The sequence below is a fragment of the Trematomus bernacchii genome, unplaced genomic scaffold (assembly GCF_902827165.1).
Source record: "Trematomus bernacchii unplaced genomic scaffold, fTreBer1.1, whole genome shotgun sequence".
Lineage (NCBI taxonomy): Eukaryota > Metazoa > Chordata > Actinopteri > Perciformes > Nototheniidae > Trematomus > Trematomus bernacchii.
In genome coordinates this window covers 1,291,883-1,363,971 of record NW_022987313.1, presented here as the reverse complement: position 1 = coordinate 1,363,971, position 72,089 = coordinate 1,291,883, and the positions used below count along the sequence as shown (strand labels likewise).

The 72,089-nt window shown below is 39.6% G+C and overlaps 4 protein-coding genes across 4 annotated transcripts in view; 3 read left to right on the top strand and 1 right to left on the bottom strand.

Moving 5' to 3' along the window:
* The window catches only part of LOC117477186 (exocyst complex component 3-like), a 5,506-nt gene extending 2,094 nt beyond the window's left edge, over window positions 1-3,412 (top strand). The window contains exons 2-7 of the mRNA XM_034123843.1: window positions 215-680; window positions 1,318-1,435; window positions 2,348-2,437; window positions 2,663-2,763; window positions 2,852-2,953; window positions 3,268-3,412. Of these exons, the coding sequence (XP_033979734.1) occupies window positions 215-680; window positions 1,318-1,435; window positions 2,348-2,437; window positions 2,663-2,763; window positions 2,852-2,953; window positions 3,268-3,412 (1,022 nt within the window). The remainder of the gene's footprint in view (window positions 1-214; window positions 681-1,317; window positions 1,436-2,347; window positions 2,438-2,662; window positions 2,764-2,851; window positions 2,954-3,267) is intronic.
* A 10,256-nt stretch (window positions 3,413-13,668) lies between these two features.
* Window positions 13,669-34,652, top strand: LOC117478193 (exocyst complex component 3-like). Its single transcript, XM_034125174.1, has 11 exons — window positions 13,669-13,829; window positions 27,844-28,309; window positions 28,887-29,004; window positions 30,293-30,382; window positions 31,404-31,504; window positions 31,593-31,694; window positions 32,723-32,843; window positions 32,951-33,058; window positions 33,460-33,615; window positions 33,717-33,838; window positions 33,986-34,652. The coding sequence occupies exons 1-11, from the start codon at window positions 13,742-13,744 to the stop codon at window positions 34,131-34,133; spliced, it is 1,620 nt and encodes a 539-aa protein (XP_033981065.1). The 5' UTR covers window positions 13,669-13,741; the 3' UTR covers window positions 34,134-34,652.
* A 7,317-nt stretch (window positions 34,653-41,969) lies between these two features.
* Window positions 41,970-49,744, bottom strand: LOC117476749 (tumor necrosis factor alpha-induced protein 2-like). The gene is made up of 11 exons (XM_034123512.1): window positions 49,409-49,744; window positions 48,219-48,858; window positions 47,271-47,382; window positions 47,038-47,160; window positions 46,160-46,257; window positions 45,949-46,041; window positions 45,731-45,857; window positions 45,262-45,381; window positions 44,679-44,834; window positions 43,873-43,994; window positions 41,970-42,725 (listed from the first exon to the last, which is right to left on the bottom strand). Exons 1-11 carry the CDS (start codon window positions 49,617-49,619, stop codon window positions 42,575-42,577), a joined length of 1,953 nt encoding a protein of 650 aa, XP_033979403.1. The 5' UTR covers window positions 49,620-49,744; the 3' UTR covers window positions 41,970-42,574.
* Window positions 49,745-60,787: 11,043 nt separating this feature from the next.
* On the top strand, window positions 60,788-71,581 carry LOC117476670 (exocyst complex component 3-like). The gene is made up of 11 exons (XM_034123393.1): window positions 60,788-60,973; window positions 65,869-66,334; window positions 66,834-66,951; window positions 68,241-68,330; window positions 68,563-68,663; window positions 68,752-68,853; window positions 69,521-69,641; window positions 69,750-69,857; window positions 70,259-70,414; window positions 70,516-70,637; window positions 70,785-71,581. Exons 1-11 carry the CDS (start codon window positions 60,838-60,840, stop codon window positions 70,957-70,959), a joined length of 1,695 nt encoding a protein of 564 aa, XP_033979284.1. The 5' UTR covers window positions 60,788-60,837; the 3' UTR covers window positions 70,960-71,581.
* The last annotated feature ends 508 nt before the right edge of the window (window positions 71,582-72,089 follow it).

Sequence of the window (72,089 nt, the reverse complement as noted above, 5' to 3'; positions counted from 1 at the left end):
GGCTAAAATCCCTGTGTTCCCTCCAGAGGGAGTTTCTCTCCCACAACTACATCACTGAACTATTTCATCAACCAAATCTCACAATAAAGCCTTTTTTGTGATATTTAAACAAATGTAATATTTCCTCACTTCTATTCACCAAGCCTCCTCTGAAACAGTTTTAAAAAACTCTCATTTACAGTGTTTTGACCTACATTTCAATCTTTTTTCACAGGATTTAAACAGGCACCATGTACCGAGTATGAAAACCATTTGGTTCAGAATACCTTGAACATCCACAAAGAACAACGCCTGCAGAGTGAGGAACAGATCACACCTGAGAAACTCGCTGGACTTCTTCAGGTGCCGCTTGAGGATGGATCTTGTTGCTCAACACACCGTCAGCTCAATGCAGAGCAGCAGCATCTCTGCCTCGTACAAAGATCTGTGGACCAACACTTCCCAAAGCTGCCTCCAGATGTGGACCAGAACCTCCATCAGTACCTGGAGAACGTGCAGAAGATGGTTATTACCGAGTTTGTGAGGCTCGGCCCCCCTTTGACACGTATGGGGCTGATGGGAAGTCTGATTGATTGCTACCATCGTGAGACATTTACTCGCCTCGATGATCTGCTGCAGAACGTCCGATCCTCCAAGAACTCCTTTGGGTTGATGAAATGGGTCCTACATACGTATCTGAGGTATCTTTCTCTACATTTTAAGCCTTTGGATATCTATTTGTTTTGTGGCAATGAGATGGACCCATCCTTGCAAATTGAAGAGACCCTTGATGAAAAAACAATCTTTCCGAAATGTTTGACTTAAATCACAGAATATTTCATCTGGTACATTTGTGATTTTTTTCTTGTTAATTACCCTTTCCAGTCTCAGAACATTTTCAGAATATAACTTCAATTCCCTGGCTCTTTTAAACCTATCCTATCAAGACCCTGAAACATTATGAATACCTCAACTTGAATGCGTACCGGGCCTTTACTTGAGGGCTTATAGAGACAAGCCTTCAATTGAACAAATATTTTTTTTAACCTAACCAAATACATTTGATGCTTAAACCCATAGACACTGATCCACGTGTTCATGACATTGACCACATGCCATGATTAATGTCTGTTTTGATCCAAATGCATCGCATAAGCAACCCTACCCTTAATGACCCTTAATGAAATGCAAGGTCAGAGACACTTTGCAGATTTTAAGAATTGTTCTCGTATTTCTTTTCTTAAGTACCCTAAAAATATTTTCTGAATCATAGATGAATTGATACTGAAATTAAATATTTGTGTGCTCAGTTCTGATGTCATTGTTTTACTTTCCCAGCCCGGAGATGCTCTGTCATCCTGAACTTCAAGAATTGGATCCCATTAAAAAGGTCGACCTCCTGCTGTTCACCGACTTGGTGGGACAAGCAAAGGACAAACTGCTTGAAAATGTGGAGGTAAGAATACTTAATGATGTAAATGTCCATGTTTGGCTATAGTTTGTTCCCAAATGCAGTTAAAAAGACTGAGGCAGGTATAAACAAAAACTGAGCTTTTAAATAAAGGAAGCTGATAACAAAAACAAACAGGGGGCCTCGGCAAGGTCAAACAAAACTATACAAAACAAAGAAAACTGAACGAGTAGATACCAGAGAGGCACGAGGAACAAGGATAACACAGGGAAATCAGGCAGGACTGAAAGAAGGAAGACGGGAACAAAGCCGCGTTCACACCGGAGTACTTTTCCCACAATAGTTCATCAGAACTACGATATATTTGCGTTCACACCAAAAAGCCCCAGGAACTAAAGTAGTTCAAATTAGTTCATCTGACCCACTTTTCAGTCCCTGCAAGAGAGCAGGGACTGTTGTGGGAGAAAATAGTTAATACGTCTGATTGGCTGTGCTGAATGCAAACAACGCCCTGTGAATCTCTAGAATCTTTTTTGAAGGCCGCCATTGTATTTGCTCGCATTAAGCTCAGCACAGCGCACCAACGAGTGGATTACTTTTGTGAAAGCAGTTATTATAGCAACACTAAATAAATCATCGGAGCGGTGGAGTGATGAGGATGTGTCGGCGCTTCTGGCGATTTACTCGGAGGATGCGACGCGCCGCACTCAGAAGCTTCTACTGAATGCAGTTTCCGTGGCTCAGCAAAGTTAGCAGACAATCTAACAATCATACATAGACAGGAAGTAAATCAAGACAAGACAGGAGAAAATACATTTCAAATTAAAACCGTAAACAAAACCAGGATCATGACAGCAAATGTATGAATTATGCATTCATTTCTCAGTTACTCAGTGTCACTACAACCACACTGCTGAACACTTCTGATGTGTATTCTGTCATCCTATTGTTGCACAGAACGAGGTCAAAGTGTTCCTGGAGAAAATCCTGCAGAATGAGAGAGACAAAGAAACGGTCAAAGATGACCTGTATGTGGACACTATCCAGGTACAAAGTCTATGGTTACTATGAGAGTTATAGAAAAGACTAGTGTGCATATATGTGTCTATTAATAAAGTATATCTTCCTATATACTCTCTTTTTCAGTACATTATTTGAAATATCTATCTAGTTGTAACTATAAAATGTGATAATTATATTGTGAATTGCATTATTTATTTTTAATTTGATTTCCAATGTATCTGTTGAAAAATATTGTTGTTTCTCTTTCAGTGCATTGATGCCATGATCGAGGCGGGGCGACAAATCAGCCAAAAACTGTCTGGCCGCGTGCAGGATGTCTGTTTCCAAGAGCTGCTGAATTTTCTGACACAGTGAGAATAATTTACTGATTTATTTACACATATTAACACCAGTACCTAAAGCATGAATAATAACAATTGCTTTTTATTTGCTTTGTAGGTACACCAATGAGCAGACTGAGATTTTTGAAAAAAAAGCAAAAGTGGACAAACCAGAAATCAAAGATGTCCTCAAGATTTTGAAGAACTGCAAAAAAATCAAGTAAGAGGGGACCTATTCTGCTCACTTTTAGGTTTCATAATTTTGTGACATGTCTCCATGCTTTAATATTCAAAAAGCTCTTTATTTCTCTCATACTGCCTGTGCTGCAGCACCTCTTTTCACCCTTTGTCTGAAACCAGAGCCCAGTCTGCTCTGATTGGTTAGCTGGTCAGCTTTTTTGTGATTGGTCAACCGCTTAGAGATGTCACGTACAATGTGTTGAAGTGCTATCCAATAGAAGCGCGAGTGTTACATAGTGATGTCACTATTTCCAGAAAGTCTATTTCCTTTTTTCCTCTGATTTTTCCTCTCAGGCAGTACATCCAGACAAAGGAGATCAAAACATCCCTTCTCAAAGAAACCCTGGCTGTACTTGACAACATGGAGACTTTTACTCTGAAAGTCCTGAAGGAAATCACAGCTGACATGACAGAGGTAGCTATTCAACTTAATCATTAATATAATGTTTTCTTACACGTTTAAAAGTGGATTATGATTTATGCATATATCGAACTAATGTTTATATTTTTCTTAAATCACAGAAGTACCTAAAGAAATACTTCAAATCGGAGAACAAGGAGTTTCTCCTCTTGATCCTGGACTTGAAGCATCTTTTCTCAGAGCTGCAGGGCTTCCAGGGCGTCCAAATGGTACGTCTTGAATCCCCCCATTCAAATATTTATTGTTGAATTTGCATTGACAATGACAAAAGCTTCCTATTTCCTCAAGAGTGTTTGTTTTTAATTAAAGAAGATGTCTTTCTTCAACAGTTATTTATCATTTCTGCCTAATTTAAAGGGGACCTATCATGCAAAATGCACTTTTGTACGTCTTTTATACATGAATATGTGTCCCCGGTGTTCCAGGGAACTAACCAAGTGTCAGAAAACACAACCCTCTATTTTCCTCCATACCCAAATCTCTAAAAACGGGGCTGCAACGGATCTGATACAGACTGATCCAGATTTGAACACTGTCCTGACGTCAGGACGGTGGCGCTATGGCTATTGGGCCAACTCTCCACCTATCAGGGGAATGTGGGGTTGGGCCACGGCCGGCCATTGCCGCTCGAAAGCGCTGGAGACGCTGTAGTACATATGCCAGGCCTGTAAGTGGCGCTGTAGTCTGCCACAAAAGCAGCGAAGAAGACTTCCCGCCCATAGTTACCATGGTTACCCTTCTGTTTATTCTCCGCTGTGGCTTTTTCTTCTCCCTCCCCGAGGCAAGCGTTTGCTCCCGCTGCTTTAATTCAATGCAACCCCTCCCCGTCGAGGCAAGCGCTGTAATTCTCTCCGGTTAGTCCACCAGCAGATGACAAACACCCACCTCTCCGCCTCTTCCAAGGAACGAGGGGACCGTGCGGCAGAGTTTTAGTTAGGTTTTTTTTCGCCGGTCAAGATGTCCGTTAAAGTTTAAATCTTCCGGACAAAATTAGAAAAGTGCCGGTCAAAGGTCTTCTTTGTTATTTATTGAGCTTTAAAACAAATGAATAACGACTCTATATAATAATATAATAAAACACGGAAGACGGAGATCTATTTTTCTCCCCCCTCTTCTGACAGCCCAGCAGCTGATCAGAGCACGCTCCCCTCTCCTGCAGGGGGGCGTGGTCAGCTGCAGCTCACAGAATCAGCCCCCTGCAAAAACAGTGCTGGAAAGAGCAAGTGGAGCGAAATGAGGCATGGCTAAAATGCAGGATCTGTTTGATATTTTGAAAAAAAAACTACATTTATATACTTTATATAGGTATGGCCCTACAATATATTGTTTAAATATAGCATGATAGGTGTCCTTTAAAGGTGCTACGTCCATTATGTGAAATATCAATATTTAGCTCATTTTTTCCCATTTCTCTTTTCTGCATTTAGTTAAAGTACTTGTGTATAATGCACAACCCTTGATATAATACCAATTAAGATTTTGGCATAAGTCTTCACTTTGGATTTAAATAGAGATATTTGCTGCTTTGAAGTTATGCAGGCTTTTGTTTCCTCATATGTGTATCTTAATGCTTTTGTTCGTCTTTGTGTTTCTCAGAGAGTGGTGCACGAGGCCTACAAGCTCGTCACCTACCTTTACCTCAAGCATTTTATCCAGAGAAGTAAGAACAAACTGTTGAGGTGCTGGAGTCCTGATGTTGGCCGAACTTTCAATCAAGATGCTGAAATGCTCCAGGAAACCTTTTCAATGATGGTAAGTGCTCTTTTCTGTCATAATGAAGTTCATTCACCAGCAGCAGGGTCACATCTGCTCTGGTTACCGCGTAGAGCCTGACCTGTGATGTTTTGTTTTAGGCTCCTGGTGTGGAACAGTGGCACCTCATGCTGCTCAGTGTCAGAGAACTGGACGAGTGTGAAAGCTTCGATGCTGTGAAGCTCACAGTGGCTTGGATGCATGACGAATATCACACGTGGAGGTAAATCTTTTAAATGTTTTTACACCTATCTTTCTTAATGCTGTCCAATAATGTGGCTTTTGAATTTGTTCTGAAATGGACCATCCATGAGTACTTTGGTATTTAAAAAATATATATTTGATGCTAAAAAAACGATTTTAATTCACAGCGAGTTCATGGAGATCCTGCCCGCCCTGCTGCGATGGAAAGGCCTTTCTAAACGGAAGATTATGGAGCTGGAGGACATCCAGAAGGATCTCCCCAACTATCAACCCAGAGCAGGATCTGTTTCCTGGTTCTTGTGTTTTAATTGGTGAAGGATGCGCTGCTCTACAAGAGGATCGACTGAAACAAGCAAAGATGACAGAGCTGAGTGTTCAAAAACGTTCCTGGACACTCCGTATAGTTGTCGCTTCTCGAAACATGTCACAGAAGGTTTTTAAAACCTAGTAGACATAAGGGGTTTACTCGGTGACCTTTCAAATTTTGCTGTAACATACAGGAAACCACGTTTTTAAAAATCTTGTTTCCTCAAAGTTTGCATTTTTTCAAACTGATCAAATCCACAATGTATCTCAATGCAAAAAACCCTGACCCTGTCCACAGGGGGCACCTAAATCACTACAAAATGAACCCTCTTTGTCGCTGCTTTAAAACTGAAGGGTTTATAGATTGTTATTATCGTTAAGCTCTGATAATGAAACTAAAAGAACAATAATTTAAAGGCAGTAGAGAACATTTTCTTGTTAAGTTACAAATATGACATCCGGACGTTTAGTTTCAAACCTTTAAATGTCGAATAAAAAAACGTTAGTCTATGTCCTTTTATTTCCATAAACCTAATGTCAAAGAAATTAAACTGCAGAAAAAAATATGCTGCCTCTCCGTCATCATGTTTAATTATTATTTATTAAATATTTAATTATTTATTTATATGAACATATTTACATTTAACAGAAACTAGAATCAATCATACAGTATAAAACGTTATTGTGAAAAATGTATTTTGCTTTAGCTACTCAAACCATTCTGATTTACACTTGAACTGTCAAATTTATTCTCAAACTTTTTGCTACTATTTTCTTTTTAATGCTTTTACAATCAGGGTACAGATGTTGGTTACTCTTATTTCTGCCTGCTACAAGTTTTAATAATGCATTCCACTTAACTATTTTTGTGTGAGTTGTACAATATTGTTTTGTTTTATTTTATTCCCTCTTTATTCCTGTATCTTATTTTCAGCTTCAATGTGAGTTGAATTGTCGCACTACAATCTTATGTACTGTAATCTTGTGGTGATGTTTTTGTTTAGAAGCTTATAGTTTGGGTTACAGGGACAATCAAACAATGTTTAATAAATAAAATACAAATCGAATCAAATGATTTAATAAAAGTCTTATTTGTATTGATTTGTGTAACGGTACCGGACGATTTTTGTGGGTATTTTTGCTGTAGAAAAAAGTCTAAGAAAAAATTGAATAAAAGGAAAATATGTTGGTTGTCTGTTCATTATATCATCACTAGATGGAGGCTAACATCAATGTACAAAAATGTGACTTCATGAGAAATTGTTCTGGGGCGGGACCCTTCAATGGGTCAAAAGATAAATGTGAGGGGTCATATGATTTATAGAGAAACAGGCATGAATCTTTTTGTTCCATTTGACTCTTTATGTCTAAAATAAATGTCTTACAGTGCTCAAAACTCTTGGCCATTACCTGCACCCTCAAATATACAAGACCAATGATTTTATTGGCTATATTGTTTTTTATATTATAATTTTTTAGGCCAAATACAATGATTGGACCAACTTTTTAAAGTCCTGCGACAGCCTTAGAAACCAAATCGTTTTCCCTTTTGTCAGAGCATTTGCTTTATTGATCGATGTAGGGATCTAATGAGTATTTAAATACATGAATGTTTTCTAAAATAAAATGTCCACTTGCGCTTCTATTGGCTAGCGCTCCAACCCATTGTGCGTCATAGGCTAAGGGGCGGGACATCTCTAAGCGGTTGACCAATCACCACAGAGCCGGCCAGCTAACCAATCAGAGCAGACTGTGGGATCTGGTTTCAGACAGAGGGTGAAAAAAGGTGCTGCAGCACAGGCATGAGAAAAATAAAGAGCTTTTGAACATTAAAGCATGGAGACATGTCGCATTAGAGGCACAACATAGACATATGGAGATACTTACAGATAGGGGAAGAAAATGTGTAATCTGAAAAGTAAAGCTGTCAGAAAAATGTAGTGGAGAAGATTAGATTAGATCTCAGTGATTGTTCGTTTTACCTTCAGATGTGGGCCGGCAGATAATGATTTAAGGATTTTTATGGTCGTCACATGTTGGTGTTGTGAATCACATCTTGCAGTCGCTGGTCTGTTGATTTTCAAACCATTGTCGAGGTTCACATTGGGATCTTTTAATGCTGGTACCATGAAGCAGAAATGTAAATAAAAGATATGGGTTACCTGAGTTCACAGTTAGCTATAAATGTCATAATGTCATGGTTGAGTTTCCACACATGAACCAACACCAATGACTTGTATGTGGGTTAAGTTTCTAGTAAATAAAACAACGTGAGTGAGCTTTCCTCCTGTTACTGATCAGGTGTGTATATTGTGCCACAGTGACACGTCCTAAAACCCGGAAGTAAGCTTCTGCCGGTTCCCTCGACAAAAAAGCAATGCAATTTCTCCATAGGATTTTGGAAAATAGCTTGAAATAAGGTCTGTGGTTGACACACATTTAAGAGACAGATCACGTTTTGTTCAGTCGGATAATCTCCACGTCTACCCTACTTTTATGATTTTCGAATCATAAATCTATCAATCATAAATCTATCGATTAGATTTATGATTCGAAAATTATAAAAGTAGGGTAGACATGTGGTAGACCACTGGGCGCTGTCTCCTGATCCCCTGCAAAAAACGCTTCATAAGCGGTTGGCTAAAGACTGGTCTGCCGCCAAATCCCTCATGACAGGACGAGATGGCTGCTGCCTACACCTTGACTGTGGCATGAGCAAGCTCCTTGTCGACCAGTAGCTGTAGATAGGATAGAATAGAGCCCAATGTACCGGACAGAGGCTCTAGACTCCTTTCCTCGCACCAACGTTCAGTCTGCCTGAAGCAGGGACGTCTGTCTGTTCTCTGAAAGAGTGGCACGTAGCCTGCCCTCCTTCTCGATGGGGCATACACCTCTCCCTCGATGGGGGCGTACACCTCGCTCTCGATGGGGGCTGCTGGTGAGGTAGGGGACTGCTCTTCTTCCAATTGACCGCAAACCCCCAACTTGGTTAGGTGTGTCTCCCTTGAAAAAGAGATCTATGATCTCAATGGGACCATCTGGTTAAATAAAGGTTTGAAATGAATTGGGCTGTGTGGAACATCTGCCCATTCCCCAGACCTGGCCATGACTATGAGGTCGTTGAGATAAAATAAAACCCTCATGCCATGGTCGCGAAGCGGCTGAAGCGCTGTGGCCACACATTTGCTGAACGTGCGCGGGGACAGGGAGTAGCCGAACAGTAGTCTGTTGTACTCGTAGGCTATCCCCTGGAAGGCAAAACGCAAATACTTCCTGTGTTTTGGCTTTCTAGCAATTTCGACATGAAAGTAAGCGTCCTTCAGGTCGATGGTTGTGAACCAATCGCCCGGCTGCACCAGTTCCAGTAACTGTAGGAATCCCAACCACTTCGTCCTGTAACAGGCTGTGGTGGATCCCGCTCTTGCTGCCTGGATAGTCTGAATAACCTTGTCAGACAGTCCACCCCTTCTCAGCCCGTCCCCCTCAGGAGCCAAGCCTGGAGAGGTTGGCCCAGAGTGGGCAACGCCCCTATTGCACCCGCCTACTGAGACAGCGCCCCCAGAACTGAGGAACTGTCCAGGGCTGGCCCACCATCATTTGTGTCACTTCTGTGTTCCACGGCGCCGAGCGGCGACCTGGGGCTACCAGGATGACTGATAATCGTTCTCGTCTCACGCTCTCCAGGAGGGGGGGAATGAGACGCAGCGGTGGAAAGGCGTATAGCAGCTTTCCTGGCCATGGCTCGTGTGCAAACGCGCCCAGCCCCAAGGGTGGACTGTCCTCCCGAGCCAGGGAAAACCATAGAGTACAGTGGCTGTTGCGCCGGTTGGCGAACAGGTCCGCCTCCGCTTTCCCGAACTGGGCCCAGATCTGCTTCACCACCTCCGGGTGAAGCATCCATTCGTCTGGCAGGGGCCCGCCTCTCGATGCTTTGGGGACCCCCAGTATCGGAGGTTGCCCTCCACTGAGGGGGGGATGGTCACCAGACGTCGTTTGTGCCTCTTGGGATCTAAACGAATGCCGGCAAACCACCTCTGCAGGCGACACATATGCAGTAACCTCAGCGGTACCACGAGGTGAGCAGCCGCCATGAGACCCAGAGTCTGCATGATGGTCAAAGCTGTCACCGTTGCCCCCTGTCGCAGTCTGCAAACTGCCTGAAGCAGGGATGCCTGTCTGCTCTCTGACAGGGTGGCACATAGTCTGCCTGCATCGAGCAAAATCCCCAGATACTCCACCAGCTGGTGTGGTATGGGACTGCTCCTCCTCCAATTGACCGCAATCCCCACTTGGATCAATTGGGCTGTGTTTGCCCATTCCCTGGACCTGGCCATGACTATGAGATTGTAAAAGAAAACCCTCATGCCATGGTCGCGAAGCGGCTATAGCGCTGTGGCCACACATTTGCTGAACGTGCGTGGGGATAGGGAGTAGCCGAACGGTAGTCTGTTGTACTCGTAGGCTACCCCCTGGAAGGCAAAACGCAAATACTTTCTGTGCTTTGGAGAATGACAGCGGCGTTACTTGCAGCTGCCCTGTCACGCGGCAGCGGGGCAGAGGTTCTCCGCCCAGCCTGCTGCCTGTGGGAGCAGATGTGTTGCCCGGCTCTCATCGAGGGGACACACACCGGGATATGAGGTCTCCGTGTGGCCCCGCACCCTCAGAATACCTACCTTTCCTGCCACCGGAGCTCTCGCTCTCAGTGGCTGTTGCCACGACGCCTCCACACACTGCCAGATATCTGGCAACGGGGGTGAGACGAAAGCCGGTACCGCCGAGCTGGCCGGACCGTAAACGGCTTACCGGCTTCGGCGGCAGTGGTGGGGGGAGCGGTAGTCCGACACGTTCCGCCGCCATGGCCATCACCAGGGGGGAGTCCTGGCGGGCAGACATGTGCGGTGGACTCCGACACCCGGAAGTGTCAGACACCGATTAGGCGAAGTCATCTTCTTCCTCCTCTGCAAACCGAGCCATAACCCGCACGGCTGGGATGGCGAACGTTGGTGAGGTCGCCTCGGCCATATCCTGGTCTCCCACGTCCACCACCTCGAGCTCGTCTCCGGCGTGGTCTGGTCCCAGGCACTCGACACCGTGCTGGTGGGGATCGGCGCCCACTATTAAGCCGGGCATGAGGGACAGGACCGGATTTCCTGCAGTGGCGACTCCATTCGCTTGCCTGGAGGTAAGATACTTTTTTTACTTGTTTCGAATGCTTTTCTCAGGTGTTATCCCGCTCGCTGAAGAGAAAAGGATGACAGTCAGGAGGTGTAGCTGCCTTATATACTGTGAGCCTGCGCGCGCATTCAGGTAGGCTCGCCCTGATTGGCCGGCTACGTTTATACAACTTCAGTGTGTGAACGCTCGCGTATCATTTGTTAAGATCACTGTTACAGATTGTGGAAAAGGTAGGACCCAAAATGCAGACTACATAAAGGTAAAGATCTATAAGCAAAAGCAAGCTTTATTTAACAAGCCGATCAACATAACACCAAGATCGTGACATCATTGATGAGAGTAGTATCCAGTGGCGTCGCCTGGCCTGGGCATCCGGGGCTTTAGCCCCGAATGTTTTTTCTGTAGCCCCGGACAATTCTCCCTCAATAATATAATGCATTAACCGTGCTTTACGTGAACCTCATCATGACACAAGAGAGGACGGCAGCACTGTAATTTCCCGTGTTCAGTGAATGCAACAGAGGCATGACACCAGACCAATCAGAGAGTTGCATGGAAATAAACGTGTGCTTGTGTCATTCAAGCTCGGCTCTGTGTGTGTGTGTGGCAATAGCGCATTTAGTGTGATAGAGAGAGAGAGAGGGAGAGAGGGGGAGAGAGGGGGAGGGAGGGACCGGTGACTGTCAGCATGGACCGTGTTGTTAGCATCTGGTTAGCTCGCTGCACTAACGGACATAAGGAGCTGTTTGTTCCACAAGAAGCTGGAGGAGAGTCCTCTCCTCTCAGACTGAGAGACTCAGGTGAGCTAAAGGACTCTCTGAGTGTTTAGATACATAACTTTAGTCTAAGTTATCTCAGTGGGTCTCAAACGGTTTGGTCACAAATTATTCAAAAGATTATTTCCGCGGGACACCTTCATATGATAATTATAGTTATTAAAAAAAAGAGAATAAAGGAAAAACAGTTATGAAATACTATATGGCAGTAAAACAAGAATAGAGTTTAAAAGGGGAGTGATTAGTAAAATATCCATAAAGAAAAAGTACATCTGTTTACAGTTCTGCTTCATATGGGTGTTGAGAGAGAGGTATCCATAGATCTCTTCATTTTGCTCTCAAAGTGCACCAGATTGATGCATTTAACTTCAATATTTAAAAAAAAATCTTCCCGGGGGAGCATCCCCCCGGATCACTCATAAAAAATACCACTTTACCCCTGCCTATATGCCGTGAGCTGATTATCGAGCCTTCATTGTAACAGTCGCGGGTGTACTGTGTGTGTGCGTGTGGGGGGTGTACTGTGTGTGTGCGTGTGGGGAGTGTTGCAGTAAAAAATGCCACTGTAGTGCCACCGCCACTGTGGGCTAAGCCCCGAATGTTTTCGGTCCAGGCGACGCCCCTGGTAGTATCCATAGAGTCCAGTAGAGGGTGGAGCCTGTGTGAGATAGAACCAGCTCTCCTGATCTTGGATAATGGATTTGCTCTCTGTGCTCTGTCTGTGTGTGTGAGAGAGATATTGGAAATAATCCCAGATAATTCATCTTTAACGGCTTTCTCTCAAGGGGGAATTTTGTGAAAATTGTATTTAGGCACACCCACCCACACCCACAGACTCACACACACACACACACACACACACACACACACACACACACACACACACACACACACACACACACACACACACACACACACACACACACATTGATTTTACTTTGGATGCCTTTCATTTTCAGAACAATGTGCTCGTTTGAGAAAGCTATCTACAAGTGAAGTTGCAAATATCTTTATGACTCAGCACGATGCACGTCATGCACATTTGATATTTCATCTTTTGTACGCGGGTTAACAATTACTTCTGTTTCCGCCTTTCATTTTCCATTGAAGTGTTGCATCATGCTTAAATGTAACTGTAAACACATGTTTGGTATGTTGTTGTTCAAGTTGGTGTGTACTGTACAAGACAAAGCTGACCTTATTTACACCTTTAAAAATGTGTTTTATGTAACATTTTCAAAACTACAGTAAATGTTTAGGTACGAGCATCAATGATAAATATTTTGTTGAGTTGATTACTTTCAAATGTTTCCAAAAAAAATTAAAACCAGAGAATGCTGTTTTGTAAACGATTGTTTTTAAGGTCAACAATCAACATATTTAACATATATATTATAATCACAATATAATAAATCATTATATCATTATAACAAAAACGATATAAATGTGGTTATTATTATTATTATTATAAAATGTATGCACTTTTATACATAAATGATAACTAAATAATAATACAATAATTATAAAGTATTAATAGTTAACTAATAATAATAATAATGTATATATAATAAAACCACTACAACTTATATAAATAATACAACAATATATTTATATTAACACTAATAATAATAATAATAAAACCAGCCCTACAAATAAAAAAGATGTCCATTATTATTATTATTATTATTATTAACGATAATGATTAAAATAATAATGGATTTTTTTGTAGGAGTGTTTTTATTATTATTTATTTATTATTATTATTATTATTATTATTATTATTATTATTATTATTATTATTATTATTATTATTATTATTATTATTATTATTATTATTATTATTATTATAATTATTATTATTAGTGTTAATAAACAGTCGTAGTAGCTGTAGTAGTAGTATTAATATCTCATTTCTAACGTTCACCCATCCGACTGGAACCAGTTACAGTTAAGGGGAAACTGAAAGTGAAAGTGCTGGAGGATGAGGTGAGGGAAAACCCAACTCCTTTCTCTCCTCTATAAAAATAACCCAGGAGCTGCAGACTGAGAAAAAGGCTCGGCCCTGAGGAGGAACGTGATTCACTTCAAGTCACAGCGCGGAGGCACAACCTGTGCAAACTCATTGAAACTGGAGATGAATAAATTCAAGGCATTCGTTGTGAAGAAAAAACAGAGAGAAAGCACGCAGCCTCTAATAGAGAATAACAACGACATACAAGATGGTAAGACTCTTTTTGGATCATCAAGTGATCTTCTTTTATATGTAGACTATAAATAACATCTTCTACTGTTGTCTGTCTTCGTAGTATATTTGTTTTGCTACAGCTTGAAAAAAAGGCCTTGATTTAGTATTATTTTAAGTAATATTTTCTTAAGTGTGACAACTGAGAACTGAGTTATGAAAAGTGTTGCATGCTTAATCTTAAGTACAAGTACAAGCAACAAATACTTAAAGTGTTAAAAGTACAAGTACTTATTGGCATATAAATAGGGATCTTCAATTAAAGGTGGAGCTCTTTTTCCTTTTAAACAGCTGGGTAACTTAATTTAACATACATCATGATCAAAATCTGAATGTTTAAAGCAGGGGTGCCCAACCTTTTTTGAACCGAGAGCTACTTTTAAAGTTGCCAGTCTGCCGAGATCTACCAGTCCAAATAGAGAGGCGTAGTCATTACTGACAGCCTACTACCAGGTAAATACACACTTCTACTTGTATAAAACTGACCTTTGTACCATTAATACTTCATAAAATACTGCAGATCCTTTATCTTACCTCTTTCTAATCTACACACATACAAGTATTTAACTGAAGTTACACAACAGTGTTGTTGATACAGAGTTGGAGTTTATTCACACGTCACATACTACAGTGGGTAATGTTTTAAGAAGCATTGAACAGTGCTGCCACATATGACACAGGAAAAAAAGAAAAGACTCTGAACCCTTTCTTTGCCATTATATAAAAATAGTGTTGCTACAAAAGTATAAATTAGGCTTACTAATAAGACAACTCAGATCTGAAGCTACACAGGAATCTGCTGCCAAAGTGCAATAAAAAAGACTTAATAGATTAATAGAATCAAACCCTTTTTTTGTTGCATTTTAGTAGAGTATAAAAAGAAATGCCTTTAAAATAGGATGCAAGCAACACTAGTTTCTTAACCTGAATTGATAATAGACTATAATCAATTTAAGTTTGCATTCTTATACCATTTTGTACAATAATTATAATGAATAAGTTCAAACAAACTAAAACTTACAGCTGATTAATAACGGTATCTAACTTGAGTTTTTATTATATCAAAAACCTGTTGAAATGCTACTGTTATTTTTACTGTCCCCAAAAAGCGCGTCGGCAGCCTCCAGGAATGCTTCTTTCACAACTTCGCCGCCTTTGAAAGACTTCAACTTCATGTGTTTCGCAAGAACGTGACTGACACGATAAGATGCTATGGTAGCAGCCTTGCTCTCGTTGTTGAGCCTGGTGAAAATGGACTGCTGTGCATTTAGCTGTCCTTTCAGGTCCCTCAACTTTTGGGAGCGTAGGGCAGAATTAGGAGGGAATTCCGTGTCGTAGCGTTTGTGCACTGTTTTGAAATGCCGCTCCTAAATTTCCCTTCTTCGATAAAGCCACGCTCGCATTGCAGATGAGACAGATGAACTTTGAATTGGAATAGATACAAAAATAATCATCCTCCCACTCGGAGTGAAAATGATATATTTTGGGCTTTTTTGCTTCTGCCATAACTGGAGAATTGCGGTCTTGTGTGTGTGCGGACTGTCACTCCTGTGTGTTGACACTAGAGATGGGCGAGTCCTGATTCATCCGGATCATTAACCCGGATCCTAGAAATGAGCTGGTCGTGACGAGTCTCCCCTCTCCATTAACCCGAGTCCTTGAGTCCCACACTTGGTGTGACGTACAAATTAAAACTATAAATTGCGTCACTCGCTACTCTCTTTATAACATGTAAAATCACATTACAACGTACCCCAGTCCATCTGCCTACCCTTTAGCAAGTATACAGTATAGCTGCCTGCCAGAAGTTATCGTTTGGCTCAGGGGAGGGGACGCGGATCAGTGAAACTTCCTGCAGACTCGTGGGGACTCAGAGGAGCCGACGGCTCCTAACCGTAATAGCATAGCAGATCCAGAGATCCATACTCGTCATGTGCACGAGCATAGCCCCTCCTCCAGCACCCGGCTCCCGCGCTATCAACAGTAGACTCGCAGACTCGCAGACAGTTGAGTAAAGTTAGAACGATATTGGCAGATTCGGATTTCACGGATCAATAACGCATGAACAAGACGTTGTTCAAACACAAATTACGTCTCCTAAGTACCGTGGTAAGGTTGACAACGAACTACAATCACATGTTGATAAAAAAAAGCCAATATGCGCCGTCCTCCGAGCTGGACACATTAAATTGGTCTCTTTCCGCAGCCGGAGAAGAAACGAGTGCTCAGGGACCGTCTGCAAAGTGCAACTCCGAAAAAAGAGAATACAATAATATTCAATAACTGTACTATTATACAGTATATTTCTACCAAACTCACTAAACACATCAATAGTCTCCTGTTGGTCATACTACAGCAGAGAATTTGTAAGAATATGGTTTTAAATAATTTTGGTGAATATTTATAATGTAAAATCATCAATAAATATGGCATCATCTTCAATAACTGTAGTAGTGTACAGTATATTTCTACCAAACTCACTACACACATCAATAGTCTCCTGTTGGTCATACTACAGCAGAGAGTTTGGAAGAATATGGTTTTGAATAATTTTGGTGAATATTTGTAAAAATCTTCAATAAATATGGCATCATCTTCAATAACTGTACTATTATACAGTATATTTCTACCAAACTCAATAAACACATCAATAGTCTCCTGTTGCTCATACTACAGCAGAGAGTTTGGAAGAATATGGTTTTGAATAATTTTGGTGAATATTTATAATGTAAAATCATCAATAAATATGGCATCATCTTCAATAATGTTACTATTATACAGTATATTTCTACCAAACTCACTAAACACATCAATAGTCTTCTGGTGGTCATACTACAGCAGAGAATTTGGAAGAATATGGTTTTAAATAATTTTGGTGAATATTTATAATGTAAAATCTTCAATAAATATAATATAATCTTCAATATCTTCACTATTATACAGTGGAGTGCTACCAAACTCACCTCAGACATTAATGGTCCTCTAACTTGCTACACTACAAAAGTGTATTTGAAAACTTATTTTAATGATCGTTATGTTATTTTAAAATAAAGTGTATTGGTAAGTATAAGTTACTGTCAAACAGGAGACCCCTTAATTTTAACCAGAAGCGATTGAAATTTAACTCAAAAGAAGATCTCCTATTTATTCATAAACCATAACACTGTTTTATTGTTCTTTCATTAATTAACTTACAGACTGAATATAGACATGGTATCACCTACATCAAAGCAAGATCCATCAAAAGTAGAACAGTCTTTTAATCATCAATAAACTAGACATCACACACATTGATATATACATATATATGTTACACATTGTATATACAGTATGTTATATATACATTAAGACATTAAACAACTTTTTCATTAGCTATGAAACAGTAAAATAAAGTTAAAATTGAAAAATAAAACATTTCAGGCTTTTCACCTATCTTACTGTACAATATTAATGAACAAATCTACAATGTAATGTCTGACATGGAAAACATCATGAACATCTGTGACTAATTTAATCTGTAAGGGAAAATATATTTAACATCTTAATTAAGTTTTATAATAATTTAAAACTATGGACAGGTGATTATTAATCATTACTTCAGTTGCCCAAAATCTTTAGCAAAGCTTTTTTCTGGATTTTTGTTTGTTTTGTACAAAATTCAGCTTTCATTTTGCCGATTTCAAATCACTGGCTGGGCTGGATTTTCCCCCACATGCCGTTTATAAGCGCACTAGTTCTATTGTGGTAGTAGTTCTAACAAGCCTTACCTCCCCAAATCCTGGTACCTCTGGTAAAAGTTACACAAACTCTTACATAGCCTCTTTAGTTAGGGATGATACACAACACACAATACCACAGGGTATCTTTTGTTGGTATTAGTGCAGCAGTCATTCCGAGGCACTGCGTGTGAAACCATCTTCCACAAGTTTCACACTGAATCTACATGGGGATAAATACAACAAAGATATTAAGAAAATGTCAAGTGTAGGACATTTGTAAAGCAGGCATATTCATTTATATTTTATAGAGATTATACTTTTTTTTTTTATATAAATACTTGTTGTTATTCAGGTTTATCTGTACTGTGCTAAAACTTTAACAAATTATAAGAAAAACAAAAGGAAACCTGTCATGCATAAAAATATACAAAATGTCATTACTTTTATGTTATTACTGAAATCTAACTCCAGATGATCTATATAGTATGTATTATTCAGATTATCTTCTGGAGTTTCAAAACAACTCATCATTTAGTCTCACCCAAACAGCATCAACAGCAGTTGTGGGCAGGTCCTCAATTCCACAGAAGGAACAGAAGTCATCCTTTGAAACTGAAAAAATAACAGGTGTATTACTGTTCAATTTACAGGAAGCGATCCATATATTCATTTCATATTTTTGGCTAATACCTGATCCTTTGAGAATTTCTTCTGCCATGTCTCTTCGTAGATTTTGAAGAGATTGTTTTGATGAGTTGATGTGAAACGTCTGTGGTATTTTCGGAAATTCCTTCACTGTCATCTTGGCCATCTGGACAGATGGTAAAATAACATGACGTTATGACGTGTTTTTGAATTTCCCTTTAAAATAAAATGCTTTATTATTAATGAACACAACATGTTGCATTGAATCACCTGCATGACAAAGGCTCCACAACTGGTGGCATCTTTCTGGAAGGTGTGGGTTATCTTTCCTGGCTGCCATTTAATGTTAACCCAGTCCTCTTTTCCCAGTCTGTTCCGGCGCATCTTGAAATACTCTCTATAGAACAATCGGAACATTTTTTAAATGTGCGCTTACTCTTTGCCTTTACCAAATGTGCGTTTAACCAATGTATTTTCCTGTAATATATTTTATATTACCCAAATTTGTAACCAGCCTTTCTGGAGTCCTCAACTTCATTTGACCCTTGCAGAGGATCAACCACATAAATGTGGTTTGAAAGGGCATGGAGGTACTGTTTTAAAAAGTAGCATACCATATAATTAAACCAAACCTTTTTCAATATGTCAGCAGCAACAATAATGTATCAGCTTTTCTTCAAAAATGAAAACCACAGTTAACTAATAGATTCACAAAAGCTATTAAAAGTAATACTAAAATAATAACTACCCATTTTAAATGGGTATATTTAAGACTTAAAAGTATTGAAATAATTAAAGATGTCAGATCAGATGAAAGAAAGTTGCACAATTTGGGGTCAGAAGACTCAAATCTTTAGTGGAGCAGTAGTGACCACCAATGAGAAATGGTTGAATGAGTACTTATTTTGGACTACATTTTATATTGTTTCCCTATGATATAGATGAAGAACATGAAGACATTAAAACTAAAAGAAGCATTTTTAAACCAATCCTGAGGCAAAGATGCATTTACAAAATGGGGCTGCATGAGATACACATTTTAGTCTTAACTCTGTCACAGTATATGAGTAATGTATTACAATATTTTTTAATAGCAATGTATATTTAGTTGTATGCATTTGAATAAATGTAATCATACATCTTCAAAGTAATATTTGATTAACTTGAAATGTGCAAACCCTGAGCAAAACATGCTGTAAAAGCAGCTACAGTATTACTACACGAGTAGCTGTATACTCACCACAAACTTCCAGTGCACATTTCTTATATTGACAAATCCAATGGCTCCATCATATAGATCAAATGTGACCTGAAAAAATTAGGGAATATGTAAACATAAGTGTTATTTTCTATAATATACAGGTGCAAAACAATAATTTAATTTACACAGTATTCATTATTTATTTTTCTCAACAGGAACAAGAAAAAAAGGGAAGCTTATATTCTAAATGTATTGGTTAAAAACAACACAAATGTCTCCAAAAACTACATACATGATTATAATATTGCTGGAAGTTGCCTGTAGACACAGTTCAGTCTCCTTTCTCAAGCCTACAATACTAAAAGGGATGAAAATACTTTGAATAATCAGTTTTACTCACCTTTTTTAGCTCTTGCCTGGCCATCTGCTCTCGTGTGCCGTGTAGGATTACACCCATGGTGTAGTGATCCAGGAGGTATAGACGGCCAGCATTATCCTTCAGGTTGAGGATGCCTCTAATGTAACATTCTATTACCTTTTGGATAAATTGTAGGGGAAATAATCATACAAAATGCCAGCTAATATAGAGGCCAAAGTCGGTTTTAATCACATCATTGTCAGATCATTTTAGAATGGATCAATTATGCAAAACCTTTGCTAAAACTGGTCTATCTAAAGTCACACTCCAGATGGACTGGCCTAACAATTTACTTGGATATCATTTTGTGTAGCACAAATTACATACTTTTTGTCAACAATTGAATCATTAACATATGACTTATGTGAGATGAGCAGACCGGTACAGCATAAGTTTTAATAAATACTTGCCTCGCCTATGATGAGTTCATCAGGTCTCAAACTCTGAAATTCTCTGTGCCTCAGGGTGAAATGATGCTTCTCTTCAGCATGTCTTACAACAGCCACAACAACTTCAGTTGGTTTGCATGTCCAAAGGGCATCAACCTAAAATGAAATGAACAATGGTATCATAATAACTTCATACAGCATTTGCCATTAATTCAATTTTAAATACTTTTAATGCACTATACATTTTGTACGTTTTCTATGAAAGATTGGCTCATGCTAAAACGTTTTTAATGCTTTCTTAACATTGTTTTTATAGCTCGAAGAATTGCTTACTTTTGTTACTCTGTTTAAAGCATACATTTTAATATAGCAAAACAATACCTCTGTTGCAGGCTTGGACCCTTTACTTGTGGGGTCATTGCTACTGTTCTTCACATCTGTGCTGCTCTGAATATCTTCGCCAGTGTTCAGAGTTAACTTTGCTCTTTTTGGAACTGGAAGAATGTCTGGAGTGGTGTAATATTTGGAGCTGGCAGTGCGAGGCTTTGCTCCATCTCTCTTTGCCCAACCTTCCTTAGATTGACTGATGTCTTTTGGTAGCAATGTTTTGAGGAGTAACTGCTCAGATAAGTGATGTGCCATTATGTGTTCTCTGTACCTCCCCTGTAGAGAGCCATACATTGTTCTGATGAATGCCGCTGGCCTCAGTCGTCTCTGCTTTTTTAGAATAGAATGTTTGACTATTCCAAACCATCTCTCCACATGGCAGTTTGTGTCCCTTGTTTTACTTTGGCCAAATGTGTCTTCCTCTGTGTCAGTTGCATATCTTTTCAAATTCCCCAACAGCAGCCCACTCCAAAGGGGAAAAATCCCTAGATAGTTGTCAAAAAGGACATCAACAATGCCAGGGCAAAAGTATGGATTTTCATCCTGTGGGGTTTCGACCTCCTCTTTTTCAAGCTCTCCCTGTACCTCCTCCATGACCTTCCTAAACTCATATGTGAAGGGAGATCTGCCAACAATTGTGTGGGCATTTCTTCTTTCTTCATCATCTTCCTCCTGAGTTAAGGGGCTGTCTCCTAACTTGTCCCCCTCTTCCATGTCGGGAATCCTGCATTCTTTTATGAAGTCCTTCACGGCCTTCAGATGGATCAGGACAGTATTGGAATTGTGCTTTCCAATTAACACAGTGCACAGCGAGCGGAAGATTTTTAGTGCTGTGGTCATTGAAGTAGCATTTTGCAACCTGGTAAATGCAAATGTTGCAAATTCCTTCAAACCCTTGTCTGCAGTTCTTCTCCCAATTGACTGTGCTACAGCTTTCAGCACGTGTGCAGAGCAAATGTGTAGCACTGTCAACATTCGGATTTCCTTCCATGACTTCAGCGTTGAACAGATAGCAAAAGCCCTGTCCAAGTAACTGACAATGCTCTCCTTGTTAAAAGAAAGGAGAACACTTTGGAGCAGGGCCCAGCTGTAGTCTGTTTCTACCTGATGTACTTTTATTTTAGTGTACTGTGACAGTTTGCGGAGGAACTGCATTAGCCAGAATGTGATTGGTGTATGGAGTGTTCATTTGTCAGCATTTCACAGACTGGGAGGGGAGGTACTTTGCTGACCACCTCCAGGAAGAGTGAGGCAGTAATAAAGCACTCTTTTGGTCTGACCTGGAACTTTGGATGCAACATTACCTGTTAGCATCTAGATATAGGGTCAGCGGTGTCTTCTTTCTCAGGTGTTGCACAACTATGTTTACTCCGGTTTCAGAATACATATGTACTCCAAATGGGTCAACTTGAAAATGCTGTATGTACCCCAGGCATCCTGCGATAATTTGAGTCACATTCCTTAATGATCATTTGTGTGAGGTACATCTCCATGAAAACATCCTCATGGATTCTTTTACCTCTTCTTCCTTCTGAACGTATCACTTTGAGAACATTTTTGTTCAGACTGCGGGTTATGTTTCCTGAAATCAGTTCAGCAACAGGTGTTTTTTTAAGTTTACTGTAAAATACTTGACTCACTCCTTTATGCAGGGCTCTTGCAATTCTGCCTCTTCTTCTGTTTGCTGCTGGTCAGAATTTTTTCTCATTTGCTTTGTGTGCCATTTTCCCTCTTTGCAGCACAGATATTTTAACAAGGGTGTCTCCCACTGGCTCATTTTGGATTTTAAAGAAGAATTTGGCCCTGCAGGAAGGGAATGTACAAACTGCACAGATGTTTAAGTACGGACTTTTAATTTTCCTGCTGTTAGGAGTTTTTATGTGGTGACTCTTGAAGGCAAGTGTACAACAGGGATTTTTATCTCGAAAACTCTTGTACAACACGTCGGTCCACGGTTGCCTCAGTTTGTTTGAACCCGTCAATGGAACAATCTTTTGCCATTTCTTTCGATTTACTGTTATTCTGAACCTTTTAGATACTACTGGCAACTTCCGCCAATGTGTTTTGGGGCCTGTGTTTTTATTGTCATCTTGTGCTCCTCTTTGCAAATTCTGTTCTTCAGTTTCTGCCTCATTGATTTCTATGTCCTCATCTGATAACTGGTCATCTACTTCTCGTCCACTCTGAGAAGACATCCTTTCTTGTTTGTCTTCTGCCTCATTGATTTCTATGTCCTCATCTGATAACTGGTCATCTACTTCTCGTCCACTCTGAGAAGACATCCTTTCTTGTTTGTCTTCTGCCTCATTGATTTCTATGTCCTCATCTGATAACTGGTCATCTACTTCTCGTCCACTCTGAGAAGACATCCTTTCTTGTTTGTCTTCTCCTTCTTTATTTTCTGTGTCCTCATCTGATACCTTATTCTGAATCATGCTCAGAGGTAAGTCCTTTGTAAGACAGTCTTCAGAACATGCCCCTCCAACATCTCTCTCGTTTTGATTTTCCTCCATTACCTGAACTTCCTTCTGCTCTAATGATTTTTGGCGTTTATAGATCAAATCCCTCAATCCTTTTCGATTGTTGGTCCATACAACCCACAGCCAATGACGGTTTTTCTTATCATCATGACCAAAAAGGATTAGAGCGAGTTCCGACCAAATATATGAAGAATGTCCTGTATCTCTTTTGGTAATGTGAACACTCTTCATTGCTCGGACCAAAGCTTCCATTCCACCAGCCATTGCCCATAAGTCCTTCCTCTGGGCCCTGTTTCCTTTTTTAACTCTTCCCATTATTTTCAAATTGCATCTAACCTAGGAAAAGGAGGACAGGCAAAGCTAAATATTTGTTTTCAATATAAAAAGAGTTTGAAGTAAACTTTTTAGAAGTACATATAAGAAAAAAACTGTGGCCAAATATGTAACACTAAGTTGGGTTTTTGTTTTGGTTTGCAAAACTAGTCATTTGTCATTTTAATATGTGTAATATTACATAACAGGAACAAATAACATTTGTTTGTAGTTTAAATTCAGTAACATTTCAGTTGATCAAATACTAACAAGATGAGCTCAAACGTAATTGTCTAAACAGGTATATAAGCATAGCTTAAATGACTGTTAGTAACTTCAATGAAAAGACAATAAAATAAAATAATACTTACATATAACCTTGGAACAGGAGTGGAGGCATGTTTTCAAAGAAGTCCCAGCGCATTAATGTACTGAAAGTGTTATATTTAGGCAAAATGTGTCCTCTGTGTCAGTAGCATACATTTTAAAAAATGTCTATCCTCATAGTTTGCTGTAAGCACTGAAAAACGGCATGATCCATGCATGCTTTATTGAAGGCAAGTGATTGGCTGGAGGCTTGATTGCTCTAAATACTTCATTTGATTGGTTTAAACTCTTCACCCTTTTGCCATGGACCAATTTTTTTTCTTTTAAGGTGTGGCAGCTGATCTTTAGAGGTGAAATAAAAAGTAAAGTATATTATCGTGTACATCATCTGCACCTGAAGATGTTTTCACGATTCGGCTTCATTTCTAGTCCTAAATCCTAGTCCTAATTTATTGCACTAAGAAGTACTTGCACTAATGTCCAACTCATGTTTCTTGTTGATTGTGTTTTTTATATGTATTACTTACTTTTATACCCTTGTTTAGCTAGAACTTTCTTAAGTTGTTTATATATATATGTTGTTTTTGTTCACGCTGTGGGACTGTAAGAAACGGCATTTCAATGTTTCTGTATAACACATGTGGAAAATGTGACACTAAAGTTGACTTTAACTTCAACTTTGGCTAAATCTGTAATATTTAGTTTTGTTCACAAAAATATTTATACAAATGTATCGGTGGAGTATAACAAACAGGAGACTATACCGATTGTAAGTCGCTTTGGATGAAAACGTCAGCTAAATGTAATATTAATGTGTAGTGAGTTTGGTAGTAATAAACTGTATAATAGTAACGTTATTGAAGATGATGCCATATTTATTGATGATTTTACATTATAAATATTCACCAAAATTATTCTAAACCATATTCTTCCAAACTCTCTGCTGTAGTATGACCAACAGGAGACTATTGATGTGTGTAGTGAGTTTGGTAGAAATATACTGTACACTACTACAGTTATTGAAGATGATGCCATATTTATTGATGATTTTACATTATAAATATTCACCAAAATTATTCTAAACCATATTCTTCCAAACTCTCTGCTGTAGTATGACCAACAGGACACTATTGATGTGTGTAGTGAGTTTGGTAGAAATATACTGTATAATAGTAACATTATTGAAGATGATGCCATATTTATTGATGATTTTACATTATAAATATTCACCAAAATTATTCAAAACCATATTCTTCCAAACTCTCTGCTGTAGTATGACCAACAGGACACCATTGATGTGTGTAGTGAGTTTGGTAGAAATATACTGTGCACTACTACAGTTATTGAAGATGATGCCATATTTATTGATGATTTTACATTATAAATATTCACCAAAATTATTCAAAACCATATTCTTCCAAACTCTCTACTGTAGTATGACCAACAGGACACTATTGATGTGTGTAGTGAGTTTGGTAGAAATATACTGTACACTACTACAGTTATTGAAGATGATGCCATATTTATTGATGATTTTACATTATAAATATTCACCAAAATTATTTAAAACCATATTCTTCCAAATTCTCTGCTGTAGTATGACCACCAGAAGACTATTGATGTGTTTAGTGAGTTTGGTAGAAATATACTGTATAATAGTAACATTATTGAAGATGATGCCATATTTATTGATGATTTTACATTATAAATATTCACCAAAATTATTCAAAACCATATTCTTCCAAACTCTCTGCTGTAGTATGACCAACAGGACACTATTGATGTGTGTAGTGAGTTTGGTAGAAATATACTGTATAATAGTAACATTATTGAAGATGATGCCATATTTATTGATGATTTTACATTATAAATATTCACCAAAATTATTCAAAACCATTATTCTTCCAAACTCTCTGCTGTAGTATGACCACCAGGAGACTATTGATGTGTGTAGTGAGTTTGGTAGAAATATACTGTACAATAGTGAAGTGATTGAATATTATTGTATTCTCTTTTTTCGGAGTTGCACTTTGCAGACGGTCCCTGAGCACTCGTTTGTTCTCCGGCTGCAGATAGAGACCAATGTAATGTGCCCAGTTTGGAGGACAACATGTATTGGCTTTTTTTTATCAAAATGTGATTGTAGTTCGTTTTCAACCTTACCACGGTACTTAGGAGACGTAATTTGTGTTTGAACAACGTCTTGTTCATGAGTTATTGATCCGTGAAATCCGAATCTGCCAATATCGTTCTAACTTTACTCAACTCTCGCAGACTCGCAGACTCGCAGACTCGCAGATTCGCAGATTCGCAGATTCGCAAATCCTGACTCGCTGCAACACACAGCGGATCAGACTCGTGCGGACTCGGAGCTGTAACCATATAGCAGCAGATCCAGAGATCCAGCAGACTCGTCCTCAGGTACGAGTCAACAGCAGACTCAGATTCGCAAATCCTGACTCACTGTTCTGCAACACACAGCAGAGCAGACTCGTGCGGACTCGGAGCCGTATATAGCAGCAGATCCAGAGATCCAGCAGACTCGTCCTCATGCACGAGTCCACAGCAGACTCAGATTCGCCAAATCGCAAAATAACCCTTTTTTTTGTGATCAACATTTTTTATTAAAGCAAAAATACACTGTGTAGCGGAGGTTAATATAACGTCAGTTTAATAGATAGATAGATAGATAGATAGTACTTTATTGATCCCAAATTGGGAAATTGTTGTTGTTACAGCAGCATAAGGCATTTTACAATAAAACAAAACTACAAAATATACAAGAATAGAAAGAAAAATAAAATAAAATATAAAATATACATGTCGAAATAGAAAATATACATGCAGATATTACATATATATATATATATATATATATATATACAAATATATATATATTCAAAATATATGGAATAATAATATGCTCGTGAAATGCAACAACTTTTCGGTTTCACCGATAGGATTTCTACGGTCTTGGTGATGCTGACTCATATGACTCAAATGACTCGTATGATCCGGATCTCTTCAATGACTGACTCAGAAGACCCTGAGTCCGTAAAAGGATCCGGATTTGCCATCTCTAGTTGACACGGAAAACGTCAGCTAACTAGTGCCCACTACCCACCAGCCACGCCCCGACACATGAAGATTATGTTATAGGACATTAACGATAAAACAGAATATTGTTGTTCTATTTTTAGACACATCTCGCGATCGACCGGTCGATCGCGATTGACTGGTTGGGCACCCCTGGTTTAAAGCAACTAAAGCGATAATAAAGATTATTGTAAAATGTGGAGTCAAAATGCACTTAAGTATAAAGTAGCACAAAATGGAAACATTCAAGTACAGTAACTCAAATTGGCTTTTTCCCTAGAGTAATTAAGTAAATAAACAAATACATCTATATTTAAGTGTGTTTAGATTTTAAAAAAAAAGGATATACAAACAGTAAAAACGGTTAACAGCAGTGTACAAACTGCTGCTGCCATTGGTGTAAATATCAGGTTGGCTGGAATTCCCCTGTAAACCTCGACAAATATCTGACATTAGTTACGCTTGAGGAGAGTCCCACAGAGAGTTGTTGCAGCAGGTTGACGTCTAACTCACACATGGATACTTCTATATCTATATTTAGATATAGCTAACCTGTTATTCTGCTTCGATGTTTTATTACGTTTTAATAAGTGCAGAAAAATGCTGAGCAGCTATCTCAGACTATTTTGCAGGTATTATAAACAAAATAACTTGAGGTGAATGGTGATATGGACAATCAGAGAAAGATTTACAATTTCAATTTAAGGGCAGTGTCTGCAGTTAAATATATTTATAACAGAAAATAGCAGCTCAATGTGCTTTACAATAAACAATAAAGGGGCCCTATTATACCTTTTGGGGTTTCCCCTTTCCTGGAGTTTGTTATAGGTTTTTGTGCATGTAAATGGTCTGCAAAGGCTACAATCCCTGTGTTCCCTCCAGAGGGAGTTTCTCTCCCACAACTGCATCACTGAACAATTTCATCAACCAAATCACACCATTTTTTGTGATATTTAAACAAATGTATCAACATCTCTCATTTACAGTGTTTTGACTTACATTTCACTCTTTTTTTCACAGGATTTGAACAGGCACCATGTACCGAGTATGAAAACCCTTTGGTTCAGAATACCTTGAACATCCACAAAGAACAACGCCTGCAGAGTGAGGAACAGATCACACCTGAGAAACTCGCTGGACTTCTTCAGGTGCCGCTTGAGGATGGATCTTGTTGCTCAACACACCGTCAGCTCAATGCAGAGAAGCAGCATCTCTGCCTCGTACAAAGATCTGTGGACCAACACTTCCCAAAGCTGCCTCCAGATGTGGACCAGAACCTCCATCAGTACCTGGAGAACGTGCAGAAGATGGTTATTACCGAGTTTGTGAGGCTCGGCCCCCCTTTGACACGTATGGGGCTGATGGGAAGTCTGATTGATTGCTACCATCGTGAGACGTTTACTCGCCTCGATGATCTGCTGCAGATCGTCCGATCCTCCAAGAACTCCTTTGGGTTGATGAAATGGGTCCTACATACGTATCTGAGGTATCTTTCTCTACATTTTAAGCCTTTGGATATCTATTTGTTTTGTGGCAATGAGATGGACCCATCCTTGCAAATGGAAGAGACTCTTGATTAAAAAACAATCTTTCCGAAATGGTTGACTTAAATTACAGAATATTTTATCTGGTAAATTTGTGATTTTTTTCTTGTTAATTACCCTTTCCAATCTCAGAACATTTTCAGAATATAACTTCACTTCCCTGGCTCTTTTAAACCTATCCTATCAAGACCCTGAAACATTATGAATACCTCAACTTGAAGGCGTAACGGGCCTTTACTTTTTTTTTTACCTAACCAAATACATTTGATGCTTAAACCCATAGACACTGATCCACGTGTTCATGACATTGACCACATGCCATGAATGATGTCTGTTTTGATCCAAATGCATCGCACAAGCAACCATACCCTTAATGACCCTTAATGAAATGCAAGGTCATAGAGACACTTTGCAGATTTTAAGAATTACCCTAAAAATATTTTCTGAATCATAGATTAATTGATATTGAAATTAAATATTTGTGTGCTCAGTTCTGATGTCATTGTTTTTCTTTCCCAGCCCGGAGATGCTCTGTCATCCTGAACTTCAAGAAATGGATCCCATTAAAAAGGTCGACCTCCTGCTGTTCACCGAGTGGGTGGGAAAAGCAAAGGACAAACTGCTTGAAAATGTGGAGGTAAGAATACTGAATTATGTAAATGTCCATGTTTGGCTATAGTTTGCTCCCAAATGCAGTTAAAAAGATTGAGGTAGGTATGAACAAAACGTGAGCTTTTAAATAAAGGAAGCTGATAACACAAACAGTTTAACACAAAAACAGGGGGCCTAGGCAAGGTAAAACAAAACTATAAAAAACAAAGAAAAACTGAACGAGTAGATACCAGAGAGGCACGAGGAACAAGGATAACACAGGGAAATCAGGCAGGACTGATAGAAGGAAGACGGGAACAAAGCCGCGTTCACACCGGAGTACTTTTCCCCGTACTTTTCGCGTTTAGTTCCGTTAGTACCCCTTATGTCACGTTCACACCAAAAAGAGTACTGAGTGCCGGGAACTTTTACCCCCATTTTTAGTGCCTGCTGAGAGATGGTACTTTCCTGGGGGAAAAAAGTGCCCCAGTTCTGATTGGCTGGGCGAATTGCAAACCACGCCCCGTAAAACTCTGAAATGTTTTGTAGAGCCGCCATTTTATTATCCTCGCATTAGCATTATTAGCATTAGCATTCGCCCAGTGCACAAACGCAGAGAGACTAACTTATGGCAACACAAAATCAAGCATGGGAGCGGTGGAGATGAGGAGGTGTTGGCGTTCTGGCGATTTACTCGGAAGGCTTCAGTAGAAGCTGCTGGGAGTCTCAGCAGCTTCTACTGAAGTCAGTCCCCAACTCCGGGGACTTCCGGCCGGGGACTTCGGGTGGCAGTATACGCCGTGAAGTGGTTTGCGGCCTGCCAGTAAACCCAAAGCAGAAGAAGACGAAGTGACGTCAGCGGCTCATTTACGTAATCTTCCCTCAGGGAACTTATTCCGGTGTGAACGCGATCTGTACTAAGTGCCCTGGGGTAATAAGTGCCAGGGCACTAAGTGCCGGCACTAAGTACAGCAAAGTACTTGGTGTGAACGCGGCTAAAGAGAGCGAACCACCAGAGATCACAGGGGAAGATGCTTATATACCCATAGGACTAATCACTGACACAACACACAGCTGGGGGGAGGGGGCATGCAAAAACACAAAGGGTAGCAGGTGAATAGAATCTGACAATCAAACAGGCGGGAAAATACATAGACAGGAAGTAAATCAAGACAAGACAGGAGGAAATATATTTCAAAATAAAACCGTAAACAAAACCAGGATCATGACAGCAAATGTATGAATTATGCATTCATTTCTCAGTTACCCAGTGTCACTACAACCACAATGCTGAAAACTTCTGATGTGTATTCTGTCATCCTATTGTTGCACAGAACGAGGTCAAAGTGTTCCTGAAGAAAATCCTGCAGAATGAGAGAGACAAAGAAACTGTCAAAGATGACCTGTATGTGGACACTATCCAGGTACAAAGTCTATGGTTACTATGAGAGTTATGGCGCATTTCCACCATGGCGCGGAGCGCGGTTTAAGCGTGCCGTGTCGTGCCGTGCCCGTTTTTGGTTGCGCTTCCACTAGGCCTAGTTACGGCCCGGCCCGGCCCGGGGCCACTTTTTCACCTCTTTTCTGGCCCGACAAAATTGTGGTTCTATCGGGGCCAACAAACAGGGCTGAGTCGGGTTGAGTATGCTAAACTAGAGAGAGCATCGCTGGCAAGGGGGCTACAACTACAACAAGATGGACATATTTGACCGTGATTTAATTGTAATACACGTTTCAAAATGATGCCGAAGTAACAACATACTGATACCGGTTAGTAAAAACCATGAATTAATGCTTTGTCAAGTCTGCAGACAGACGGCAGGCGAAAAACCTTTTCAAATGCGTGTTTTCTAGATGGAGATTGGCTAAGCTAACGCAGTATATGCTCCGACCGTCCACACTCACAACAACGGCCTATACAGACATAAATAAAGCAGCGACTGTACTCGTCATGACACAGGCAGTCTGTGGTGTGTACTTGTTTAACTTTTGTCGAGTTTCTGAACATATATAAGGAGCTGTGAGCTCTGAGTGCTGACAGCTAAAGGCTGTGTTGTTTTTCTGGGGTTCTCATTGAAGATGACGTCACGGCTCCGCCTACACTGCGTTACTATAGTAACTACCCCAGTTCATAAACTGTAATGGAAGCGCAGCATGAAGTGAGCCGGCCCTGTTAAGGCCCAACGCGGCCAAGCAGTACCGAGCGTGGCCGAGGCCGACCGTGTGGTGGAAATGCGCCATTATAGAAAGGACTAGTGTGCATATATGTGTCTATTAATAAAGTATATCTTCCTATATACTCTCTTTTTCAGTACATTATTTGAAATATCTATCTAGTTGTAACTATAAAATGTGATAATTAAATAGTGAATTGCATTATTTATTTTTTTATTTGATTTCCAATGTATCTGTTGAAAAATGTTGTTGTTGTTATTTCTCTTTCAGTGCATTGATGCCATGATCGAGGCGGGGCGACAAATCAGCCAAAAACTGTCTGGCCGCGTGCAGGATGTCTGTTTTCAAGAGCTGCTGAATTTTCTGACACAGTGAGAATAATTTACTGATTTATTTACACATATTAACACCAGTACCTAAAGCATGAATAATCACAATTGCTTTTTATTTGCTTTGTAGGTACACCAATGAGCAGACTGAGATTCTTGAAAAAAAAGCAAAAGTGGACCAACCAGAAATCAAAGATTTCTTCAAGACTTTGAAGAACTGCAAAGAAATCAAGTAAGAAGGGACCTATTCTGCTCATTTTTAGGTTTCATAATTTTGTGACATATCTCCATGCGGTCCGGCAGTGGCTCAGTCAGTAGGGGCTTGGAAAAAAGGACATATTTTGTGAGGATTTTGTAAATGGCAGCAAATTAATTGAGATGGATGAGGAGGGAGCTTTGTGCTTCAACTTTGAAAAGTGACATAAGACACACTACTTTTCAGTGAGATAATGACAGTATATGTCATTTTTTGTATGCGTTTCATACAAATTATGAAGCTATATGACATATTAAATGTGTGTCTTTGTTATATGCAGTAAGTACTTTATGTAATTGTGATGAACTGTTAAATGTCTATTTTTGATAATAAAAGATAAAAAAAAAAAAAAAAAGTAGGGGCTTGGACTGGGAGCTGTAGGGTCGCCTGTTCAAGTCCCCGACCAGCCCTAACATGTGGAGTATGGACTGCTACTTGGAGAGGTCCCAGTTCACCTCCTGCTCTGCCGTGGTGCCCTTGAGCAAGGCACCGGACACCTCCCTTCCCCCCTCACTCCCATTGGTCTCTGGGCGCTGTACAATAGCTGCCCACTGCTCCTAGTACTAGACTCCTGGTACTAGGATGGGTTAAATGTAGAGGCCAAATTTCACTGTGTGTGCTGTGTGCTCTGCATGTGTGACCATTAAAAGAGGGTTTCATCCCTCCCAATTCTATCTATCTATCTATCTATCTATCTATCTATCTATTCTATTCTATTCTATTCTATATTCTATATTCTATCCATCTATCTATCTATCTATTCTATTTAATGTTCTGAAAACTCTTTATTTTTCTCATACTGCCTGTGCTGCAGCACCTCTTTTCACCCTCTGTCTGAAACCAGAGCCCAGTCTGCTCTGATTGGTTAGCTGGTCAGCTTTTTATTGGTCAACCGCTCAGAGATATCACGTACAATGTGTTGAAGTGCTATCCAATAGAAGCGTGAGTGTTACATAGTATTTTCAGGAAGTTAACTTATTTTTCCCCCTGATTTGTCCTCTCAGGCAGTACATCCAGACAAAGGAGATCAAAACATCCCTTCTCAAAGAAACCCTGGCTGTACTTGACAACATGGAGACTTTTACTTTGAAAGTCCTGAAGGAAATCACAGCTGACATGACAGAGGTAGCTATTCAACTTAATCACTGATATAATGTTTTCTTACATGTTTAAAAGTGGATTATGATTTATGCATATATCGAACTAATGTTTATATTTTTGTTAAATCACAGAGGTACCTAAAGAAATACTTCAAATCGGAGAACAAGGAGTTTCTCCTCTTGATCCAGGACTTGAAGCATCTTTTCTCAGAGCTGCAGGGCTTCCAGGGCATCCAAATGGTACGCCTTGAATCCCCCCATTCAAATCTTTATTGTTGAATTTGCATTGACAATGACAAAAGCTTCCTATTTCCTTAAGAGTGTTTGTTTTTCATTTCTGCATAATTTAAAGGTGCTACATCCATTATGTGAAATATCAATATTTAGCTCATTTTTTCCCATTTCTCTTTTCTGCATTTAGTTAAAGTACTTGTGTATAATGCACAACCCTTGATATAATACCAATTAAGACTTTGGCATAAGTCTTCACTTTGGATTTAAATAGAGATATTTGCTGAGGAAAATGTGTAAAACCTATTGTCGTTGATCTATGAATGAATCATAAAGAACATGAAGTTATGCAGGCTTTTGTTTCCTCATATGTGTATCTTAATGCTTTTGTTCTTCTTTGTGTTTCTCAGAGAGTGGTGCACGAGGCCTACAAGCTCGTCACCTACCTTTACCTCAAGCATTTTATCCAGAGAAGTAAGAAAAAACTGTTGAGATGCTGGGGTCCTGATGTTGGCCGAACAGTCAATCAAGATGCTGAAATGCTCCAGGAAACCTTTTCAATGCTGGTAAGTGCTCTTTTCTGTCATAATGAAATTCATTCACCAGCAGCAGGATCACATCTGCTCTGGTTACCGCGTAGAGCCTGACCTGTGATGTTTTGTTTTAGGCTCCTGGTGTGGAACAGTGGCACCTCATGCTGCTCAGTGTCAGAGAACTGGACGAGTGTGAAAGCTTCGATGCTGTGAAGCTCACAGTGGCTAGGATGCATGACGAATATCACACGTGGAGGTAAATCTTTCAAATGTTTTTACACCTATCTTTCTTAATGCTGTCCAATAATGTAGCTTTTGAATTTATTCTGAAATGGGCCATCCAGGAGTACTTTGGTATTTAAAAAATATATATTTGATGCTAAAAAAAGATTTTAATTCACAGCGAGTTCATGGAGATCCTGCCCGCCCTGCTGCGATGGAAAGGCCTTTCTAAACGGAAGATTATGGAGCTGGAGGACATCCTGAAGGACCTCCCCAACTATCAACCCAGAGCAGGATCTGTTTCCTGGTTCTTGTGTTTTTATTGGTGAAGGATGCGCTGCTCTCCAAGAGGATCGACCGAAACAAGCAAAGATGACAGAGCTGAGTGTTCAGAAACCTTCCTGGACACCCTTCTCGAAACATGTCACCTTTGGCAGTGAGTTGTAAGAAAGTTAGGTGAGAGTTTTAGTGATTTTGTTACACTATATGATGCAATTATGGCTGATGATGAGGCCGAATGAGGAAGGACAAGAAGGGAAGAATTGACCAACGATCCATAAAATAAATATAGGGACAGTTGTTTGTTCACGAAATACATTGCAAGACGTTATTTGACATCATTACAAAAAAGAAAATGCATCGGCTTGCCAGAATAAAAATCACGCGAGGGAGGTGCTCATGGGTGAAAACACTACCGCTTCTGTCCACAGGGGGCACCTAAATCACTACAAAATGAACCTTCTTATAGCTGCTTTAAAACTGAAGGGTTTATAGATTGTTATTATTGTTTACGATTTAAGATATTTCGAATATTTATGTGGAACAGTTAAATTGTGTTTCATACTTTATATGCTTCCTCTCCGTTATCATGTTCATATTTTATTATTATTTATTAAATATTAAATTATGTATTTATATGAACATATTTATATTTAACAGAAACTAGAATCAACCATACAGTATAAAACGTTATTGTTAAAAATGTATTTTTTTTTAGCTACTCAAACCATTCTGATTTACACTTGAACTGTCAAATTTGTTCTCAAACGTTTTTGCTACTATTTTCTTTTTTAATGCTTTTACAATCAGGGTACAGATGTTGGTTACTCTTATTTCTGCCTGCTAAATATTTTAATAATGCATTCCACTTAACTATTTTTGTGTGAGTTGTACAATATTGTTTTGTTTTATTTTATTCCCTCTTTATTCCTGTATCTTATTTTCAGCTTCAATGTGAGTTGAATTGCTGCACTACAATCTTATGTACTGTATTCTCGTGGTGATGTTTTTGTTTAGGAGCTTATAGTTTGGGTTACAGGGACAATCAAACAATGTTTAATAAATAAAATACAAATCTAATAGAAGGATTTATTAAAAAGTACGATTTCTGTTGATTTGTGTAATGGTACCGGACGCTTTTTGTAGGTATTTTTGCTGTAGAAAAAATAGAAAAAATAATTAAATAAAAATAAAAGGAAAATATGTTGGTTGTGTGTTCATTCTATCATCACGAGATGGAGACTAACATCAATGTACAAACATTTGACTTTATGAGAAATTGTTCTGGGGCCGGGACCCTTCAATGGGACACAAGATAAATGTGAGGGGTCATATTTGAGATTTATAGAGAAACAGGCATGAATCTTTTTGTTCCATTTGACTCTTCACATCTAAAATAAATTCCTTAAACTGCTGAAAACTCTTACCTGCACCCTCAAATACACAAGACCAATGATTTTATTGGCTATATTATTTTTTATTTTATATTAATATTTTGTAGGCCAAATAAAATGATTGGACCAACTTTTTGAAGTCCTGCGACAGCCTTAGAAACCAAATAGTTTTCCCTTTTGTCAGATGTATTGATCGATGTAGGGATCTAAAGAGTATTTAAACACATGAATGTTTTCTAAAATAAAATGTCCACGCGTTGTTTCTTTTTTAGCATTGCCCCACTATCTAATCTTTCTAATTGATTAAATTCTTGAACTTTAAGGGCCCCAATGCGCTGTCCTTATCAAAATGAATCTCCAAAAACGTATTATCAAGGCTGATGAGACACTTTGGCAGTGGTCCTGGTTACTGAACACAAAAACAGTGTCCATGTTTGACTTAGTGTCTAAAACTGTCAGTAAAAAAACATTTTCCAGGTGATCCTAGACCGGGAACTACGGTTTCATTTTCTTTTAATTCTATGCAGTTATTTAGTTCCACATAGCTTTTCTAGTTTAGTGACTTTCTCTACAGGACTTTATGTTTTGAAACAAATAAAAATGTTTTGCATTGAATTCAGTTTAGTTTTATTTGAAGTTATCATGTTTGTGTATCTTTATCTAAACTGGGTGAGATCTGAAGTTATTTTTATTGTTGTTGCATTTTGACCTTCAGGGCCACCATACTTAGGCTTTTGTACTCTTACCACATATTTATGTTATCATTTATATTGTATTTTTGATAGAACAGCAGAAAAGCAATGGAGTATTCCATTATACAGCATCCAGTTAAATGTCAGCCTCATAATTTCCTGGTTTTAATGATCATATTTTTACGACCGTCTTCCTGCACACACCCGATACATAAACACAGTCCAACTTTCAGGGAAAAACGACATGCTGATAGTAATTTGCAGCAAAGGCACATCCTTCCTCTGCCTTAAAGAGGTGCAGATATTACTCAGAAATAGTAAACAGGAAACACCTCTGCCCAGCGGCTATTTCCACACAAAATCTCAATGATTTCCTGGGATTGTTCAGCTTAGCTTTAGCCGCTTGTGATGTTGTGGTCACGTTTTCCTCACAGGCAAACAGGACATATTATGCTCATTTACAGGTTCATATTTGTATTTTGTGTCTCTACTGGGACATGTTTACTTTATTTATGCTATTTGCACCCAGGTGACTATAGTCAACAATGCTATATGCACCCAGGTAACTATATTGAACAATGCTATGCAACCGGGTAACTATATTGAACAATGCTATGCAACTGGGTAACTATATTGAACAATGCTATGCAACCGGGTGACTATAGTCAACAATGCTATATGCACCCGGGTAACTATATTGAACAATGCTATGCAACCGGGTAACTATATTGAACAATGCTATGCAACCGGGTGACTATAGTCAACAATGCTATATGCACCCGGGTAACTATATTGAAAAATGCTATGCAACCGGGTAACTATATTGAACAATGCTATGCAACCGGGTTACTATATTGAACAATGCTATGCAACCGGGTGACTATAGTCAACAATGATATGCACCCGGGTGACTATATTGAACAATGCTATGCAACCGGGTAATTATATTGAACAATGATATGCACCCGGGTAACTATATTGAACAATGCTATGCAACCGGGTGACTATAGTCAACAATGCTATATGCACCCGGGTAACTATATTGAACAATGCTATGCAACCGGGTAACTATATTGAACAATACTATGCAACCGGGTAACAATATTGAACAATGCTATGAAACCGGGTGACTATAGTTAACAATGATATGCACCTGGGTGACTATATTGAACAATGCTATGCAACCGGGTAACTGTATTGAACAATGATATGCACTCGGGTAACTATATTGAACAATGCTATGCAACCGGGTGACTATAGTCAACAATGCTATATGCACCCGGGTAACTATATTGAACAATGCTATGCAACCGGGTAACTATATTGAATAATGCTATGCAACCGGGTAACTATATTGAACAATGCTATGCAACCGGGTGACTATAGTCAACAATGCTATATGCACCCGGGTAACTATATTGAACAATGCTATGCACCGGGTAACTATATGAACAATGCTATGCAAACCGGGTTACTATATTGAACAATGCTATGCAAACCGGGTGACTATAGTCAACAATGATATGCACCCGGGTGACTATATTGAACAATGCTATGCAACCGGGTAACTATATTGAACAATGATATGCACCCGGGTAACTATATTGAACAATGCTATGCAACCGGGTGACTATAGTCAACAATGCTATATGCACCCGGGTAACTATATTGAACAATGCTATGCAACCGGGTAACTATATTGAACAATGCTATGCAACTGGGTGACTATAGTCAACAATGCTATATGCACCCGGGTAACTGTATTGAACAATGCTATGCACCCGGGTAACTATATTGAACAATGCTATGCAACCGGGTGACTATAGTCAACAATGCTATATGCACCCGGGTAACTATATTGAACAATGCTATGCAACCGGGTAACTATATTGAACAATGCTATAGAACCGGGTAACTATATTGAACAATGCTATGCAACCGGGTAACTATATTGAACAATGCTATGCAACCGGGTAACTATATTGAACAATGCTATGCAACCGGGTGACTATAGTCAACAATGCTATATGCACCCGGGTAACTATATTGAACAATGCTATGCAACCGGGTAACTATATTGAACAATGCTATGCAACCGGGTTACTATATTGAACAATGCTATGCAACCGGGGGACTATAGTCAACAATGATATGCACCCGGGTAACTATATTGAACAATGCTATGCAACCGGGTGACTATAGTCAACAATGCTATATGCACCCGGGTAACTATATTGAACAATGCTATGCAACCGGGTAACTATATTGAACAATGCTATGCAACCGGGTTACTATATTGAACAATGCTATGCAACCGGGTGACTATAGTCAACAATGATATGCACCCGGGTGACTATATTGAACAATGATATGCACCCGGGTAACTATATTGAACAATGCTATGCAACCGGGTAACTATATTGAACAATGCTATGCAACCGGGTGACTATAGTCAACAATGATATGCACCCGGGTAACTATATTGAACAATGCTATGCAACCGGGTAACTATATTGAACAATGCTATGCAACCGGGTAACTATATTGAACAATGCTATGCAACCGGGTAACTATATTGAACAATGCTATGCAACCGGGTTACTATATTGAACAATGCTATGCAACCGGGTGACTATAGTCAACAATGATATGCACCCGGGTAACTATATTGAACAATGCTATGCAACCGGGTGACTATAGTCAACAATGCTATATGCACCCGGGTAACTATATTGAACAATGCTATGCAACCGGGTAACTATATTGAACAATGCTATGCAACCGTGTTACTATATTGAACAATGCTATGCAACCGGGTGACTATAGTCAACAATGGTATGCACCCGGGTGACTATATTGAACAATGATATGCACCCGGGTAACTATATTGAACAATGCTATGCAACCGGGTAACTATATTGAACAATGCTATGCAACCGGGTGACTATAGTCAACAATGATATGCACCCGGGTAACTATATTGAACAATGCTATGCAACCGGGTGACTATAGTCAACAATGCTATATGCACCCGGGTAACTATATTGAACAATGCTATGCAACCGGGTAACTATATTGAACAATGCTATGCAACCGGGTGACTATAGTCAACAATGCTATATGCACCCGGGTAACTGTATTGAACAATGCTATGCACCCGGGTGACTATATTGAACAATGCTATGCAACCGGGTAACTATATTGAACAATGTTATGCACCCGGGTAACTATATTAAACAATGCTATGCAACTGGGTGACTATAGTCAACAATGCTATATGCACCCGGGTAACTATATTGAACAATGCTATGCAACCGGGTAACTATATTGAACAATGCTATGCAACCGGGTGACTATAGTCAACAATGCTATGCACCCGGGTAACTATATTGACCAATGCTATGCAACCGGGTAACTATATTGAACAATGCTATGCAACCGGGTAACTATATTGAACAATGCTATGCAACCGGGTAACTATATTGAACAATGCTATGCAACTGGGTAACTATATTGAACAATGCTATGCAACCGGGTGACTATAGTCAACAATGCTATATGCACCCGGGTAACTATATTGAACAATGCTATGCAACCGGCTAACTATATTGAACAATGCTATGCAACCGGGTAACTATATTGAACAATGCTATGCAACCGGGTGACTATAGTCAACAATGATATGCACCCGGGTAACTATATTGAAAAATGCTATGCAACCGGGTAACTATATTGAACAATGCTATGCAACCGGGTGACTATAGTCAACAATGATATGCACCCGGGTGACTATATTGAACAATGATATGCACCCGGGTAACTATATTGAACAATGCTATGCAACCGGGTAACTATATTGAACAATGCTATGCAACCGGGTGACTATAGTCAACAATGCTATATGCACCCGGGTAACTGTATTGAACAATGCTATGCACCCGGGTGACTATATTGAACAATGCTATGCAACCGGGTAACTATATTGAACAATGATATGCACCCGGGTAACTATATTGAACAATGCTATGCAACTGGGTGACTATAGTCAACAATGCTATATGCACCCGGGTAACTATATTGAACAATGCTATGCAACCGGGTAACTATATTGAACAATGCTATGCAACCGGGTGACTATAGTCAACAATGCTATGCACCCGGGTAACTATATTGAACAATGCTATGCAACCGGGTAACTACATTGAACAATGCTATGCAACCGGGTACCTATATTGAACAATGCTATGCAACCGGGTAACTATATTGAACAATGCTATGCAACTGGGTAACTATATTGAACAATGCTATGCACCGGGTAACTATATTGAACAATGCTATGCAACCGGGTGACTATAGTCAACAATGATATGCACCCGGGTAACTATATTGAACAATGCTATGCAACCGGGTAACTATATTGAACAATGCTATGCAACCGGGTGACTATAGTCAACAATGATATGCACCCGGGTAACTATATTGAAAAATGCTATGCAACCGGGTAACTATATTGAACAATGGTATGCAACCGGGTGACTATAGTCAACAATACTATATGCACCCGGGTAACTATATTGAACAATGCTATGCAACCGGGTAACTATATTGAACAAAGCTATGCAACCGGCTAACTATATTGAACAATGCTATGCAACCGGGTGACTATAGTTAACAATGATATGCACCCGGGTGACTATATTGAACAATGCCAAGCAACCGGGTAACTATATTGAACAATGATATGCACCCGGGTAATTATATTGAACAATGCTATGCAACCGGGTGACTATAGTCAACAATGCTATATGCACCCGGGTAACTATATTGAACAAGGCTATGCAACCGGGTAACTATATTGAACATTGCTATGCAACCGGGTTACTATATTGAACAATGCTATGCAACCGGGTGACTATAGTCAACAATGATATGCACCCGGGTGACTATATTGAACAATGATATGCACCCGGGTAACTATATTGAACAATGCTATGCAACCGGGTAACTATATTGAACAATGCTATGCAACCGGGTGACTATAGTCAACAATGATATGCACCCGGGTAACTATATTGAACAATGCTATGCAACCGGGTGACTATAGTCAACAATGCTATATGCACCCGGGTAACTATATTGAACAATGCTATGCAACCGGGTAACTATATTGAACAATGCTATGCAACCGGGTGACTATAGTCAACAATGTTATATGCACCCGGGTAACTATATTGAACAATGATATGCACCCGGGTAACTATATTGAACAATGCTATGCAACCGGGTGACTATAGTCAACAATGCTATATGCACCCGGGTAACTATATTGAACAATGCTATGCAACCGGGTAACTATATTGAACAATGCTATGCAACCGGGTGACTATAGTCAACAATGATATGCACCCGGGTAACTATATTGAAAAATGCTATGCAACTGGGTAACTATATTGAACAATGCTATGCAACCGGGTGACTATAGTCAACAATGCTATATGCACCCGGGTAACTATATTGAACAATGCTATGCAACCGGGTAACTATATTGAAAAATGCTATGCAACCGGGTAACTATATTGAACAATGCTATGCAACCGGGTAACTATAGTCAACAATGCTATGCAACCGGGTAACTATATTGAACAATGCTATGCAACCGGGTGACTAGTCAACAAAATTGAGTTAAACATATTTAAAAATGTACGGCTTAAGATTTTTTAGAAAATCACCATCGAATCACACACAAATTTATTTAAAAAACATACCTTGCATTCAACACTCTCTTTTACAATACAACAGATGACGTGAAATCTGTTTTATTGCACATGGGAAGCAAAATATACACATCAATAATAAAATACTATAACACTGATTCTTAAAACAAGTACTTGTTTCCCAAACATATACATTCATGTTACCCATTAGTAAAAAGCGCAAGATCTGTACCGAATGTAATGTTTTGAACATTCAAAGATGTGGTTGAGGTTTTTTTACTTTTGGACATTGCTCTGGAGTAATCGGAAACACCACTGAAATGATTACAAAAATAGTTTAATACTATTCATTTTGTAGTTAATCTTTAACGGCAGAAATATTCGGTTTAAACAGAATGATTACCCCTCACCCAAAAACAAAAGAACAATGCAAAACATTTTGTATGATAACGTTCAGCACAGCCTGATGAAGCACCATATTTACCAGCAACAATAATGTGAACTGTAGCTTATTCAAACACAGTACTCATTTTATATTATTATTTTCAGCATAAGTAACATTTCGACCGAGCCTTGTCACACCGAGAGAGCAGTGCAGACTCGTTATAATCAGAAACATGATACAGTAAACGATATGTACAACCCGCCTTTCAGCCAACTTTGAAATGAGGATAACTGAATGATTTATGGCTCATTTGACTTGAACGAGGGAGAAAAAGGAACGAGGCTGGGTGTTGCTTCCTATTTCCATTTTCAAAGTGTGCAGAATGTCTGTGGCGGATTTCCTGTCCGCTTTAGTGAGGTCGGTCTTGAGCTTCAGCAGAGCCAAAACATGTTTTTCACTGTGGATGAAAGAGGAACAAAATCACCCCAAATGCATTATTTGTTATTACGATCTCAGAGAAACCTGAACATGGTGCGAAACTGAAGGTTATTTAAATTAGATGTTGATCAATTAAGGTCGGGAAGTACTTTTTTCATTGTTTTTTTTGCTCCGTCTTTTTTGTATGAGCCATAAATGCGTCCTATATTATTTGAACAAACAAGGAAGCAATGGTGGCAGCTATAAGGAGCTGATAACCTAACTGTTTTTAAAGTCAATCAAACACATTATCTGTAATGTTCCTCCACTGGAGGTCTGTCAATCAAAACAATATCAAAAGTTAGAGGTTGGTGGCATGAAGGAGTTGTAGAGGTCGTATCCAGACATCTGATAACTAAATCCTTCGTGACAGTGAAACATGCTCAAAGGGGATACAACTCTGTCACAGGAAACTTTATTAAACGGGCCGTTACCTTGATTAAAAGTAATATAGTTCAATACATAAAGCATAGGTCTTGTTGTGTTTAGACATTTGAAGGCAACAAATGTCCTAAGTCGTTCCTTTAGTGGTTCTGGCACAAGACATTTTTTAATTCAATTATTAATCTTGCATTCAACGCTCCCATTGGCACCTATCAACCAATAGTTTTGAGGTACTTGTACTTTCATGTATTAGCATTTTGTGCTACTTATACTCCACTTTTGGAGAGATAACGGTGTGCTTTCGATTTGCCTCGCTATATTTAGGGTGTCTGCAGATACACACACTGACACACTTCTAGTGGGTCAGAAGTGATGATAGGGATTATTTGTATAAAAGTCTATAAATTGTGCCTTTAAAATAACAATTTTAAGGTCAACATGTTGCTTCACTTTTAACCAAGTCTGGAAATATTTGACTCTGACTGGAATCATTAGCTGTAGCCTCCTTATTTCACTGCAGTTCTGTGATAGCACACCACAGCACTTCCACTGACACGTGACTACTTTTAGCTCTCAGTGCTGTCCTGCTGCCAGGAAATATCTGAACATATTTTCACTTCCTGGTCCTTTGCCCTTCAGGGGGTTTGTTTATCCTCCACTAATATAAACCACTCACAGCATGATACTGCCCTTATGAGGTCAGATACATTGCTGTGTATATATTGTTTGATTGCAAAGGTTACCTGACGTCAGGGTAATGAGTTCCAAGTAAGGCGACTTCCATTTGTATGGCGGGGAGATCCTGGAGTTTCAGCACTTCTGCAATCTTGAACAGGATTTCCTTCAACCAATCCTCCTCTGATCCCTGTGATGACAGAGCGCTTACATCATTCAGAGGGATCTACACGCCGATTGTTTATGGAAACATTTGATCTGTTTTGGTTTTGTGGAGTTTCCCTGAATAACTTATTTATCACACACTGTGGTCAGCTCAAGGCTAAACCCAATTACCTTTTTTTTTACAATCAAATCTCGAATTGAGGTTTTCCAATGAACACTTAAAAAAAACACGCAGATATCAAAAACCAACAAAAAATCCAAAGAACTAAATCCTCAATTTGATTTAAATGATCAATTGGATAACATTAGTCCGTCATTTGTTTATTAAATGAACTTTCTTTAATGGATTTAAATCGTCAGTGTGTGCAGCAAGCTTGAGATTTTTACTTCTCGACTTGACAGTGCTCTGGAGTTATTGGAAATATTTTGATCACACAAGCTGGAAACAATGAACAATGCGCTGCCTGAACTGGAATGTAAAACCAAAAAAAGTATTATACTAAGAATACTAGTGCATCCTTATCTTTATCTGCAACTGTGCAGAAATACCAGGTTTAAACAGACAAAAAAACTGCTGAGCAAATTAAACTTCAAACTTTTCGCTACAGCCCTAGTCAGTACAGGTATTTCTTATGTTGAACTACAACCAAAAATGAGTTTGGGGTAAAATATAATACTTGTGTTAAGCGATTTTGTGCTCCATTCTCACCATTTGGACGAATAAATGATGCAAATTCTCTGCGTTGTCCTTCACAGTCAGGTAGGCCTTCAGCTGTTGCTTCTTGTCCTTTAGTTTTACTTTTCCTTTCAGGAGCCTACTCACATATTCTACTGTAACCTCCTGCTCCAGCTGGCCCATCAGCTCCTGAAATGAATACAATAATTGAATCAAATCAGAGCAAGAAATGAATAGTTTCAGCCTAAATTGTAATTACATTTACCTTGATAAAGAACCAAGCAGTTCATTTTGGGTGAGTTTTAAGAACCATACCATTGATTTTACAGAATTCTGTCCATGTAAAACTTTATTCCTGGCAATTTTATAAACAATGTAACACAGTTGTTCAGAGTTTCGATAGCATTTTTTACATTTCCAGACAACTAATGGCTTTAATTCATTTATTTACAGCTTGAAAATCAGTGTGTTGACTTTGAAAACGTGTTTCAGTAGTTTCATCCATGGCTGTAAACACAACTGATTTCCATCTAAACTATAGCATACTTTGCACAATGTTTATAAATCTAAAGTCTACATGAATTGAAGTGTGTGTTTCATGCTTTCTTCAGTCTACCTTGTGACAGGATTCAGTTGAACCCTGAAGATCTTGACCCTCTTTGTTGATGCCGTCCAGCAGCTCATTAAACTCACTCTGGTGCAGCCAGTCGCTGGTTCCCAGTTTGCGGTACTGCGGCTGTGTGGGAACCATGACGCATTAGAAAGGAAACACTTCCATGCACAGTGGCAGAGAATACAGTTACAGGAGGATAGGATTTCACCTCCTATGTTTGGTGCAAATTTGCATATGTTGGTTCCCTTTGTCAAACTAAACTATGACATGTGTGTTTGGGTAATGAACAAAATATGTTGTTAATGGATGTGGCATTGTCACCGTGCTTTTAATGGTTTTTGACCAACATTATGGCTCTATAGGAAGGATGATAATTCAGGCTTTAGTACACAGGCCATATGTGTACGTTGAACATGCATTGTTGATTTGTTTTTTTTCCACAGTATTTGTTGACAATAATAAAGAATCTCACCTTGAGGCGCTTGTGCAAAGGTTGTAATAAGTATGTGTGGGCAGATTGTTTCATGTCAGTCAGAACACGCAAACAGTTCTTCCTCACATCTTCTGTGAACAGATGTCTCTCCTTATTGAGGACTTCACTGCAGAGAGAGCAAATAAGTCACATTAGCTTACATTTCTATTGTGATAGCATGAAGGCTACGCTACAATGCGTGAATGTCAGAAACGTACCTGAACTGTTTGATACAGTCGAGGTTGGCCTTGATGAACGACCTGCTGTTTGCCTTGTTTTGCTTTATGACGTCACTTTGGAAGCTCTTGTAACTGCACAGGTTATAAAAAAACATTTTACTTTCACTTCGTTATTGTTGTGCTTATCAAACACAAGATAAAAAAGCTTTTGTAAACAAAATGTTTTGAAGATAATCATCAGTCTTGTTACCTGTCCATTAAATCTTTTGATATATGGCACGTTATTCTCTGGGCCTTGTGCGGATCTCCCAAAACTTTTGTAGATGAAGTCACCTTACCGTTGATGAGCTAAACACAGATGGAGGATTCAGGTTAATGACAGACTTTAAAAAACAACAACAGCCTGATTCTCCCAAACAGTCAAACCAAATAAAAACTGGACTGAGTGGACTTTCTATAAATAACTTAGACCCTGACTCACTGTTAATCTTTTTCTAAAACCGTTTGGTTTTCTCCAGTTTGGTTAATATGTAAAACTGCCTGGGAAAACATTGTGTTGTAAAATACTCTGACAAGCTACAGCTTATGCAACTTCTTCCAGGTCTAAACGGCAGAACAGAGGACATGGTTAAATATTGTATTTTTACATTTTGTTCTCTTATACTCAAAAGAAGCGTATGACATGATGAATAGCAAACACCCATTTCAAACTTCTTGTCAAATCCACATACAGTAACAGAAGATAGAAGCTTTTTATATTGATACCATTATAACAATGTATTGTTTTCAGCCACCAGAGAGCAGCCAAATCAATCTGCTAGCTCATATTTTACACATTATCAACTATATAAGTTGATACACTTGTTAGCATTCCAATTTCAACATCGACAGATTCAGAGCAACATGATCCCTCATTAAGATAAAACATTTTTTTAGGAGTTTGTGTCCAATATTCACTCTGTTTGTTGATCTGATTTTGGACTCCACCTACTACTACGGGACTATTTGGCTCTTTAGCTCCTAAATGCTCCCATATGTTTACCACCTGGTCATTAATAGCTGTACAAATGCAGCGTTTTTACCGCCTCAAAGACGCAGCTTGTTCTCTAAAAAGCTGTTTAATTGTACCTGAATGATGTCGTATGCCACAGGACTAAAGAAGCAGCCGTCCTCTGTTTCCGGCTCCTCTCCTTTATTCCACTTTTCCCTTTCTTCACCCAGCACCCGACGGATTATTGTAGTCAGCTCACCCTGAACACACAACACCATGAAGCTGAAACAGTCTTTTCTACACAGTAAAAGAAAGGTAACACTTTAATAAAACTAACCAAACTACAACTAAAAACAGCAGCTCAGGTCACCTGTTGGTTGCTCAGGTATTCATCCTCCAGCGATTTCAGTAACTTTTCAGGCAGCAGCTTTCCCAACGGCCCACTATCGATCTCGCTGTGTAGCTGTGGCTTTGCAAGGATTCTGAAACAGACACCAAACATCACAACTTTCATTACATGTCACTTGTTAGACGCTTTTATCCAAAGTGACTTACATACTCAATACTGTGGGCAATCCCCACAGGAGCAATTTTGGGTGAAGTGTCTTGCCCAGGGACTCAACGACATGCTGACTGCAGTGGGGTTTGAACCTGTTTTTTTCAAGATGTCTCGAGGGGTTAATGAAGGCATGTTTTAACCCCTCGTTTTGTCCCTGATCCGAACACCAACACACAACCCACTGCACCACATGCCTTCATTAACCCCTCGAGACATCTTGAGCATCAAGGTTTGGATTTCTGTGCATTTTCAACAGTTTTTTCTCATAATATTGACTTCATTTTCTTAATTTCAAAACAAGAACAGGCAGTGTTTTTTCAGTAAAAGACATGTGATTGTGAGTTAATAGTTTGGAAACATCAGGGTATGACTGTGTAGAAGTGACTCAAAGAAAACTGTATAACAAAACCTAATCTGAGATTTGCGCAACTCCTGCAACTGATTCATACTAAATTATATAAGAGCTCTCAATTATTTGTGGGTCTTTTCTTGGACCACTTTTAAATCAAACATTTTTTCTCTGATTATAACTACGTTCCCTTCTGACTCTGTGTTTATTACTTTTTGTACCCATTACTTTTGGGAGTCAAAACTACAAGTTTAATTCTTAAATACCCTTAAAATGAAAATACTCAAACTTGGTAACCATGGATCAGCGTGTTGGACAAAGGATAAACTGGTGGACCTTTACCGTGACACTACTAACACAAAAACACAATAACATGGAGTTTTATTCAAACAATTGAAGCCATGACTTACTCTGGATAATACTCGTTCACCCAGCGCAGGAGGAAAATGCGATCCTTGTCCACCAGACCAAAGTCTGCGATGTTCACAAGACTGGCGCTTAAGGTTTGGTGGTATAACTTGGAGTAAAAATTGCAAATGTCCATCTCTTGTGGGTAGCATCTCTTCACACCGCCCACCACAGACAGCAGATCCTTTTTCAGCTGCCTGCCCATGTTGGTGATGTCCGTCTGGATAGTAGTCGGTTTGATCTGGCAAGCAGAGGGCGTTGAAGGGTTTTCCATACGTTCTTTCACCAAGCTGAGGAGCGTGGAGTCGTGCAGCTTCCTCCATCCACTGGGCCTCCAAGACGGAGGTGTCTGATCCCTTTGTTTCCATAGCAAGTCCTGGTCCTCCTCCTGCATCACGGCCTTCACGGCAGACGTCAGACCCGCCAAGCTGTCCTCTTCCAGACAAAGAGATTGTCCCAGAGTCTGCAGTACAAGGTCTTGCAGGGCCTTGCGGTCTGCCTTCAGCTGGTTTACTTGTTCCTCATGATGTGTAAGAGCGTCTGACTGCTTTAATTCTCTAAACAGACGCTCCTCTTTTTCTATCAGCAGCTGGCCGGCTTCAGACAATCGTTTTTCCTGGAGCCTCTGCTCATATGTGATCACTGAGGGGAAGAAAAGTCGCAGTAAATAATACCATCCTACTACCGTCGCAGTAAAACATTCTCCAGTAAAAGTCCTGTATTTATAATTACTTAAGTTAAAGTATGTGAGACTTATCAGAAACATGTAACTAAAGTATGAGAAAGTCTTTTTGTGTTTTACTATTATATATAATTTTTTTGTTTAATATTACTGCTGTATAAATGTGCATGATGAATGGTTCCTCTATGGATCATTCAAGTTGTGCTATTATTCTGGTATTTCAACTCGTGCAAAACTTTCATATCTTTTTTTTAGTTTTTATGAGAAAACATGAAAGCAGCCCTGTTTTCAGTTCTGTGACTATGCATTTTCCAGCCTATCCAAATACTTAATCCTTCAGTTTATCATAATAATAAAAAAATCACCACAACTAAACTAAATATACAATGTTTTGCTTGGTATGCAAATGATAGAGGAGAGGTGAGTCCCACCACCCAAAAATGTTAAGTTAATAACAAAATTATGATTATTGTCACATTAGCTTGTGCTGTTTTATGTATCTTAACTGACCGGGTTGGGGCTCCTCCTGTTGGGGTAAAGAGGATCCATCCGTCAGGCTGGAGGTGTTGTTGTTGACAGCCGGGGGTTGTGGTTGATCTCTGGGGCCGAACCCGAACCACTTTTTACGGGGGAGGAAGTTCCTAATGCCGCGTGTGTCGGTCCTCATCGTTTTCCTGGAACAGATACTGTGCCAGCAGCCAGAAAAACGCTCTGAAAACATACATGGAGACAAAAAGTATTGTTAATATAAAAAATAACGGTCGAACCAAACTAGTTAAAAAGCTAACAACAATTTTAGCAGTTTTTTGCTACATTAGCAAGCTATTTTGTAGTGTGTTAGTCATTTCCTTCAACAGACGCTACTCACCCTTATCTTACAGTTGCTTCTCAGCTGCTGTGAGTCTTTTAAAAGCTACAGCAGCAGGCTCCTCCTGCTTGATCGAGCTATGGAAAGTCCACCCCCCCCCCCCCCCCCCCCCCAGAAACGCACACACACAGCTGGTCTTTTTTTTAAACACATGATGAAGGAAATGCTGGCCACTTTTGTTTGGTTAAGAGTGAGATTCCCCGACGATTTAAAGGACTTAACATTATTAAATGTTCTAGAGACATTCATGGTCCAGTGGATGAACCCACTCTGGTGATGTCCTTACTTTTCCCTCTGGCAACAAGTTAAGAAACAAGACGAAGGGTCTCGACTGATGTAAACACACTTCCAGGCAAAGAAAAAGCACATTATTCATTCATCTAACAACATTTGTTTTGTTTTAGGTCTAATTCAATTAGTGTTGTGTTAGATGGATTAGAGATAACTCTCCCTGGATGGAATTATGTGCAATATACTGTATGGTGTCATGTGCACAGACCAACATAATACAATAACAACATCACTAGTACTGTTACTCCAGTACTGTAATTGGTAATGGACAACAAGACAACACCCTCATTGACCAGATTTCAAAATACTATAAGACTTTCTATGTAAGGAAATTACACATCATACAGTGTTTGTGGTGAAGAAATATGAAGATAAACATTCAAAGCTTTATTCGAAAACCTCAACAAAAGCTACTTATGTGAAATAAATAACATCTTATGCTAGATTTGCACATTACACAACCGACTTTTGCATTACCCTCATTCATACTAAACCAAAGTCTTTTTATATGCATTTAAGGATTTGCATTTAAATGTAACTATGTGTGTTGTAGTTCATTTCCTTTTGTTCTGCTCATAGCAGACCCATCTCCGAACTCCCCTTGACTTTGATCTTGACTACACATCTGGAACGTTTTGTGACTGGATCTTTCACCGTTGTGACGCTTTTGCATTGACAAAATCGCATAACTAAAACCTTATCTGTACTTTAGTTCTTGTTACAACGAATGTTTCGAGGGTTATCTTTTCATGATGACACACACAGACTCACAGGCTGAAACCAAACCAAGTGCCGCAGCTGGTAAACATTACAGATCACAGTATACATCTACCAAAATAAGACTCTGGTCTTTTGCACCTTCCTCTGGCTAGCCCTTTTCTCCATTTTAGGTTGAACATTTTAAACAGAAAGCAATAGTAAGTCTTATGAATATTTTACAGAGGAAGCTTACAGTTATACAAACAGACAAACATACATTCAAGCACATTTATCAGTACAACTTTACAATTATTTGTAAAGAGTGGAAGTGTGTACTGCACTACACAGCTTCACTTACCTCGGGATCCAGGTGACCGATACATTTAAAGATCTTTATAAATCTAATTTTGCCCCCCTTTTGTCCCGCGTACAGGAAGACTTCGACCGCTGGTCAGTGTTGAATCTGTCTCTGGTTGCCCGAATTAATTCTATCAAGATGAATATACTCCCCAAATTTCTATATTTATTTCAATGTGTGCCCATTTTCCTCCCTCAAACATTTTTTCGTAAAACTGACACTATTATTTCGAACTTTATTTGGAACAAGAAAACCCCAAGGATACGCAAGCAATTTTTACAGAGACCAAAGGCGCTGGGTGGACTTGCTCTGCCGAATTTGAGGTTCTATTATTGGGCTACAAATGGAGAATAATACAGTCCTGGCTGCAGTCTGACTCACAGCACTCTCCGCCTGTTTGGCTTGAAATGGAGGCTGCTTCCTGTAGTCCAGTATCTCTTTCAGCATTGGCTCACTCTCACATTAAGACCCCCTCCTCTGCTTACACTAAAAATGTAATTGTCAAAGCATCCTTGAACATTTGGAATCAGTTCAGACGTTTCTTTGGTCTCCAAACATACTCTACATTAGCCCCTTTAACTGCAAACCATGTTTTTCCTCCATCCTTAGTAGATGGCGCATTTACTATTTGGTTTAACCAAGGCATTAAAACATTCAAAGACCTTTATATTCACAACACATTTGCTTATTTCCAACAGCTATCTAATACATTTGCACTACCTAGGCAACATTTCTTCAGGTATCTACAGATTCGCAGTTTTGTTAATAATAGATTTCCTCAGTTTCCTAATCACCCAACTGATTCACCACTAGACACACTCCTTAGGCCGTTACCTACTCTGAAGGGAATGATGATTTATTCTCTTCGTTTGGTTACCCTGAACTCCATTAAATCTCTTTGGGAAATAGATCTTGGGGAGGAGATTTCTGAGGAACTCTGGGAAAAGCCCTTGCTAATGTACATATATCTTCTATTTGTGCTAGACATGGACTGATTCAGTGCAAAGTAGTGCATCGCACACACTTTACTAAGCTCAGGCTCTCTAAAATATATAAGGAGGTGGACCCAACTTGTGACAGATGTAGCCAAGCACCGGCGAGTCATGCACACATGTTCTGGTCTTGTGCGGTCATACACTCTTATTGGACTGAAATCTTTAGATCACTGTCAGAAATTACTGGAAAACCGATCGCTCCTAATGCTATGACCGCACTGTTTGGTGTAACCCCACCCACATGGCCACTCTCTTCTCTGGAGACAGCCTACATAGCCTTTGTTACTTTAATAGCCAGACGCTTGATATTGCTCATGTGGAAGTCTCCAATATCCCCTTCACACACCTTGTGGTTAAAAGAAGTCCTAAATTCAGCCAAACTCGAGAAAATAAGGTGCATAGTGAGGGGCTCCCTGGGGAAATTCCACAAGATGTGGAACCCCTTCTACAGGTATATACGGGAGCTGGACATGCCGGATGTCTCTGTACAATAGGGTGGTGGACCTGCGGTGTTAAACTGTGATTAGTGGGCGGCTGACTGATGTTTTGGAAATCTTAGACCTAGTCAATACTCAGGAGATATACAATCAGAATGATCAATCAATAAAATGGTGGAAACAGAGTTGTCTTTCTGGATCTTTATTTGAAGCTTCAAATAAGGCACAGGTCTTACGGAGTACAGAGTATTCTGAAAGAGTGCGCACAGAGAGAGAATTGCGCATAGGTTTTATATCATCTTTGTCAGTCCACAGTTCAACAATAACTCGTGACCTGTCACTCTGGGGGGGCTGGATGGGCAGATAAGCTAAAGCCCACATTCCAGAGGAACAGAAGCCACATATGGGCAATGTAGTAAATCAGGAACTTAGTAAAACAGGAACTGGGTAAAGACAGATGGAAGTGTTGAAACTTTAACCCCCAATGTGTTAAAGCCAGGTGAAATGAGGACAGCAGGAAGTCATAGAGAGGTCAAAACAGATATAAACAAGGAATGAGGAATTCATTGCAAGACAGGGGAAACAAACACAGGAACTCGTTTGAGACACTTCTTCACTTTTGCTTACGACCCTGTTTCGCCCCCAGACATCCTTAAGGCTAGTTATATGTTGAACAGAGGGCATGGATTAAAATACCTCCTCATGGGACAACTGCATAGCATTTTACCATATTAGGTAACACATAAAGTTAGTTTGCACATCATATAAAGTTTACACTACATATAGAGTTTGCCATTACATATAAAGTTTATAAGTATACACTGTTATAAAGTTTTCCACTACATTCCCTCCTTTTGATCATACTATGATCAATCATGAAAATAAACAAAATGACAGGATCGACTGATAGTTTGATGATAACACATCAATGAATATATCCCATCGCTGGTTTAAGTAAACACGTCACAAATATATCATGGAAAATAGCTGTTTTTGTGGAGGACAGACTCCAGTATAATGTAAGCATAAGAGAAGGGTAAACTTAATTCGCATCTATATTACGGTCTCATATGTCTCATAGTCAGACTCTGATTCTGACTCGATTACACTCGGATTTGGACGCCGGTATGTTTGGGGCAAAAGGTTTTCGTAGGCCCTGTCGGATCTCGGATTGGGACAGCAGCATACTGAACAAAAGCTGTGGATATCATGCTAGATACACATTTCTTCAGTAGGGGAATAATAAAACATGTGCAACAGACAATGTCAATGAGGCCCCACACAATGACAGCACAAACGAGGAACCAGAGGCATATGAAACAGCTCAACTGGCACTCACTCATGCCACCGTGTGTGTAGTGTGTAGTGTGAGAGTCAGGTGTATGTGGTGCAATGTAGTGCTGGTGGTGACTTGGCACGTCACTTGTCGTCGTCTGTTTCTCCCGTTTCTCCTGGCCTGTGACTACGACCTTGCAGTGGCTGGCGTGGACCCACGTGGCTCTCTCGGCGACCTTGACCGCCGTCTGGGTGACGAGAAGCACCTGGTAGGGACCTTGCCAACGGTTGGATTTCCAGCTCTTTCTCCGGAAGTCCTTGACCAATACGTAGTCGCCGGGCTGGAGACGATGAAGTGGACCAGTAGCAGGAGTAGGTAGAGCTGCTGCTACCTGACGTCTGATATCTGCTAAAGCGGATGACAGGTTAACACAATATGACAACATAGCATCCTCGCACAAGGTTGTGGAAGGGAGAGGATATCCTGGAGCCTTGATTCCAATCTGTGGAGGAGCACCAAAAAGGATTTCAAATGGGCTGAGTTGGCTTCGTGTTCGTTTCCGCATCCTCATGTACATCAGCACAATGGGCAGAGCCTGTGTCCACGACAGACCTGTGTCTGCGCAGCATTTTGCTAGCTTGTTTTTAATTGTGCCGTTCTCTCTTTCCACCGCCCCCCCACTCTGTGGATGGTAAGCACAATGCTTTCTGATGTCCATGCCCAGGTATTCTCCTATCTGTGCAATGGCCTTATTAGCAAAATGTGAACCATTGTCGCTAGAGATCTTATCTGGTATTCCCCATCTAGGAATGATTTCCCTCAGTAATGCCTTTGCCACAGCATTTGCTGTCTGTGCCTTTACTGGGAAAGCTTCAACCCATTTGGACCACATGTCAACCACCCCAAGACAATGTTTCTTACCCTCTGATGGACTAAGCTCAATGAAATCCAGCATTAGGTGCTCAAATGGTCTGGTGGGAGGTGGATGTGCTCCTGATCCTGTAACCTTTACCGGTCTGCCAGAATTTTTGTAATGCAAATTAAGCATGCTTCACAGTGCTTTTGAGCTGTTACTGTGAACCCCCTTGTAAACCATGCCTGATTGATAGCCTCTAACATTTTAGAGCAATTAAAGAGCTAAGGGATAAATTACAATGAAAAAGAAGAGTACAATTAAAGTGACAGACTTAGAGAAGCTGGACACTCACAGAAAGTGTTTAAAACACTGGGAGGATGAAGCAGAATGCCGTGAAAGGAGGCAATTGGCCTCGGCGATGAGGAAAATACAGGTTGAGGATGAAAGTGATAAGAAAGGGTAAACCACCACCATATAACCCACACACTGCTTCTCTGTATCTCTCTTTCACAGGCGTGAGAGACCCTCTCCTCGACCATGGTTTCCCATTTCCCCCACCTCCTCCAGCCGCTCTTCCTCACGACGCTGCTGGGCCAGAGGTCAACATACAACATTACAGCGACACCGTGTTTTATGGCGAGGAATGCGTTGCCATGGAAACGGCATACGGTGAGATCTCAAATTTCGCGTAGAGCTGTTGAGTCATGGACCAGTGATATAAAAGTGAAGATTGGGGGACGATGGGACCGTGTCCATTGGATTTACAGCGACACCGTGTTTTATGGCGAGGAATGCGTTGCCATGGAAACGGCATACGATGAGATCTCAGATTTCACCTATAGCTGTTGAGGGCCGGACCATTAACTGTCATCTGAAGTCTGGTGCCGTTTGGAAGCTTTTCCATTGAATTAAGACAACATCGTGTTTTACGGCGTGGGATGCGTTGCCATGGAAACGGCATACGGTGATATCTCAGATTTCACGTAGAGCTGTTGAGTCATGGACCAGTGATATAAAAGTGAAGATTGGGGGACGATGGGACCGTGTCCATTGGATTTACAGCGACACCGTGTTTTATGGCGAGGGATTCGTTGCCATGGCAACAGCTTTTGAGGACAACTCACTTTTGTCATATTAATGTGTTGAGGGCCGGACCATTAACTGTCATCTGAAGTCTGGTGCAGTTTGGACCATTTTCCATTGAGTTATGACAACATTGTGTTTCATGGCGAGGGATCTGTCACCATGGCAACGGCATATGATGACATCCCATAATTGGCGTAGAGCTGTTCAGGGCTAGGGTTAAGGACAAAGGAGCCTCATTCACTTTACATTGGGGTTGTTTGCGTGGTGCAGACACGTAAATGTAGCAAAGTTCGTGACTCCACCACGCACTGCGGTGTTAAGGAGTCGTGGTGGAGTCACGCATTCTGGTGAGACCAGGTTGGTCTTGCCACATGGCCTTCCCTTGCATAATCTCAAATATTTTTTATTTGTATTTAAGCTACCAACGTGTAACAGAACCATGTCTTGTTTGTTGTTCTCTGACACAAAACATCATGTTGAATCAGTCAATAACAAGATCATTGCCATTGGCATGATGACTTCTGGTTTGGAACACAAAGTTCTGTAAGTAAGTTTCACTTCTTTCGGCTGCTAAACCTTAACTTGTTTTTCACTTATCATCTTGTGTAATCTTTATCTTGTGTTATTTCAAGCTTTTAATTCAGATTGACATGTATGGTATGGGTGTTAGTGTCCCAACAATTCTGTATCTTGTGTAAGTGTATCTGATTATTGCAACACAGCAGCTGCAAGAGAACTATCGATTTTTAGCCGTGTGATTCCATGGATTGTTTATTTTGTTATAACAACGGTCAAATGTTTCTCAGCAGAAAGTTAACCATCCAGTTCAGCAGTTGATATGGGAGCACCAAAAACTGAAGTTCAGGAAAGAGCCAACGCAAAATACTTCTCCGCTCATGTCTTCTGCTTTAATTCCCCACAGCTTCCAATAAATAGTTTAAAAAGTTGTTTAGAATGAGTTTGATGCTTTAAACCAAAGTGTTAATGACTGAAAACCCTGGTTAACATTCAGTCATGTGATTTTTTTTAAAAAACAAACAGTTATCAGAATCAGAATCAGAATATAATTATCATACCAGTATATGCACTTGGCTACCAAAACATGAATAGAGTGTGGTTAAAGTATGTGTGTGATGTCATGTCAATAACAACAGAGTGAAAAGGGTCAGGGTTGGGACAAATGTAATTTCCCCTTGTGGATTTATAAAGTATTTCTTAAATCTTTAGTCTTAATCCTAAACAATTGAAAACTCTTTGCTAAGGAAAGGTAGGGAAAGCTTGTGTTCAAATATTCAAAAAGGTCAAGGAGAAAAATGAGCCATCACAATACTGCAGATAGCTGCATGTCCAAAGAAAGTTGCCATTGAACAAAAAGTAAATAAATAATTAAATTACGATGGTTTGTGTAGTTATAGTACTCAGATCCTTGACTTACTGTGATTAAAAGTATCAAACATCAATGCAAAGATACTTTTTTTAATGAGTAATATGAGCAATTATTTCCTGTGTTCAAAATCCTACTTAAGTAAAAGTACAGGAGTCTTCATAAAGTATCATATGCTGTCTTGTACCTTGGTGGTACTACAGAATATGTGTTGTGTTTCTACTTGAATCTCTTTTTATATCCAAATCTTCTATGTACATAAATGTTTTTTTCTGTCTTTGTGAAGAAGTTTGGTCCAAAACCTGTTTGTTTTTGTGTGCTGTATGCAAACATAAAAAGGGGAAACTAACATCACCCTTTTCAAAGTTAGATCTAAACATCAGAGCTAGAGATGCTATGAGATACAAGACCACAGAGATGTGATTAGCTATGATATTGTGATACAATCATGGCGCATCTGCCCCTGAGGTGTGAAAGCATTTAAAGACAATGGTGACCTGATACAGTATCTACTACAGCTGTCGAATGTGTTTGAATGGACTTCTAAGAACTCAGTTTGATTATTTTTCATTATTAACTTCTAGATGATGACCACAGTGTTATCCAATCTTGTTTATAGTGCTTTATTGAACAGGGAATGGGGGCCAAGATTGTATCAAGAGACTTTAAGCCCCCTCACTGTCCCTGTTGATCCAAAGTGGCGGGACTGCAGGGCCCATTATCTAACAAACATGATAAGCTCCACTGTGCAAGTCACCACAGTAGCTGATTGGTTGGGATATTTCATTTCATTTTTATTTGTCCCGCTCATGGTACGCATAGCCAAATGTTCAATAATTGCCAACAAAACATGTCTCTACACACCATTGAGCGAAAAGGAGCAGGGAGAAGAATAAAATCTTATATGACCTGCCCCTTTCTAAAAAAAACAAAAAAATAAATACAAATAGATGGTCTGCCCTTCATAATAAAAAAAAATGTTCACAGCCACACATAAGAGTACACCCGCATCTGAGTCCTACTGGAGAAGAAGGTGGAAAGCGGCGCCTAATAATAATAATAATAATAATAATAACAATAACAATAACAATAACAATAATAATTAAAGCTGCAAGCAGCGTTGAGCGGGTCGTGCTGTCCGCACGTCGACGTGTGTGTCTAGGTGTCTCAAGGACTCGGCCGTTGGCAAACGTGGGAAGTTTCAGGCCGATCAGACAACGTACATGGGAGTTACAGCAGTATCATAAACATTGTGTTTGATGGCGAGTGATCTGTCGCCATGGCAACGGAATTTGATGACACCCCATAATACGCCTAGATGTGTTGAGGGCTGCATCGTTATCAAACCTGTGAAGTTTTGGGCTGTTTGGAGCATGTTAACTGGAGTTATGAGAAAACCGTGTTTCACGGCGACCATTTTGTTACCATAGCAACGACATTTGACGAAATCTCAAAACTGACACATATATGTGTCGAGGGCTTGACGGTTAGCACACATGGGAAATTTGAACACTTTTTTACCATTTGCACAGGAGTTATAGCAATATCGTGCTTAACGGCGAGGGATGCGTTGCCATGGCAACAGCTTTTGAGGAAAACTCACTATTGTCATATTGAGGTGTTGAGGGCCGGACCATTAACTGTCATCTGAAGTCTGGTGCAGTTTGGACCATTTTCCATCGAGTTATGACAACACTGTGTTTCATGGCGAGGGATCTGTCACCATGGCAACGGCATATGATGACATCCCATAATTGGCGTAGAGCTGTTCAGGGCCGGACCATTAGTCATCATCTGAAGTCTGGTGCCGGTGATATAAAAGTGAAGATTGGGGGACGATGGGACCGTGTCCATTGGAGTTACAGCGACACCGTGTTTTATGGTGAGGGATGCGTTGCCATGGAAACGGCATATGATGACATCCCATAATTGGCGTAGAGCTGTTGAGGGCCGGACCATTAGCCATCATCTGAAGTGTGGTGCAGTTTGGACCATTTTCCATTGACTTAAGACAACATTGTGTTTTATGGCGAGGGATGCGTTGCCATGGAAACGGCATACGGTGAGATTTCACGTAGAGCTGTTGAGGCATGGACCGGTGATATAAAAGTGAAGATTGGGGGACGATGGGACCGTGTCCATTGGAGTTACAGCGACACCGTGTTTTATGGCGAGGGATTCGTTGCCATGGTAACGCCATATTAAGTAACATCAAATTTGACGTAGAGCTGTTCAGGGCCGCAGTGTTGACCATCATGTGAAGTTTGGTGGCGTTCTGAGTATGTCAGTTGGCGTTATGACATCATCGTGTTCCATGGCGAGGGATGGCCGAGCATCGAGCGAACGCGAACTTTGACGCCAAATCACGGCTACGCCGTGCGAAAGAAAAAGACTTCCGTGATAACTTTGAATTGCCCATGTCTCGAGACGCTACCCGACGAATTTCGAGTCGTACGGATAAAGTCCCTGGGAGAAGATAGATTTCGTGCGGAGGACGAAAAACGCGATAAATCGCGTTTTTCCGACGCCAAATTCAAAATGGCCGGCTTCCTGTACGTTATTTTATACCCCTCCAAGAGGCTTTTTGGTTTGTCTCCGCACCCTAGATATGCGTCACATGGGCGCGAAGCGCCCATGTGACTAGGTTCGCGTGGGCTACCTACTGTCATGATTTAGGCCACTTTTAATGGGCTTTTACCCGTCTTTTTCCCTGTTTTTAGTGGGTTTTGCATGGTTATCGCTCGCTTCGCGAGCGACTAAATTGATCGTAACGATATTAATTATGCGAGTTGCACTCACGTGGGCTAAGCCCACGTGACTGGGCTCGCGCGGACTATCTGCCGTTACTATTTCCGAACCTTTTCTGTGTTTTGCCGGTCGTTTTCCCTGTTTTTATGTGTTTTTCGCAGGTTTATCGGTCGCTGCGCGACCGATTTCAATAGGGTCTTCGCCGACCTATGGTCTCAGACCCTAATAAAACCAGCCCTACAAATAAAAAAGATGTCTATTATTATTATTATTATTATTAACGATAATGATTAAAATAATTATGGATTTTTTTGTAGGAGTGTTTTTATTATTATTTATTTATTATTATTATTATTATTATTATTATTATTATTATTATTATCATTATCATTATTATTATTATTATTATTATTATAATATTTATGCACTTTTATACATAAATGATAACTAAATAATAATACAATAATTATAAAGTATTAATAGTTAACTAATAATAATAATAATAATAATAATAATAATAATGTATATATAATAAAACCACTACAACTTATAGAAATAATACAACAATATATTTATATTAACACTAATAATAATAATAATAATAATAATAATAATAATAATAATAATAATAATAATAATAATAATAATAATAATAAAACCAGCCCTTCAAATAAAAAATAAAAAAGATGTCCTTTATTATTATTATTATTATTATTATTATTAGTGTTAATAAACAGTCGTAGTAGCTGTAGTATTAGTATTAATATCTCATTTCTAACGTTCACCCCTGGAAGCAGTTACAGTTAAGGGGAAAGTGAAAGTGAAAGTGCTGGAGGATGAGGTGAGGGAAAACCCAACTCCTTTCTCTCCTCTATAAAAAATACAGTCAGCTGCAGACTGAGAAAAAGGCTCGGCCCTGAGGAGGAACGTGATTCACTTCAATGTCACAGCGCGGAGGCACAACCTGTGCAAACTCATTGAAACTGGAGATGAATAAATTCAAGGCATTCGTTGTGAAGAAAAAACAGAGAGAAAGCACGCAGCCTTTAATAGAGGATAACAACGACATACAAGATGGTAAGACTCTTTTTGGATCATGAGTTTGCACAAGTGATCTTCTTTTTATATGTAAACTATAGACTATAAATAACATCTTCTACTATTGTCTGTCTTGGTAGTATATTTGTTTTGCTACAGCTTGAAAAAAAGGCCATGTTGATTTAGTATTATTTTAAGTAATATTTTCTTATGTGTGACAACTGAAAACGGAGTTATGAAGTGCTAAGTTGTGTCATCAAACGACAGATGACAAAGAAAGTACAGAAAATAGAAATGCCACAAAAAAAGAAAGAAAACTGTGACTTTGAACTCAATGACAAAAGGTTCAAGGTTCAAGGCTTTTATTGGTCATACGAACAAAGCTACAGTGTAGTTATGACCAGGGGCGTCGCCTGGACCTGAAAACATTCGGGGCTTAGCCCACAGTGGCGGCGGCACTACAGTGGCATTTTTTACTGCAACACTCCCCACACGCACACACACAGTACACCCGCGACTGTTACAATGAAGGCTCGATAATCAGCTCATGGCATATAGGCAGGGGTAAAGTGGTATTTTTTATGAGTGGGGGGCTCACCTCCTCTAGGGGGGGTCCGGGGGGATGCTCCCCCGGGAAGATTTTTTTTTAAATATTGAAGTTAAATGCATCAATCTGGTGCACTTTGAGAGCAAAATGAAGAGATCTATGGATACCTCTCTCAACACCCATATGAAGCAGAACTGTAAACAGATGTACTTTTTCTTTATGGATATTTTACTAATCACTCCCCTTTTAAACTCTATTCTTGTTCTTAAACACAAAAGTTGTGGTGACTGATGTTGCACTATCTGATCATTCCTGTGTTTTCTTTGAGAGCTCTATTTCTGTTCACAAAAATGTTCAGAAAGAGGTAACCACAAAGCGATATTTAACTGAAAATACTAGGGAAATGTTTACTCATAATTTTTCATCCACACTTGCCCCTGCTAACATCTCAGTAAATGAGCTAGTAGATCATTTTAATTCAAAAATTAAAAATGTTATAGATACCATTGCTCCAACTAAGGTAAAGGAAGTGACTGGCAAGAAAATATCTCCATGGAGAAAGGCCATGACCGTGAGAACAGAAAAAAGAGAGTGTCGAAAAGCTGAACGTAGGTGGCGAAAAACAAATCTCCAGGTTCACTTTGAAATCTATAAAGAGAGACTTGACCTTTATAATTTGGAATTGAAAAACGCACGACAGTCTTTCTTCTCTGACATCATTACCAAAAACAAAAACAACGCACGTGCCTTGTTTGCTACCGTCGACAGACTAACTAACCCCCCAGTGTCAGTAGCATCTGAATTTCTATCCACCAGGGCATGCAATGATTTTGCCTCCTTCTTCACTGACAAAATTCAGAAAATTAGACAAGCAGTCAGTGCCTCTGCATCAGGTACAGCAAATGTGTTGTCTCTGTGTCCACCTAATATCAATTCAAACACCATGACACAATTCCATCAGATTAATGATAAAAACTTAGAGGACATTATTCAACTTCTGAAATCCTCCTCCTGCTGCCTTGATATTATTCCAACAGGATTTTTCAAAGATGTTTTTCATTGCATGGCCTCAGATCTACTTGATATAGTAAACACATCTCTTCACTCAGGTATTTTTCCACAGGCACTGAAAACTGCAGTCATTAAACCGCTCTTAAAAAAGAATAATCTAGATGCTTCAGTAATGAACAATTACAGGCCAATATCAAACCTGCCATTTCTAGGTAAAATCATTGAAAAAGTTGTATTTCAACAGTTGAGTAACTTCTTGCATTTAAATAACTGTTTGGATGTGTTCCAGTCAGGATTTCGTCCAAACCACAGCACTGAGACTGCTCTTGTAAAGGTCTTCAATGACATCCACTTGACAGTGGCAGAACTTCAGTGTTAGTATTATTAGATCTCAGTGCTGCGTTTGACACTGTTGACCACAACATATTACTAGACCGACTAGAAAACTGGGTGGGACTTTCGGAAACAGTTCTAAATTGGTTTGAGTCCTACTTAAAGGACAGAAAAAACGTTGTTTCTATAGGTAAATACACATCTGAGTTGACAAATATGACATGTGGGGTACCTCAAGGCTCCATCTTGGGGCCTCTTCTCTTTAACATCTACATGCTACCACTGGCTCAGATAATGAAAAACAACAAAATAAGTTACCATAGCTATGCGGATGACACACAAATGTACGTAACAATTTCACCAGGAGACTATGCTCCAATTCAAACACTGAGTAAGTGCATTGAACAAATCAATGACTGGATGTGTCAGAACTTTCTCCAATTAAACAAAGATAAAACTGAGGTAATGGTTTTTGGAGCCAAGGCAGAACGTATAAAAGTTAGCGCTGAGCTTCAGTCTGCAATGTTCAAAACAACAGATAAAGCCAGAAATCTAGGTGTAGTCATGGACTCTGACCTGAGTTTCAACAGTCACATTAAAACAGTTACTAAATCAGCCTACTATCACCTAAAGAATATATCCAGGATTAAAAGACTAATGTCACAGCAGGATTTGGAAAAACTTGTCCATGCTTTTATCTTCAGTAGACTGGACTACTGTAATGGTGTCTTTACAGGTCTCACAAAAAAATCTATTAGAAAGCTGCAGCTAATTCAGAACGCCGCTGCTTGAGTCCTCACTAACACTAAGAAAGTGGATCACATCACTCCTGTTCTGAAGTCCTTACACTGGCTTCCTGTGTGTCAAAGAATAGATTTCAAAATATTGTTGCTGGTTTATAAAGCTTTGAATGGTTTAGGCCCAAATTACATGTCTGACCTACTGCTAAATTATGAACCATCCAGAACTCTCAGGTCTTCAGGGACTGGTCAGCTTTCTGTCCCCAGAGTCAGAACTAAACATGGAGAAGCAGCGTTCAGTTATTATGCTCCAAACATCTGGAACAAACTCCCAGAAACCTGCAGGTCCGCTGCAACTCTTACTACTTTTAAATCCAGGCTGAAGACTTTTCTTTTTGCCGCTGCTTTTAATTGAACTATTCATATCTTAAACTGCACTGTAACTTTTATCCATGTATTTTTTCTTTTAATGTTTATTTTATTATCTTTTATTTTTAATGACTGATTTTAAATGCCATTTTCTTAATGTCTTCCATTTTTGTAAAGCACTTTGAATTGCCTTGTGTTGAAAGGTGCTATATAAATAAACTTGCCTTGCCTTGCCTTGCCTTACTGCCATATAGTATTTCATAACTGTTTTTTCCTTTATTTTTTTAATAACTATAATGATCATATGAAGGTGTGCCGCGGAAATAATCTTTTGAATAATTTGTGACCAAACCGTTTGAGACCCACTGAGATAACTTAGACTAAAGTTAACTATCTAAACACTCAGAGAGTCCTTTAGCTCACCTGAGTCTCTCAGTCTGAGAGGAGAGGATCGCCTCCAGCTTCTTGTGGAACAAACAGCTCCTTATGTCCGTTAGTGCAGCTAGCTAACCAGATGCTAACAACACGGTCCATGCTGGCACCGGTCCCTCCCTCCCTCTCTCCCCCTCTCTCTCTCTATCACACTATTAAATTAAATGCGCTATTGCCACACACACACAGAGCCGAGCTTGAATGACACAAGCACACGTTTATTTCCATGCAACTCTCTGATTGGTCTGGTGTCATGCCTCTGTTGCATTCACTGAACACGGGAAATTACAGTGCTGCCGTCCTCTCTTGTCATGATGAGGTTCACGTAAAGCACGGTTAATGTATTATATTATTGAGGGAGAATTGTCCGGGGCTACAGAAAAAACATTCGGGGCTAAAGCCCCGGATGCCCAGGCCAGGCGACGCCACTGGTTATGACGATGAAAATCTTAGGTCACAGGCTCCTCCAACAGTGTAAAATAAGTACTTAAGTTAAAAAAGTGTTGCATGCTTAATCTTAAGTACAAGCAACAAATACTTAAAGTGTTAAAAGTACTTATTATTGCCATATAAATAGGGGTCTTCACTTAAAGGTGGAGCTCTTTTTCCTTTTAAACAGCTGGGTAACTTAATTTAACATACATAACAATCAAATCTGAATGTTTAAAGTAACTAAAGCGGAACAAAATAATTATTGTAAAAAAATGTTGGAGTCAAAATGCACTCAAGTATAAAGTAGCACAAAATGGAAACATTCAAGTACAGTAACTCAAATTGGCTTTTTCCCTACAGTAATTAAGTAAATAAACAAATAAATCTATATTTAAGTGTGTTTAGATTTTTTTTAAAGGATATACAAACAGTAAAAACGGTTAACAGCAGTGTATACTGTAAGTGGAGGCAAATCAAAGTGTTGGAGCAGTTTCATGGAAGACTGTAATATCAGGGTTTAAATCAGAGTTTATCAAACTGCTGCTGCCATTGGTGTAAATATCAGGCTGGCTGGAATCCCCCTGTAAACCTAGACAAATATGTGACATTAGTTACGCTTGAGGAGAGTCCCACAGAGAGTTGTTGCAGCAGGTTGACGTCTAACTCACACATGGATACTTCTATATCTATATTTAGATATAGCTAACCTGTTATTCTGCTTGGATGTTTTATTAAGTTTTAATAAGTGCAGCAAAATGCTGAGTAGCTATCTCAGACTATTTTGCAGGTATTATAAACAAAATAACTTGAGGTGAATTGTTGACCTGATTATGGATATGGACAATCAGAGAAAGATTTACAATTTCAATTTAAGGGCAGTGTCTGCAGTAGAATATATGTATAACAGAAAATAGCAGCTCAATGTGCTTTACAATAAACAATAAAGGGGCCCTATTATACCTTTTGGGGTTTCCCCTTTCCTGGAGTTTGTTATAGGTTTTTGTGCAAAAAAAACAACATCTCTCATTTACACCTACATTTTGACCTACATTTCACTCTTTTTTTCACAGGATTTAAACAGGCACCATGTACCAGGTATGAAAACCCTTTGGTTCAGAATACCTTGAACATCCACAAAGAACAACGCCTGCAGAGTGAGGAACAGATCACACTTGAGAAATTCGCTGAACTTCTTCATGTGCCACTTGAGGATGGATCTTGTTGCTCAACACACCGTCAGCTCAATGCAGAGCAGCAGCATCTCTGCCTCGTACAAAGATCTGTGGACCAACACTTCCAAGAGCTATCTCCAGATGTGGACCAGAACCTCCATCAGTACCTGGAGAACGTGCGGAAGATGGTTATTACCGAGTTTGTGAGGCTCGGCCCCCCTTTGACACGTATGGGGCTGATGGGAAGTCTGATTGATTGCTACCATCGTGAGACGTTTACTCGCCTCGATGATCTGCTGCAGATCGTCCGACCCTCCAAGAACTCCTTTGAGTTGATGAAATGGGTCCTACATACGTATCTGAGGTATCTTTCTCTACATTTTAAGCCTTTGGATATCTATTTGTTTTGTGGCAATGAGATGGACCCATCCTTGCAAATTGAAGAGACCCTTGACTAAAAAACAATCTTTCCGAAATGTTTGACTTAAATCACAGAATATTTTATCTGGTACAATTGTGATTTTCTTCTTGTTAATTACCCTGAAACATTATGAATACCTCAACTTGAAGGCGTACCGGGCCTTTACTTTCTTTTTTACCTAACCAAGTACATTTGATGCTTAAACCCATAGACACTGATCCACGTGTTCATGACATTGACCACATGCTATGAATGATGTCTGTTTTGATCCAAATGCATCACACAAGCAACCATACCCTTAATGACCCTTAATGAAATGCAAGGTCATAGAGACACTTTGCAGATTTTAAGAATTGTTCTCGTATTTCTTTTCTTATACCCTAAAAATATTTTCTGAATCATAGATTAATTAATAACTGATGTTATTGTTTTACTTTCCCAGCCCGGAGATGCTCTGTCATCCTGAACTTCAAGAAGTGGATCCCATTAAAAAGGTAGACCTCCTGCTGTTCACCGAGTGGGTGGGAAAAGCCAAGGACAAACTGCTTGAAAATGTGGAGGTAAGAATACTGAATTATGTAAATGTCCATGTTTGGCTATAGTTTGCTCCCAAATGCAGTTAAAAAGATTGAGGTAGGTATGAACAAAACGTGAGCTTTTAAATAAAGGAAGCTGATAACACAAACAGTTTAACACAAAAACAGGGGGCCTAGGCAAGGTAAAACAAAACTATAAAAAACAAAGAAAAACTGAACGAGTAGATACCAGAGAGGCACGAGGAACAAGGATAACACAGGGAAATCAGGCAGGACTGATAGAAGGAAGACGGGAACAAAGCCGCGTTCACACCGGAGTACTTTTCCCCGTACTTTTCGCGTTTAGTTCCGTTAGTACCCCTTATGTCACGTTCACACCAAAAAGAGTACTGAGTGCTGGGAACTTTTACCCCCATTTTTAGTGCCTGCTGAGAGATGGTACTTTCCTGGGGGAAAAAAGTGCCCCAGTTCTGATTGGCTGGGCGAATTGCAAACCACGCCCCGTAAAACTCTGAAATGTTTTGTAGAGCCGCCATTTTATTATCCTTGCATTAGCATTATTAGCATTAGCATTCGCCTAGCGCACAAACGCAGAGAGACTAACTTATGGCAACACAAAATAAAGCATGGGAGCGGTGGAGATGAGGAGGTGTTGGCGTTCTGGCGATTTACTCGGAAGGCTTCAGTAGAAGCTGCTGGGAGTCCCAGCAGCTTCTACTGAAGCCAGTCCCCAACTCCGGGGACTTCCGGCCGGGGACTTCGGGTGGCAGTATACACCGTGAAGTGGTTTGCGGCCTGCCAGTAAACCCAAAGCAGAAGAAGACGAAGTGACGTCAGCGGCTCATTTGCGTAATCTTCCCTCAGGGAACTTATTCCGGTGTGAACGCGATCTGTATTAAGTGCCCTGGGGTAATAAGTGCCGGGGCACTAAGTGCCGGCACTAAGTACAGCAAAGTACTTGGTGTGAACGCGGCTAAAGAGAGCGAACCACCAGAGATCACAGGGGAAGATGCTTATATACCCATAGGACTAATCACTGAGACAACACACAGCTGGGGGGAGGGGGCATGCAAAAACACAAAGGGTAGCAGGTGAATAGAAGCTGACAATCAAACAGGCGGGAAAATACATAGACAGGAAGTAAATCAAGACAAGACAGGAGGAAATATATTTCAAAAATAAAACCGTAAACAAAACCAGAATCATGACAGCAAATGTATGAATTATGCATTCATTTCTCAGTTACTCAGTGTCACTACAACCACACTGCTGAAAACTTCTGATGTGTATTTTGTCATCCTATTGTTGCACAGAACGAGGTCAAAGTGTTCCTGGAGAAAATCCTGCAGAATGAGAGAGACAAAGAAACTGTCAAAGATGACCTGTATGTGGACACTATCCAGGTACAAAGTCTATGGTTACTATGAGAGTTATAGAAAAGACTAGTGTGCATATATGTGTCTATTAATAAAGTATATCTTCCTATATACTCTCTTTTTCAGTACATTATTTGAAATATCTATCTAGTTGTAACTATAAAATGTGATAATTAAATAGTGAATTGCATTATTTAAAAAAAAAATTGATTTCCAATGTATCTGTTGAAAAATGTCGTTGTTGTTGTTTCTCTTTCAGTGCATTGATGCCATGATCGAGGCGGGGCGACAAATCAGCCAAAAACTGTCTGGCCGCGTGCAGGATGTCTGTTTCCAAGAGCTGCTGAATTTTCTGACACAGTGAGAATAATTTACTGATTTATTTACACATATTAACACCAGTACCTAAAGCATGAATAATAACAATTGCTTTTTATTTGCTTTGTAGGTACACCAATGAGCAGACTGAGATTCTTGAAAAAAAAGCAAAAGTGGACCAACCAGAAATCAAAGATTTCTTCAAGACTTTGAAGAACTGCAAAGAAATCAAGTAAGAGGGGACCTATTCTGCTCATTTTTAGGTTTCATAATTTTTTGACATATCCCCATGTGGTCCGGCAGTGGCTCAGTCAGTAGGGGCTTGGACTGGGAGCTTTAGGGGCGCCGGTTCAAGTCCCCGACCAGACCTAAAATATGGAGTGTGGACTGCTACTTGGAGAGGTCCCAGTTCACCTCCTGCCCTGCCGTGGTGCCCTTGAGCAAGGCACCGGACACCCCCCTTCCCCCCTCACTCCCATTGCTCCCGGGTGCTGTACAATAGCTGCCCACTGCTCCTAGTACTAGACTCCAGGTACTAGGATGGGTTAAATGCAGAGAACACATTTCACTGTGTGTGCTGTGTGCTCTGCATGTGTGACCATTAAAGAGGGTTTCATCCCTCCCAATTCTATCTATCTATCTATTCTATTTAATGTTCAGAAAACTCTTTATTTTTCTCATACTGCCTGTGCTGCAGCACCTCTTTTCACCCTCTGTCTGAAACCAGAGCCCAGTCTGCTCTGATTGGTTAGCTGGTCAACTTTTTATTTATTGGTCAACCGCTTAGAGATATCACGTACAATGTGTTGAAGTGCTATCCAATAGAAGCGTGAGTGTTACATAGTGATGTCACTATTTCCAGGAAGTTAACTTATTTTTCCTCTGATTTTTCCTCTCAGGCAGTACATCCAGACAAAGGAGATCAAAACATCCCTTCTCAAAGAAACCCTGGCTGTACTTGACAACATGGAGACTTTTACTTTGAAAGTCCTGAAGGAAATCACAGCTGACATGACAGAGGTAGCTATTCAACTTAATCACTAATATAATGTTTTCTTACATGTTTAAAAGTGGATTATGATTTATGCATTATATCGAACTAATGTTTATGTTTTTGTTAAATCACAGAGGTACCTTAAGAAATACTTCAAATCGGAGAACAAGGACTTTCTCCCCTTGATCCAGGACTTGAAGCATCTTTTCTCAGAGCTGCAGGGCTTCCAGGGCGTCCAAATGGTACGTCTTGAATCCCCCCATTCAAATCTTTATTGTTGAATTTGCATTGACAATGACAAAAGCTTCCTATTTCCTTAAGAGTGTTTGTTTTTAATTTCTGCCTAATTTAAAGGTGCTACGTCCATTATGTGAAATATCAATATTTAGCTCATTTTTTCCCATTTCTCTTTTCTGCATTTAGTTAAAGTACTTGTGTATAATGCACAACCCTTGATATAATACCAATTAAGACTTTGGCATAAGTCTTCACTTTGGATTTAAATAGAGATATTTGCTGAGGAAAATGTGTAAAACCTATTGTCGTTGATCTATGAATGAATCATAAAGAACATGAAGTTATGCAGGCTTTTGTTTCCTCATATGTGTATCTTAATGCTTTTGTTCTTCTTTGTGTTTCTCAGAGAGTGGTGCACGAGGCCTACAAGCTCGTCACCTACCTTTACCTCAAGCATTTTATCCAGAGAAGTAAGAAAAAACTGTTGAGGTGCTGGGGTCCTGATGTTGGCCGAACAGTCTATCAAGATGCTGAAATGCTCCAGGAAACCTTTTCAATGATGGTATGTGCTCTTTTCTGTCATAATGAAGTTCATTCACCAGCAGCAGGATCACATCTGCTCTGGTTACCGCGTAGAGCCTGACCTGTGATGTTTTGTTTTAGGCTCCTGGTGTGGAACAGTGGCACCTCATGCTGCTCAGTGTCAGAGAACTGGACGAGTGTGAAAGCTTCGATGCTGTGAAGCTCACAGTGGCTAGAATGCATGACGAATATCACACGTGGAGGTAAATCTTTCAAATGTTTTTACACCTATCTTTCTTAATGCTGTCCAATAATGTGGCTTTTGAATTTATTCTGAAATGGGCCATCCAGGAGTACTTTGGTATTTAAAAAATATATATTTGATGCTAAAAAAAGATTTTAATTCACAGCGAGTTCATGGAGATCCTGCCCGCCCTGCTGCGATGGAAAGGCCTTTCTAAACGGAAGATTATGGAGCTGGAGGACATCCTGAAGGACCTCCCCAACTATCAACCCAGAGCAGGATCTGTTTCCTGGTTCTTGTGTTTTATCTACAAGAGGATCGACCGAAACAAGCAAAGATGACAGAGCTGAGTGTTCAGAAACCTTCCTGGACACCCTTCTTGAAACATGTCACCTTTGGCAGTGAGTTGTAAGAAAGTTAGGTGAGAGTTTTAGTGATTTTGTGATGCAATTATGGCTGATGATGAGGCCGAATGAGGAAGGACAAGAAGGGAAGAATTGACCAACGATCCATAAAATAAATATAGGGACAGTTGTAGAGCGCAAGCACGATTCAAATGTTTGTTTGTTCACGAAATACATTGCAAGACGTTATTTGACATCATTATAAAAAAGAAAATGCATCGGCTTGCCAGAATAAAAATCACGCGAGGGAGGTGCTCATGGGTGAAAACACTACCGCTTCTGTCCACAGGGGGCACCTAAATCACTACAAAATGAACCTTCTTATAGCTGCTTTAAAACTGAAGGGTTTATAGATTGTTATTATTGTTTACGATTTAAGATATTTCGAATATTTATGTGGAACAGTTAAATTGTGTTTCATACTTTATATGCTGCCTCTCCGTTATCATGTTCATATTTTATTATTATTTATTAAATATTAAATTATGTATTTATATGAACATATTTATATTTAACAGAAACTAGAATCAACCATACAGTATAAAACGTTATTGTTAAAAATGTATTTTTTTTAGCTACTCAAACCATTCTGATTTACACTTGAACTGTCAAATTTGTTCTTAAACGTTTTTGCTACTATTTTCTTTTTTAATGCTTTTACAATCAGGGTACAGATGTTGGTTACTCTTATTTCTGCCTGCTAAATATTTAATAATGCATTCCACTTAACTATTTTTGTGTGAGTTGTACAATATTGTTTTGTTTTATTTTATTCCCTCTTTATTCCTGTATCTTATTTTCAGCTTCAATGTGAGTTGAATTGCTGCACTACAATCTTATGTACTGTATTCTCGTGGTGATGTTTTTGTTTAGGAGCTTATAGTTTGGGTTACAGGGACAATCAAACAATGTTTAATAAATAAAATACAAATCTAATAGAAGGATTTATTAAAAAGTACGATTTCTGTTGATTTGTGTAATGGTACCGGACGCTTTTTGTAGGTATTTTTGCTGTAGAAAAAATAGAAAAAATAATTAAATAAAAATAAAAGGAAAATATGTTGGTT

Excerpts from the sequence above, each read along its gene's own strand:
- LOC117476670 (XM_034123393.1), top strand. The coding sequence starts at position 60,838 with ATGTCACAGCGCGGAGGCACAACCTGTGCAAACTCATTGAAACTGGAG. Across the intron at positions 66,335-66,833 it reads GTCCTACATACGTATCTGAG|CCCGGAGATGCTCTGTCATC; the intron begins GTATCTTTCTCT and ends TTACTTTCCCAG. Across the intron at positions 70,638-70,784 it reads GACGAATATCACACGTGGAG|CGAGTTCATGGAGATCCTGC; the intron begins GTAAATCTTTCA and ends TTTAATTCACAG.
- LOC117476749 (XM_034123512.1), bottom strand. The coding sequence starts at position 49,619 with ATGTTTTCAGAGCGTTTTTCTGGCTGCTGGCACAGTATCTGTTCCAGG. Across the intron at positions 46,042-46,159 it reads TCAAAAGATTTAATGGACAG|TTACAAGAGCTTCCAAAGTG; the intron begins GTAACAAGACTG and ends TAACCTGTGCAG. Across the intron at positions 44,835-45,261 it reads CAACTGAATCCTGTCACAAG|GAGCTGATGGGCCAGCTGGA; the intron begins GTAGACTGAAGA and ends TATTCATTTCAG.
- LOC117478193 (XM_034125174.1), top strand. The coding sequence starts at position 13,742 with ATGAATAAATTCAAGGCATTCGTTGTGAAGAAAAAACAGAGAGAAAGC. Across the intron at positions 30,383-31,403 it reads TGTATGTGGACACTATCCAG|TGCATTGATGCCATGATCGA; the intron begins GTACAAAGTCTA and ends TTTCTCTTTCAG. Across the intron at positions 31,695-32,722 it reads AAGAACTGCAAAGAAATCAA|GCAGTACATCCAGACAAAGG; the intron begins GTAAGAAGGGAC and ends TTGTCCTCTCAG.